At 41.7% G+C, this 71513-nt stretch overlaps 4 protein-coding genes across 8 annotated transcripts in view; 2 read left to right on the forward strand and 2 right to left on the reverse strand.

Moving 5' to 3' along the window:
• ttk (ttk protein kinase) overlaps positions 1-2314 on the reverse strand; it is a 9491-nt gene extending 7177 nt beyond the window's left edge. The window contains exons 1-8 of one of the 2 annotated variants that reach the window (XM_050047684.1): positions 2227-2314; positions 1483-1570; positions 1167-1389; positions 906-1012; positions 658-801; positions 405-519; positions 237-318; positions 1-114 (exon numbers count right to left, since the gene is read on the reverse strand). The exon at positions 1-114 is cut by the window's left edge and continues 5 nt beyond it. In XM_050047684.1, coding sequence (XP_049903641.1) covers positions 1-114; positions 237-318; positions 405-519; positions 658-801; positions 906-1012; positions 1167-1389; positions 1483-1570 — 873 coding nt within the window. In that variant the 5' untranslated portion in view covers positions 2227-2314. Of the gene's footprint in view, positions 115-236; positions 319-404; positions 520-657; positions 802-905; positions 1013-1166; positions 1390-1482; positions 1571-2208 lie in introns of both variants that reach the window. The other variant, XM_050047685.1, reaches the window with a different exon arrangement.
• A 2178-nt stretch (positions 2315-4492) lies between these two features.
• On the forward strand, positions 4493-14464 carry ebag9 (estrogen receptor binding site associated antigen 9). The gene is made up of 7 exons (XM_050047168.1): positions 4493-4813; positions 5332-5426; positions 5879-5960; positions 7020-7184; positions 9200-9310; positions 12281-12372; positions 12956-14464. The coding sequence occupies exons 2-7, from the start codon at positions 5344-5346 to the stop codon at positions 13071-13073; spliced, it is 651 nt and encodes a 216-aa protein (XP_049903125.1). The 5' UTR covers positions 4493-4813; positions 5332-5343; the 3' UTR covers positions 13074-14464.
• Positions 14465-16806: 2342 nt separating this feature from the next.
• On the reverse strand, positions 16807-30267 carry sybu (syntabulin (syntaxin-interacting)). Of its 4 annotated transcripts, none has more exons than XM_050047180.1 (8): positions 30144-30267; positions 24990-25036; positions 24532-24718; positions 23637-23783; positions 21407-21506; positions 21087-21239; positions 19507-19662; positions 16807-18656 (listed from the first exon to the last, which is right to left on the reverse strand). In XM_050047180.1, the coding sequence occupies exons 2-8, from the start codon at positions 25011-25013 to the stop codon at positions 17453-17455; spliced, it is 1971 nt and encodes a 656-aa protein (XP_049903137.1). In that variant the 5' UTR covers positions 25014-25036; positions 30144-30267; the 3' UTR covers positions 16807-17452. The 4 variants fall into 4 exon arrangements, with proteins under 4 accessions (XP_049903137.1, XP_049903134.1, XP_049903135.1 ...); XM_050047177.1 differs by having other exon boundaries at positions 23637-23837; positions 30144-30266; XM_050047178.1 differs by lacking the exon at positions 30144-30267 and having other exon boundaries at positions 23637-23837; positions 24990-25125.
• Positions 30268-32962: 2695 nt separating this feature from the next.
• On the forward strand, positions 32963-40244 carry gdf6a (growth differentiation factor 6a). Its single transcript, XM_050047637.1, has 2 exons — positions 32963-33483; positions 37869-40244. Exons 1-2 carry the CDS (start codon positions 33123-33125, stop codon positions 38840-38842), a joined length of 1335 nt encoding a protein of 444 aa, XP_049903594.1. The 5' UTR covers positions 32963-33122; the 3' UTR covers positions 38843-40244.
• Positions 40245-71513: the final 31269 nt, after the last annotated feature.

Here is a 71513-nt window from a genome sequence, read left to right on the forward strand (position 1 = left end):
CAAACTGGTGTGAATTGATGAATCATTTCTCTTTGAGGGCTTTCCATTACTGTGGTCATCATCATCATCATCCTTTTCTGGGATAGAGAAAGGTACAACGGGAACTCTCCCTGGCTGGAATCAGAAGGTCAGAACACAACTTCAAAACTTCAGACTATTCTGGTAATTAAATTCATGCAATGTTTGAAAACACAATCAAACAAACAAACAAATAAGGGATGAAACGAAACGCTCACCATGCCAACTGGTCTCTTACGATGAGATCCAGCTCTCCAGCCTGGTAACTGGTCATCGGATGATCCACTCAGTGGCTCTGTGCTGCAGGGCAGAGATCAACATAAGATGTCATATTCCCTAAATCAAACAGAGGCCTTATTAAATGTTGAAAGTTGTTATATTCTTACCCTGAAGGAAAAATGCTGGAGAGCTGCAAGTCGCCTGTCCCGTCTGATGTTCGGCATACTTTTTGGAATTCTGAGCCTTTCTTGACAGAACTTTGCATGTTACTGTTTGACAACACTGGCAAAGAGAAACACAGCAAAATGTGAAAATCAGACAATGATAAGTTGGCATTGTTACAGCTTTCCAAATTGCTGTATAGCAGACAAATAATCTAACCATAATAATAAATGGAATAATAAATGAATTAATACTCACGCGGTACATTTTCCTTATCCTGTGAACAGAAGAGTTGTGTTTTCCCTGTTTGCATCCTTTGCCAAGCAGCCTCCAGCTGTTCCTTTGGTTTGGCACCCAGTTCCATAGCATTCTGCAATATGTAAATGCCTCTCTTTGTGTTGCCTAGTAAGACGATACAGCAGACATTAAAATACTGCACATAACATGCAATAGTTAGTAACAATACAACAATTAGTTGTATTTACAAGAGCCACAGACAAACCTACCTTGAGAATGTTCAAACTGTGCATGTGCAATGTGAACGAATGCAAAGCTCTGGCTGTGAGATCTTGCCAAGTTGAAGTTGGCTTCTGCCTCATTGACATCTTGAATTCTAATGAAAGGAAAACAAGAAAAACACACTAAATTTTCCCGCCACTGTTTCTTTTCTTTTTTTGAAAAGCATTTCAGTAAGTGATGAACACAGAATTAAAACTAAAGAGAAGACAAAAGCCTTTGAGATACAAGTAATAACCTTGGTTACTCACGCTTTCAGCTCTGCAAATCTGACCAACATCCTGGCATAGCTCTCATTCTGACAGTGTTTTCCCAGTGGCATATTGGAGAATACTCTGGTGTAAAAGTCAACTAGTCTGGTGAGGTGGTTACGATCCAGGTGAGCATCCCCTTTCTTCTCCAGGTCCGTCAAATATGAGAGGCATGACTCCGGTGAGTTTGAGCCGATAACCTGGTTAATATTGTCCGTGTCATCTGTAACAAGAGCAAGGTGTCATGAAGACTTCATGAAGTATGGACATATGGATGCTGATGTATATGGATGTTACAATGAGAGGACTCCATTACCTTCATTGAGATACTCTTTAATTTTAGTGAGCTTTTTATAAAGCATAGCAAGCTGCTGCTTTCTGTCTGTGTGCTCCTCTTCCTCCATCTGAAATTGAAGAGTGGATACATAACATTATGCATGATCACTTTAACGTGGATATACAGCAAGAACACCAAACCCCCTTTAAAATAATGACAATTTTGTGATTCCTTACATGGTATTACAATGTGCATGAGTGATACGCATGACTGACTTCAGAGCTTTTAATAATCCTTACAAGACACTGCGTCAAATCGGCAATGTTATGAGTAACATTTAATATACCAGCAAGGATGTGGTGAACCGAGTAACGCCAAGAAAACTACAAAAAACTGTAACCTTACGTTAAGTTAGCACAATGACATACTGCTTTGTGGGTCGCGTATTCCCCTATTAACGTCTAACGTTACTAACTTTATTAAAATCCCTGGTAACGTTAAGTTAACGTTACGTATAATTGCTGCAAAGAAAGAGTCCAAACGTCAAATTCCAGACAGATTATTGGACACAGTTCTTCCATCACAAAAAGTCTTTCGTGTTTACAATCTGAATTAGCTCAGTTAGCTAGCTAGCTAACATGTTGTTAACGCAGTTGTTAACGCTAACTAGGTGGACGGCTCGGTTCCGATATGGGTCACGCAAACTCAGAGGAAGGTAAACGTGTATAATGGCATTTTCATTAACATAAAAAATATATATATTACATTTCAACAGGCTCTCACCGTGTCTACGATGTCTTTAATCCCGTTTCACTTATGGAGCACGAAAAAGGCTCGCCCTCAACTGCCAGTTTTCAAATATGCCACTTCCGTCCCAGGCGTGTGCTGATTGGATAGTTCTTCTTCTTCTTCATTTGGTTTAGGGCAGGTTGCAGCTGTTCATTATAAGGTCTCTACCGCCACCTACTGTACCGTATGTGGTATGTAGTCAGTAATTTTGTCCCTGCATTAGGCCTACCTAAAATCATAAGGTAAACAAAGTAATAATTACGTAATACAGAATTGATAATAATTGAAAGAAGCCCAACTCATTAAATTCTAAAATAAAGTGACTGGTCTTACGTTATGAAGTTGATTATTATTATTATTACTTCCTCCACCCACTGTAGGATTTGTGTTGTATAAACCGACTGCTAACATTCAGTCATAGTATTACATTCATATGCCTACAGTATCATTTACATCTTTGGACCAGGAACATTTGTGACACATAGCCTACTTCTTAAACAGTAGTGGAGTAGGGGTGGCTTCTGGGGCTCCTGCCCCAAATGTTTTATAAGCTCTGAATCTTTTAGTTTTTAAAAATACCCATATGTATGTGTATTTTCCCCTCAGTCTCTCTGACTGGATCGGCCACTGAGTGCATCAAATGTTCTTTTACTTCTTTTTTTTTTCTAGGGCACTTGAGGGTCACCATCAGTTTGCTTTCAGTGTAAATGATCCTGGAAGTGCTTGTTTATAAATTAATTACTTAGCCTACCTAAATCATACATTTTGGGCATCTCTGAGCTTATTGTTTTTTCAGTATTTGTAGGCAAAAATTGCACAAATTATTTTGTTCTTGTTAAGGGAGATTTTAGAAATTCTATATTTATTTAGTTATTTTGTTAAGTTAAATCACTTAATAAGGGGGGGAAGTGATTTTTGTTGGGATAGCATCACCATGTGGCCAGTTATATAACACTTTATATTTTGGATGTTAACTCCTGAAACAATGAATCAACCACAACTATTTTGGCCCAAATAGGTTTTCTGCCATTTGAAATGGTTTATATAATGGTTAATATTGTGTGGCATCTTTAAGTTTATACTGATGGCTTAAGTTTTTGGGAATGACTCTCTGATGAGTCCGTCTTTGTAAAGAGTTTGTAAGCATTAATCAATGGTTTAATTAATCATCATCGTCATCATCATCAGCTAACTCTTAGCTCTTTAATTCATCAGGAAAATAAATGTGTTACCACTTAGTATCTGGAAAAAGGCTTTGGGGCCTTATGAACAAAATCAATTTATAAAAAGCATAATAGTATTTATTCATCTATTAATATTTATTTATGATTTACTAACATTTTTTTAAAAGTGCAGTTGACTGATGAGCGTTTGCTGATGGCTAATTGGTAATTGCAAAACTCAAGACTTTTTTTTTTTTATCACACACTAACATTTCTAACTGTAGACTTATAAGACTTCTAAAAAAAAGTAAGAGACACGCAAGCATTTTTTAGCTAAATCAACTCAAGTCAGTTTAATTAAACCAAATCATAAAACTGATCTCTGAACACTTTTTAAATAGAGCAGGTCCAACTCTTTCATTGATAGAAAACCAACAACTTTCAACAATTCCCACCACAAGCAAGCACTCTGGCAACAGTGGCGAGGGAAAACAGCCTTTTAGGAGGCAGAGGCCTCGAGCAAGGCCAGGCTCTGTGGTGGGTGGCCGTCTGCCCCCCATATTTCAACTCGATCAATTCCATCTTGTCTTTTATACACTACATGTTCTACATTCCTCGCTCTCTCTCCAACCACCGCCATCTAAAAATAGTGATCTTCTTATAAGCCTATTGTTTTCTGACACTGCCCATACCCATGGGCATATTTACAAATGCATCATTTATATTAGCTGAAAATAAAGTGGGACTTACAGCACTCTTATTTTTCTACAGCATGTTTATTTGATGGATCTGACCCCATTTTAACCTGAATAGTTTTTCTTCCACTTACAAAACATAAAGTATTGATAGACAGAATAATGCTGGGAGAATATAAATCTTCCTAGGTGACAATAAAAATGAACTAAATATATTCCTCTGTTGTTTTGCTNCCCCCCCCCCACTGCCATGTGTTGTGATAGTTCGCATCACAAACTGTATTTCGCCACCTATAAATATCTTGGTTCAGGCATAAATTCAAAGGTTTACAATTTCTCTATGGGAAAGAAAAGTATCGCAGCGCCCTCATTTCCGACAGTCCCTGAATGCGGCAGGAACACGCTGCACTTCCCTGTTCCTGCTCCTCCCAGCTCAAAGATGGCAGCCATGGGACAGAGATGAGCGACGACACGAATTTAGGAGTTTTGTCATGAAACCGCAGAGGGTTGTACAGCTGTTACGTGCATGGTTTTAACATGACAGCGGTATAGTTTGTCACTGCAAATATGTCGTCTTACAAAGGCAATTAAAAGGTTCAGAAATATCATGTTTTCCTGTGGGCTAAGCTAGCAAGCAACGGTTAGCAAATAAATGAACCTGTGTCTTCTGCCACTCAAGAAGAAAGCAGCAGCTCTGCATACGGTGGATTGACATCTTGCAAGGTGAGTGTTGGGTTGGCAGCTAAAACGTGTAAAAGGCTAACGTGAAGACATACATTTGCTGCGTTAATTTATCGTAAATATCTGCAGGACTTGTGTCTAACGTCAACCTTAGCTCGATGTTTATGTTATATGGTGGAAATTACGGATTAAACTAAAGTCTTAACATGTCAGTACAATTCCATTTATTACTGTTTAAGTCAGTTTATTGCGACAAGAACTAAATTAGCATACAGTCTACTAGCTGAGTGTATCTAAGGGTAACGTTAGCATCTCAGAGGCTAGTGTCAAGGCTCTCCACATAACGAATAATAAGACTGGTTGTTGATACGTGGTGTTCATGAACGCCAACACATTTCTTTTTGAGGACTGTTTCCTGGCCAGCTATTCCCTATTTCATGCTGCCCTGCATATTTATTGGACACTTCCTCTACTACATATTATATTGTTATGGAGCTTAACAAGTCCTTATCACCATTGTAAATCCAAGTGTTAATATTTCCACGTTTCCTCCCCACCAGCTCAGTTTCATCATGGCCATCACTCAGTTCCGTCTCTTCAAGATCTGCACATGTCTAGCCAGCTTACTCTCTTTCTTCAAAAGGTTGATATGCAGGTGAGCACAGCTTGTACATATTATTCTCTTTTATGGTAATCTTGTCAATGCAACACTACCTAATGCCAAATAAATGTTGCATGCATCTGAGCCACAACTAAATAGCTGTTTATTCAAATTAATTGCACTTTGTTTCACTTTGTTCATCATGTTCTCTGCCACCCACCATGGTATAATTTGGTAAAAGACAAATCAGATCATTGCCTGGTGGGTCATATGCAGATCCATCACTGGGATGTACTGATTCAGGAAGGGTCTCAATTCATGCTCTAAAGGGAGTGCATCTGTAATGTCTGAAGAAGATTTACTTGGCAGATTTGAAATCCCTGTCAGTGAATCTTATCTCTCTGCACTAATGAGATCTGACTGTGACTGTTTGATAACAGTTTTCTACCAGTTGCTGCTATTTCCAACATTAAATTTGTTCCTTTCGACTTGTACTTACTCTGTAGGAGTGGAAGGGGCCGCAAGCTCAGTGGTGATCAAATAACTCTCCCGACAACAGTGGATTTTTCATCTTCGGTACCAAAGCAGGTCAGTATTGTCAGTCAACAGCACCCGCTCTGAAAAGCCCAGAGCCCAGAGAGTGTTCAGTATTTGGAAAGGCAGACCACAGATATAATCATTGGACAAAAATTCAAAACTTGCATGTATTTACTTCTGAACTACAAGGGCTGGGCGATATATCGATTTTGTACAATATGTCGATATATTTTCAAGTAAGATATAGATTTAGACAATACCGTTAGTATCGATATAGGGTCAAGTTGCGTCACATAATGCATACTAGTGTTCATCTCTCCACACAGCTCTGCCCCACACACTCACTCACAGTTTCTCCGTCAAACTCAGGGACACACAGAGCTGCTCCTCTGTTTAATCTGTCTGTTAATTAGTCTAGGCTACGGTGTGACATTAGTCTACATGTTGCACAAGCTACTTTTAATCAGTCTGTGAGATGAATGAAGCTACCGCAGTAGCTCAAGTACAATTCTGTGGGCCTTTTCCCTCTGTAACTTTTAGCCGCGTCCAGTCAAGAAGTTGTGTGAAGTTGCTGCTCAAAAACTCAACATTTCCTTATTTTGCTGCTTCACAATTAAAGTTTTCACGTAACAAAATAATGAGGGACTTTTATTTTAAGACTGTATAGGAATTAAAATATGTTTATTACCGAATTAGCGAAACTCTATCAGCGGCTTTTCTTGAATTAAGACAAGTCTAATAATATAGCAGGGAGGAAGAGTAAAATCAGAAACTGCCACAGTGAGATGTTGATGAAGAGCTGCAGACAACAGGCTCTTACTACACCTCTGCAAACAGCTCACCTCCAACAGGTAAACTTCTTTTACCTGCCCTGCTGTGGAAAAACACATGCAGCAAAAATAACAGGGAACTTCAGCCGTGGATCAGCTTGTAACTGAACATGTAGCCCACTTAGTAGATAATACCGGGATATATATCGTGTATCGTCATTCAGCCTGAAAATACAGGATATGAATTTTTGTCCATATCGCCTAGCCCTATGAACTACACAAACTCCTGCACTTAAATTCCACAAATACATTTGACTTAAAAGAGTATTTTATTGTCTAGTCTGCACCGCCAGAGATTGAAGAATGGAGTTCTTGGGACGAAGAGGCTCCTACAAGCATTAAGATTGAAGGTGGCAATGGAAACGTTTCCCCTCAACCCAATGAGATGGACGACGAGCCCGATTACTTCAAAGACATGGCTCCTACCATCAGGAAAACACAGAAGGTATGTCCACAGATGGTGCAGCTGATCCAGGATTACCCAGTGGATGCAAAATTTATGAAATACTGCATATCCTGAACACATTTTTTTAAAGCTGGTGACAATATTTACATGTCTCTCTGGCATTGTATTGCAGCTTAAAATAGATGAACTGTACTATTAAAGGAATAATCAGACATTTTCGGAGATGTGTTTATTAGCTGTCATTTTAGATAACATCACTTTCATCTTTGCACATTCAGTAAGGACACCACTCTGTTGTGTTTAGTCTAGCTAATCCCAAAGACTGGAAGAAGCAGTAGGCTTTTTTGCAACGCAGGGTTTCTTCCGGGAAATTCTTAAGTCGAGGTGGAAAGCCACCCGTAGCGTGACATGTCATCTTGTGATTAGTTTCGTTAGAAGGTGACAGCACAAGCAATAGACACACTCATTAAATTTGTGGTGAAGCTTAATGTTTTTATTTTTCATAAATGAGTACACATTTTAATATTTTTAGTGGGGTTGGTCTTGGTTTCAGGCCACCCCCATCAAACACTGCAGCCTTAATGTACACATTGTCTCTTGTTAGCTACCAAGCTCGTCAACAGTATATCAGTCAGACAGGTTTTCTGTGGAATCAAGAAAGTGTTCAAAGCCAGGAAGCTAACTACGAGGACAGAACCTCAGAGATACTGTGTGTAGCCACTGCTCTTGGCTGTTAGTTAAGAAAAGCTGCGATGCATTAGGTTACTGTTGCTAAACTGTTGAGTTGGCTATTTCTATATGTAACAGTAAATATTCACTGTAATAAGAGGGGTTTTTATCAGAGTTGTTGGAGGTGCCCTTGACAGACCTTGGCTAGCTGTGTCTTCCTGCTTTTAATATTTGTGCAAAACTATACAAAATATGCTTCTGATTTGTCTCTATAGTGGACTCACTCCCGTACCTCTTGATAAGACAGCAAATAACACATTTCCCAAAATATTTGTAATTAAAAAAATACAAATAAACAAGTTAATGGTGAAACAAAATGATCCTGCAATGATAGATTATATAATAATCATATAATAATATTGGTATGGGTGTGTGCACGTCACTTGCATTTTGTGTTTATCAAACCTTTTATTGAAATATCAGATTAGACCACTGAAATAGGTCAGTCAACAAATCTCCACTGCAATAGGAATAGCAGATAATAGATTGCAGTGCACCTTTCCTCCCCCTTTGTTTGTTTTTTCCTGGTTATAGTGTGCTGCAAGAATGAGTCCTATAACCCGGAAATTAGTTAGCAGTTTTGCGTCTCTGGTTCCTTGCCTAAAATATGTTCTGTGGTTAACACACGTATAAGAGATTTTTACATTTTGTTCCACAGTTTGAAATACATCAGTAAATACCTCACTTGTGAATTTTGAAGCTTCTCCTGTCTTAAAAACGGTGGTTGCTAACAAGCAGCTAAATGAGACTACAGATGTTGTCGTGGACATTAAAGGTCATCACGCTGAGCACCGCCTTTACAGTCATTGTGATGGTGGCGATGCAGTCATGTGACTGCGGTGTAGTTATTTTAGAGCCAACGTTAGCTTTTTACTTTTGATTTCATTTAAGCTTCAAAAATCATAAAAGTGGTTTTCACTTTTCATATGTGAAATTATTTTACTGAACAAAACATGTAAATCATAAACTTCTGTTAGCCACAGAGCTTATTTTCTGCAGTAATCCAAAGTCCAATTGTAAAGTCCCTTTAGCTTTTTGATAAGGCAACCAAATGCTAACTTACAGATTGGCCTACGAAAAAACGTCATATTGCACCAAACAGCAGTTTTCTTGAGATGTTTATAATGTATGTACATTATATAGACATCATGTGAATGAATGAAAGCATGCCATAGTGCACACAATAGTGCATCTGTATAGTTAAAACATATATAATTACATTGTAAGTAATATAAAAACTATTAACTCTGTAGTGGGATTGTAATGCGTCATCAAGTGCTTCAGTTAAAGCTTCAGCCCCTGTCTCTCTGGTTTCTGTGCTGCAGATAGTGCTGAAGAAAAGGGAGCCTTTGAACTACCTGGTGCCTGATGGCTCAGCAGGTTTCTCCAGCAGACTGGCAGCCTCTCAGGATATGATGACCTTCAGTCCACCCTCAGTAAGTTAACAGTTTAATACCATCTGAAGCATCAGGCAGGTTTTCCATTCCTCACACATCCACGATTTTCGTTGTTTGAAAAGTTTGGGACCAAGCAGAGTTTCTACTGTGGAGTGGTATAAAATAAAACGCAGTCCAAATAAATGGCCATACATTTCACACAGTAAATTTGTATGTGAAAAATCATCAAATCACAAAGCAAACCCAGAAAGAAAGGGCTGGAAAATGGGTAAAGATTAAAGACCCCAGCTATAGTCCTATTAATATAGACTATAAAGCTTATTTACCCAGTGTGTTAGTTTGCGAATACCGATTTATCAGGTGTTGAAGAAATGTCATGTGGTAATGTTGCTCAGATATATAAGGAAAGTAGAAGTTGTTGTGTAAGGGGCCGTACACACGTTGCATCTTTGACCGCCTGGAATACACAAGGTCAGGTGCTGGGTACTACTCTTGTGTCTTTTTTTATGCCCGCTTTCAACAGTGAAGCGGTAGATTGCATCTGAGGTTGCTAAGCAACCTTAACAGGCACAGTATTACAGCCTATTTATCTGAAATCCTGAGTGCAGAGCTGATCTACTTCCAGGTGCTGTTTATAAGTGTGTAAGCCTATCGTCAGTGGCTCTGACATCTGAGTGCACTTGCCGTGTGTCTACATTGAAAATGATTTTGATGGCGCAAAAAACATGGCATGTGTATGGCTCCTAACTTGTTAGCCTTGTGAATAACTTTGCTAAAGCTGCAGAAGGCAATACTGAAATGTCAGAACCCATAGTATAAAAAAAAATGATAGGGTGTAACGGTACACGTACTTATATTGAGCTGTTCGGTACAAGGCTTTCAGTTCGGTACACATTACAAACAAACGATACATTGAATTAATCCTGTTACATTTGGAAAATAAAATACACAGATTAAATAGTGTTTAATTTAGTGTTCTCAGTGCCACTGCGCTCAACAAGGCAGCCCACAGGATGTAACAGGCAACATGCTGTCTGCCTCTCCCACCCCCAAACCAAAACATTCTCCTCCAGTGAGACACACTGGGAGGCACACTACATGAAGCTAGCTCATTGCAATATGGAAAGTAACGCCATTACCAGACCAGAAATTGAAGATCCTCTGATAAACTACAGGCCTGGCGTTAGGCGCCACTTTGGTTTTGAATTATGAGGGCGATGATGAGGAAGTGGTGGACAAAAAAACAATGGTATATCACATCTGCTACACATCAGTAGGCTACATCAGTTAGAATATTTCTAACATGTCAACATATTTACGACGACTTCTCCACAGTGTGTCAATTGGTGGAACTAGATGAATACAAGGAGCAACACAACCTGCGAGCTAATGTTATCCACACAGCATTTAGGCAACTGTTTCCAACTGATTCAGACAGTGCAAAAGAAATCACCGTGGTGACTAATACATTTATAGCAGTGGATATGAGATTCTGCTCAGGCTTTATGAACGTGCTTAAAGGGATAGTGCGCCCAAAAATGAAAATTCAGCCATTATCTACTCACCCATATGCCGACGGAGGCCCTGGTGAAGTTTTAGAGTCCTCACATCCCTTGCGGAGATCGGCGGGTGGAGCGGCTAGCACACCTAATGGTAGACGGCGCCCCAGACTAACGTCCAAGAACACAAAATTGAATCCACAAAGTATCTCCATACTGCTCATCTGTAGTGATCCAAGTGTGCTGCAGCCGCGACATAAAAAGTTGTTTCAAAAAACGTCATATGAACTCTGTTTTTAGCCTCACTGTAGCCTGTAGCTCTGACTGCTTAAGTAAGCATGGAGCCCACACTGTAATTAACTGCCCTGAAGAAATATCACATTTTTGAAAAAAATGAAACAGTGATTCCAGAGAGAAGCACACTGAGGGGTCTACAATATGCACTTTAAGGATATATCCAGGATGTCAAACTGACTTGGTGGCAACAACAGGTTAAAAAGACGAAGATTTTTTTCATTTATTTATTTTTTTAAATTTTATATACTTTTATTAATTTGAATTTTTTTCACTCTTTTGTCATTAACACACAGGTCAAGATAGTTAGAAGCTAAAGCCAAACTATAGGCTACAGATCACAGTGTAATAGTGAACCACCACTGCTGATCGCCACAGAAGACAATGAATATAAAGGGAAACTTTGCTGATATTGAACCAGCTGTGTGTCATCGCAGTGTGTGCAGATGAACAGTGTTTGGCTTTGCCCCGGTGTCGCTGCCAGCACCCAGACCTCTGCTGCTGGACCCCCACCACAGGACGGGTGGGGAGCTCTGGGGAAAGTCAAATAACGTTCATCTGCGCACAGTGCAATGACACACAGCTGGTTCAATATCAGCAAAGTTTCCCTGCTTCCTTTCACTGGTTCCTGTACAGCAGGGTCGGTCTTTTTTTTTTCACTGTTACAAAGCAAAAGCAGTATTTGTATACATTCAGTAGGCTATATCTTCAGTAGCTAGCTAGCTAACCCTACACTTGCCAGGGTTTGATTTTGGTTTTGGAACAGGGAAGAAACGTATATCTATTTCCAACCTCTGCCCCTGGTCAAAATCCACAAAACCAGCCTGAAAATGAAGGAAATCTGAAACGACTGCATTAGAGTCAATGGAGCACAGCTGTGTTGTTGTCGGACCCTGGGCTGAGCCAGCCCGATGCTACGTCATGATTTGCCAGTCTGCATCCGCAGGCGGGACCTTGCTAAGGTTTAACTCAACAAGGACATTGAATCAGAAACATGTAAGGATGCAAGAACATGAAGTGAACAGTGTCCTTCATACAGTTAATCTCTGGTAAAGCTAGAGGAGACTTCCACAATGATTGTTTAGTTAGGAGGTAATACATTACATAAAGTATTTAGTTTTGGCCCTATTCAGAAACCATAACTCTTGAAATCTAAGTGCTGTAATTATTGTACAGTGACATCCTCTTGATATAATTGTAAACTCCTTATGTGCAGGCTGAACTGGGAGAAATGGATAACTGGCAGGAGGACGCAAATGCCTGGGAGGATGAGTCTGATGCAGCCTGGGAGGCAGAGGAGGTGCTCAGGTAATTTTTCAGGAATGCCTCTGTCCCTTTCCATAGACACTGTACGAGTACCAGTTTGTCAGGATTTTTCAGTTGACATAGTTCATTATTCTTCTTTAATATTGCATCAGCCAGTTATGCAGCAGTTACAGGAACAAGTGAATGAGTTGTGTGTTTTGTATGTAAGACGAAGGGGAAGATGAATCCCATTAGGCTTAAGGGTGACTTTACTTAATAGGATTCTCACATAGAACATCATGCAAACATATAGTAAAAGTATTTGTTTGATGTGACTTGAGTTGCTCTTCTGCTCATGGGATGGCAGATTTTGTTGAAAGGAAAATGCGAAGAACACTTAAAATAGTTTTGGCAGGCCATTTTACTATTGATGAAAATTATACCGTGAGCTCACTTTCATTTTTCCATTGGAGAGCTGTAGATTCACACACTGGCCACCAGGAGACAGTGCATACCATAATTATAACACAGAGGCGCAAGGAACAAGATCTTGTTTTCCCCACTCCCAGCTGACCTAGCTTCTGTTGATGTGCGCTGTAATGATATTGCTTGCAATCGTATGTTTGTCTTTCTCTTTATGTAACAGACAACAGAAGATGGCAGAGAGAGAAAAGCGGTCCATGGAGCAGCAGAGAAAGAAGATGGAGAAAGAGGCTCAGAGGATGATGAAGAAGGAGCAAAAGATTGCCGTCAAGCTCTCGTAACATTTTAGAACCGCTCAATTTTGAGCCAAAGGGATGGGAGGGGGCAAAGACACTGAATCAATCATCAATCTGTCTTTACAGTCATCATACCGACCAGGATTACCACCCCACACTACTTATCTGTTAGCAAACTATCCTCTTTCTCCACCCTGTTTCCACCAGCAGCCATTTTAGTCTGTTATCCAGCTGCAGCAGTGAAAGTGCATCATTCTTGAGGGCAGATAACTCACCTGGTGTACTCCCTGTTCATGTGGCAAGGTCATTTTGGTCTTCAAGGGAAAACTGTATTCATGCGATCCTCTTCATCTTAGGTTAAAGGTTAGAAGCAGCATTAGAGGGTACCACTTAGAGATTCTGATTAAATTTGTCACGTAGCGTAGAAAAATCTTTTGGTTTTTTTTCCCCAGGAACATTTGTAAATAATCAGGTACCTGTACTACTTTATGAGACTCAAATAGGGAGTACACTTCCCTTTCTTTGTCTTATTTACAACCTCAAAGGCGAAGGAGTGTAATTAATTTTAAGCATCACTGTATACCAGTGACATCCCTCAGTTTGCTTGATCTTTGTGTTTTTATATTTATGTCTTTCATCGTCTTTTTTTTTTTTCTCTAATGAATGTTGCTTGGTAGTTGACATTATCTCCCTGTGCTGTGCAGCCCTTAGTACACTGGATATCTGCATTAAAACAAAGGCTGAGGATTATCAGTATGACTAAGGATAAATGACCATAGACTAGAATCTAGCCCAACTATAAATGTTAGCTATGGGTTCCTATGGTAATCTCATGGCTACTGATCTGCCATTTATTCTTCTCTGTCAGTTTTTGATATTGAGGGAAATTGTCCAGTAATCACTGCTTTGATTTTTTTTTTTTTTTTTTTGTCCAAGGAATGGGAATGTTACTTTGCTCTTAAATAGCTGATCCGCTCACTGCACAGACGCTGATTTTCTAAAACATGGATCACCATCACAGTGTAATCTCAGACCGGATACCTTGGCTTGTTAGAAGATGGAAGAACTTTTTTTGCTTCTTTTCTCATCTGAAAATCCTGTTATGCATCATTATAATGAAATTACCAGGCAGTGTTGGCAGTATTGGTATCAGTGCCAGTAGGCAAGCTGTTGTCATGGGAACATTGGCAGGTGGAGAAAGGCCCATTATAAATAGAAACATGCAGACATGATAAAATATGTCTGGTCCGTGACGTCTGATAAAAGACTTGAGTGGAGCCGAGGAAGGTACATTTCCCACTGAATGTTACAGTTTGAAAAGCTTTGCAATGCTTCTAAAGAAATATTTGGTCAATGTCATCCAGCAATGATTTACTGACACTCAGAGGAGCTGTTTGTTTTAAAACTTACATGATTAAATGACTGGTTAATGCATGATCAGGTTTAAGAGTTTAATTGAAAGCAGGTGATTATTTTAAGGGAATTCCGCAAACTATCTGTAAGGATTTGTGTGTTTTCTTTGGAAATGCTCTTTTCCCAACTGTTTTTCATTGAGAAAAGCTGCATGTTGTTCCATTTTGTCATTTTGCACATTTTACTTTTCAAAAAAAAAAAAAAAGAAGAATCACAGAGAACCTCTTTGTTTCTCACCCACTTTTGTTTCTCAGTCATGTGTAAGACTTCCTGTTATAAGAATCGTCATGGTTGAGCACAAACGAGGACAACAAGCTCAATCAATGCAGAAGGTTTGGCAGATTGTATACCTGCTGTATCAGTCCTACACAGGTTTTTAATAAAATGATTTGATTCATACCTCTAGAGATGAATAACTCTGGATATGAGTCTGCTGCCTTGTGTGCAATTTGGGAAACACGATTTGAAGTATAGTGATCGGGGTACCATTAGAGATGGATGACATATGACATGATTATTGAGCTTTGTTATGGGTAAAACATGATATGGGTTGGCAGTTTTTGTTAGCCATGCTAGCAGCGTGGATTCAGCGTTTGTCGGTCACTCCGCCACTTTGATCCAGGCCAGGGCTCAGCAATCTGTACCATCAAAATCAAAAACCTATCTAAGCTTTATAATGGAGGTTACTCAACATTTTACGTCTAAATGATCCTGTCAACATTATTAAGAGGTTTCAGTGAGCTTTCAGGTATATGCTTTCCCACAAAGAAGCTCCTCCGCAGTAGGCTATTTATGATTTTTTTCGTACTACAACTTTGTAGTGTTGCTGGTGAAAGCAAACAACTCTATCCAGCCACTATTGAATTCTCTATTTTCCCCAAGACTTTCTTTTTTGGATTTGAAATCTATAACTAGCTTAGCTAGGGAGACTGAAGACCAGTGACGGACTCAGGATGTTTGAAGGGCAGGGGCGAAAAGGAAAAAAGGGCACCTACTGCATGACATGGGGCCCCATTGGTGCGTAAGAAGCTAGTGTGTCATGTATATGGCGAAATAGTCTATAAAATCCGCTCGTTTTCATCCAATAGGGCACATCGTCTTGTTTTGATCACTCAAGAGGGCAGCCAAAAGGGCACATACGCTCGTTTTTGTTAAACAAGAGGTGTTTGCTTTAGGTCTATACAATAACTGAAAATTCCTTCCCTGTTTTTGTCAGAGCTACAAGAAGCTGCTAAAGAGGGGCTAAAGAGCTGCATGCACTCTGGCACTGCAGGTGGCCACTGATCCAGACATGCCATGAAATTGTTACAGCTTGAAACAGCTTGTTAGCATGCTGATGTTAGCATTTAGCTCGAAGCATAGCTGTACCTAAATACAGCTCCACTGAGCTTCAAGCATTGACTCTAGTCTTTTTAATTTCACAATAATATCATTGTAAAGTGGCCTTTAACCTGGATTGTCAGTCCGTTTTCATCACTCATCTGACCCCTATCGTAATGATGTCACTCCCATCTGTCAGGGGACACTGCCTGCCTGCCAAAACCTCTCAGAGACTGACCCACTTTCAAAAAGAGAAAATGCACGTCATCTGTCTTCAGAAAGGGAACAGGCTAAATGGGTGAGTAATTGTCTTGAAAGGTGTCAGAATCATATTCTGATTATACAAGACTGCTGTGTTCTCAGCTGGTTAGATTTACAACCATTGCTTCCCACTCATTTTAATCCAGTGTCCACAGACTAGAGTGGAGATTACAGCATGATGACTCACTAGTCTGATGCCTTATGAACCGAGAGGTCATGCTTATGCAATTTAAGATACACCACCATATGGCAGAGCAGAAAATGGAAATGCAGTAATCATGGCTGAGATGGCAAGTGTTAGTTTATTTAAATCAGCTTGTTCTTTTATTTTCATTTAATATGGGTAGCTGTTATGTAATGACTGTAAGAAAGCATTGGTGGTTTGTGCAGGCAACATTTGCTCCGGCACTGACCCACTTTCCACTGGTGTAAGGGCGCAGATGACTTTTTACAGCTTCTGAGAGATCCCAGTAAAGTGGATCTAATGCACTTTACATTGTCAGCTCCACAACCCAAGGGACGTCTGAAAATACAGGCAGAGAGAGCTTTTACGTAAGACGAGCTGTCATGAGAACACTGCTTGGTTGCACTTGGCTTCAGACTCGATATTTTCCCTTTTATTAATTTATGTAAACATCTTGTGCAAATGGGCGCTCCCAGTCTTCGCTAGCATTGAACAGAAGTCTTACATAAGACAAACTTTAACAACTGTCCCTGTTTAGTCTTTTTTCTCCCCCATTACAAACATGTCACACCAAAAAAAAAAAAGTCACGAGTCGCAACACGGAATTTATCATGCTTTAATAATAAAGATACAAGGACATTGGATGTAAACCACCAGTATTGCACATAGCTCAGGCACATAACAAGTGTCAGTTGCTTTGAAGCATCAACTTATTCTATGAACAATACACAGGCTGTACAGAATAAAGCTCTACTCCCAGGGAGGAAAAAAATATATACTTCTTCACAAAACAAAACAGTGAACTCACATTAAAGCTTTGGCTGAAGGTTTAAGGTTTCTTTTTGAACAATAACTCCGTTTCCGAACCCATCAAACAAACACTAACATTCAATCTTTCAACTCCTACAAATCTCATCGTAACATAAAGAAGTTTTTTAAACAAGAGGGCAACCAGGGACACCACAGGACGATGATAACACATAACCATCTACCCAGATGATCAGCTTATACATGTTAATGATAAATAAATACATAAATAACCCCCTTCATAAATAATCCCTTTCATGTCACCATTTTGCTTCAATCATGGTAACTGTACAGTGCAAAGTAACAGTGTTGGAACCAAAATAACTGCATTGATATCATCGTGTTCAACAAAAATGCAACACATCTCACGAATACTCTTGAAAAGATGCTTAAGTGCTTTTAGTTCAAGGTTAGGCGTGTGCATGCGAGGTGGAAGCCTTTACGCATCCGGCCTGTCAGCAACATGACGAAGAGAGTGCAATCCCATGATGCAACAGCCCCTGATAAGAGCAGCGATGTTGTACACCGGAGCGCTTCCGTCCACACCGTGCCGCGAGTACAGCCATGCCACCGTGGGTAGCACCGGGGCTGCCACTGCGACCAGATCCACCAGGAAGCTGTTGCTCCAGTAACGCTTGCCGACCACATCCAGTCCCGGTGACAGACAAGGCTCCTCTTCGCCGACGCTAAAATCCAGCTCCTCCATGAACCGTCGGCTCTCGGCAGGTTCATAGCAGCACATGCCGGAATCTGTGGAGGTGTCGGGGCTTTCTGGGGGAGCAGGACTGGGCATGGTGGATGGGGGAGGTGTTGAGTTGGGGAGATTGGCAGCAGTGGTGGAAGTGGAGGTGGGTGGGTTAGGGAAACCTAGAAGACTGCTGGAGGCTGACAGAGCTGTGTCCCCCACTGTGGCCCCATGGAACTTGAGCAGCTGGAGGAGCAGAGCCTGCAGGTCTGGAGACATGGGCATTATGTCGGTCTGGATTTCTTTATCTTCTGTGTTTTGCTGTGAAAGTGTGCTCGAGGAGATGGTGAGGGTGGTGGAAACTGTGTCTGGTGGAGCTGGTGGGGGTGCAGTAGATTCATCAATTGACTGTCCCTCTTCTGAAAGTGCAGACACCCCAGGCCCATTCTCTGTCCCTGCGCACAGCTTGCCGCCAGAGTCCTGACTAAAATCTACCGCAGTGGACATAAAGACCTGCTCCAAAATGTCTGCTCTGTTGGCCATCTCGTCATTTACCAGCAGCCCGCTGTCCGCCATCGCCTCCGCCCCTTGAATTCCCAGCTCCATCCCACCCTCCTCCTCCCCCACCATCTTCTTCCCACCACTATCAGGGCTGTCACAGATGAAGTCCAAGGTGTTTTCATCTTGGAGGTTGGTGCCACTCTGGGCAAGCTCCATGCTTTGTAGCAGGGACTCCAACTTCCTGTTCTGGATGTTGATGTCAATGAAATACTTCTGTATTCCCTTATCCTTCTCCATCAGGCTGCTCTTCATTGTTTCCACCACCTGACGCAGCTGCTTGATCTCTTTGCGAGCCTCTTTGAGGGACAGCTGAGCCTCCACCCGGTGACACTCCTCTTCAATCCAGTCTTCCCTCATTCTGCCGAGCTGGGCCTTCAGCTCCTCCACCTCTGTCTCTCTAATAAAGAGGGAAGATAATGTCAAGAGTTAGGCTACTTAAGGAATAGTTTGACATTTTGGTAAATATGTGTATTAACTTTCTTGCCTAGAGTTAGATTGGAAGATCAATACCACTCTCAGATCTATATGCTAAATCTGAAGCTGTGGCCAGCTGCCCATTAGCTTAGCATAATGCGTGGCTGCAGTTAGCTCAAGGAGACTGAGAGGTCATGACAAGAAAGTGTTTGATATGAAGCTGTTTAATTCACAACTTGTGGAATGTTGTTTTTAGCCATTCTTTCACTTGCAGGGTATACTTACAACCATTCCCACACAACATCCAATCTAACGGATCCTCCAACGTTCTTATTTTTTGTTAAATCTGTGCAAAAACTGAAGTGAAAAGATAAAAGTGCCAGTAGCCAGATTGTGTTTCATTTTTACAGAGCCAGGCTAGCAATTTCCCTCTGTTTCCAGTTTTATTCTAAGCTAAGCTAAGTGGCTGTAGCTACTTTTCTAACAGATAAACTAGTGGTACGAATCTTCTCATCTGACTCTCCAAAAAACAAGTAACTGCCATAATCATACTTTATAAATAAGTAGCCTTGTTTATCTTATGCACAGGGTATATTTCTTGCAAGATATAACTTGCTTAGCATCATGCTGTTTATTTAGCCTATATAATAGTAATTTCCCACTGGGTTCACACTTGCCAGGGTTTTATCTGTTGAGCAGAGCGGCAGTGTGGCATTACGTCACAACCACGGTTTCACTTTCCCCCCAGTGTGTCCACTATCATCTTTCCTTAAAGCCATAAAAAGCTACAGATACAACCGCAGGGGCTTCTGTGCTGCTAAATCTGAACTAACCTGTCACGGACTCTGTTCTCAGACTCCATCAGTTTGGTCTTCAGGTGTCTGATGGCCACTTCCTTCTGCTGCAGAGGGGTGAGATACTGCTCCGGGTTCGGGGGTCTGATTCCATGGTTGTCCCCACAGGAGTGGTAGCGTCCCAGATTCGCTCTTCTGTCGGTTAGAGAGATAATTACGTTGGTTAAAGGCCATGCGTACCCCTTCTAGCCAACATTGTCCATCAGTTCCCAATTAGACATTTTGAAGCAACAGCAGAAAACAAACCCATTTGACGCGTACACGTAAAATCATTTCCCTGCAGACGCTAATTTGTCTGGCTGAGAGAGTGCTGTCAGGGCAGATGCTCTCTGAAGCCTGGAATTACTGTCTGACACAGGATTACTGGCATGTAGACTAGAGGCAAAAAACCCCGAATGCTGGTTTATCTAAATACAAGCACAGTCGGCAAGGAAAGAAATCACCTTACTGGGGGGAAAAAACTTAATCTAGAAGCTAATTGCATTAGCATTCAAATGCCCTTTGCATGTCCTGTGATCAGTGTTTTATCGTCCTCAAAGAGAACTGATAAAAGGATTCGTGTTGTTTCGGTGGAGGATGAGTGGGTGGATTTGGACAATATGCAAAGCAGTATGTAAGCCCCTCTTTTCCACTAACACAATATCCTAGCAACCTGCGATACTTGAGGCTTTCATGTGAACGCTCTGCATCCCTGCCAGAAATAGAAACAGCCCAGGAGAAGGTAGCATGCCAGAGGAAAGGATGTCACATGACTCTTCGGAAAGCTGACAGCAAGGTGTCCTCAAGTGACAAGAGTGGAGGGTTATAATGCATTTATGGAAGCTGTAAATATGAGATAAAAGAGGGCAGATTCTGCGACTGCATAAAAATTCAAAAGGCTGTGGGTTGAATGTTTTTTTTTCCCATTTATACTGCTGAAAGAGGATTTTTAGGTTAAACCGTATGCAGGGCTGAGCTGCCAACAAGCACAGAGCCCCATTACCTTCCAAGTAACACACAGCCTGGAGCACCATGTCAGAAATTCATGGTGGTACCAAACACTTGTGAGCTTCAGGCTATTCAATTCACACATCAATTCTGCCGTTTTCAAATATTTATGACCTCGTCCTTCAAACCAAGGTGAGTTCACTCTAATCCTGTTATGAATCGGATGCAGTGAGTAGGGTCACGGTCTGGGCACCATATTCAGACATTTGCTATATTAAATCCTCATTAATCCCAACCACAGCCAAATCATGACCGATATAATCCCAGACGGCTGCAAGAGAGGAAATGATAAAACAGTCTGAGCTTAATCCAGCCACCGCCCACTCGCTCATCGGTCATTCTGCACGGGAGCCTGAGCCACAGTCCAAATCTCTCAAGTCTACAAAAGCTACTTGTTTCTCCCTTAAGCAGGAAAGATTTGCATTTGTAATGAATGTGGAGAAATGTGGAAAGGTTAGACATGACCAGAGGGTCACATGACTGATCAACCACTCTTTCTCCCTCAGCGTTCCAACCAGAATCTTTGCTCTGTGATTATTAATAATGCACAATATGAGAGCCATGTTTTGTACCTGGAGGTGGGGCTGGAGTTACAGCTGCTGCTGTTGGTTGAGGAGGCAGCTCTGGGGGGAGTCCTGTAGGGAGCGTAGAGCTCTGCATCGCGGTTGGCTGTAGGGCTCCCGGCTGGTTTGAACACTGGGAGCGGTCTGATGTGAGTGCCGCGACTTAATAAAAGAAAGCATTAGGAAAGCAATGCATTTGTTAATTCCGAAAAGGTAGGAGAAATGAAATGGTTAATGCATGAATGACGCCTCCATTTTAGCTACAACTGTCTTGTAGTCTGGGGCTGTGACCCCAGCAGATCATACAGATGATTATATGAACCTCATACCTGCGTGAAGAAACTCTCTTTCCAGCTGAAACGGAGCAGAGGCTCTCCCTGGCCTTTAGGCTGCCTGTGCTGCTGGAGGAGCTAAAATCTGCCTCACTACCTGCAGGGAGAAGCATCACCGCATTAGCATGCAAGCAGACCAGAAGCAAGACTGTATAATTTTGAAAGGTGAAATGACACCATCTTCTTTCTCAGATGAAAGTTGAATACATAAGAAATAAAACACACCACACAGGGTGTTTGATGCTGCAGCCTCACCTGATCCGGTATGATCAAGTGGTGGCTAATGAGCAAACATTACTGCTGGCAGACTTGATTATGTTGTGTATTCAGTCAGTTTGCTGACTTTAGAATATCTCTATAACATACACTATATTTAAAGGGAATACATCACCCTCCATGACCATTTGTTAAGTTTGTTTTTCTTGCATACCTCTGATGAATAAGAAATTCAAAAGCAGAGAAAATTCTTGATGAATCAAAGTCATCGAGGATTGTGTTTAACAGCAAAACTATCAAAACATTGATTTACAAAGTCTGACACAACCCGTGCAGTACAATCCAAATTTCATTTATCCAGCTGTATGCTCAGTACTGCCGAGGGGTATGACTAAAACCTTAACATTTAGAACTGAAGGGAAAGTGAAACTTATCTATGGTCTGTTCAACACCAGACTCCATTGACAAAAACAGTAATTTTGCCTCGCTGACCACGCTGGGCTACTGCTGCCTCAATCAGTTAGTTGTGCGTGTTATTGTGTGACTTTGGGGATTTAAAGAGTGAGTTGAGATTCACCAAAGTCGCACAATAACATGCCAAATGGTTAAGGCACTAGTCGACCAGCAGCTCCAGTACTCATGAAGGTAAAATTACTGTTTTTGTCAGTGGAGTTCAGCTTTAAACAGAATATTGATTTTCTGTGTTTGGATTCTTAGTACACTGGAGGCATGCACAAAAAAAAGTTTTCTTTTTTCGGGAATTCATTTAGGGGGTGAAGTATTCCTTTAGCATTTCACAGTTAAAATGCAGTTGTACACACATTGTGCCTCACTAATGAGGCACAATGTGTTGTTGTTTCCTGCTTGTGGTCTCATACCACTCACTCTCAGGCGTTGCTGTTCAGTCTCCTTGAAGCCTCAACGTTCAGCCTAACATGAACAGATATACACTCTATCTCTGTGTTATCATGGAAACACACTGGGTCCAGTCTTACTGTTACTAGCCTCTCCTTTAGTAAGCACCATCTAAAATATAGGCCCGTTAAGATTCACTGTAGAATAAAGCATCATGTTACAGTCTCTGTAAGCAGGACTTACCATCAAGTCTCCCTGATGGAGGGATGAACTACATATAGGCTGATATATTCTCATATAACAGCTTTCGGATGGGCTACTCCCGACAGTCCATACCCTTTGTTGGACTAATGTGAGTTTAAAGAGCAGGGCACACAGACCATCTCAAACTCAACTGTTAAAGCAGAAAAAATGGCCACTAAATATTGTGTTGGAAGTTTTAAAGATGAAGTTCAAAGCCATACCTGAGTAGCATCTTTTGCCGTCAAACAAAACCATATTACTGTGTCCAGTGATGACTGTGACAAATAAAATTGTTCAAAACTAAGTGATCCTCCACCGCTCTGTGAATCGACTAAGGGTCTGTGCACATTCAGTCTAGTAACCTCCTACTAATCAGCCTAATTGGCTAAGCTCCCAAACCCTTTCCTCATCCAATCAGCTTTCTTCCTCATTTTGACTCATGATCAAGCAGTTTTTTTCCTTCCCCAGATGAGAAGTGTGGAGATTTCATGATGAAGACTGGAGTGCCCTGTTTCTAAAATATGGTATATGTAAAGAGAGCACAGATGCACAGATGACAGTTCCCTCCAGTTATTATTCTCCTCTCGCGCAAGCAGCTGCTTCCCAGCCAGTGTTTGTTGAAGTCAACATAGGAGGGAATCTGCTGGCTGCTGACATGTGACAAATAGTGTTATTGTACTTTGGTCTTTGGGGAACCACTGGCATGCAGATGTATACGTGCATGCAGTGTGCTGTGAATAAGCTGATGTAGAATTAACACACAAATCAGATTATTTCACACTGAATAGGATCAGTTGATAATACTGCAAGACTGTGGTGAAGATTTCAAATGTTGATCCTCATTCTGCTTTTTCTGAAAGAAAAATCGACAACATTTTCATGTTTGTATATTTATTAGTGTGTTCTTCTTCACCTCTGGTTTTCATGGCCGACCTCAGCTCTCTCTTGTGCCTCTGGGTGCTCCGTGGTTCGCCGCTCCACTCGGCCATCACCCTCACCCTCTTCACTTTGGTCTTGCGCTCTGGGAGTATCGGCGATCCGTGGGCACTCTGCTCTGAGCCTGACGGGGTTTTGGAGGGGGACACAGACTGACTAGTGGGGCAGCCGGTGTCATCTATTGTAGACAGGCACACAGACAGTAATAGCCAAGAACAGGCAGCGCGGGGCAGGCAGCGAACACAGGCAGTCAATCAGAGCTCAAGGTTCAGCCTGAGTGTTATCTGACAGATAGCGCCACAGCTTTCACAACAGCTACTCGCACTCAGAAAGTAGATGTCAAGTGCTTGCGTGGTTGTTTACACAGTGCACATGCACACGGTGTACGTATACACAGGTACACTCTGGAGTGTGTCATTAGCTCTGTTTGTTAGGGGGGGCAATTTAGAAGAACATGAAATAAACATAACTGAATTTTCTGTTTGAGGTTGCATTATCCAGTAAGTTAAAATCAACTCCACTCTATTAAATACTCTAGAAATTACCATTCTGCATAATGAGTACTTGAACTTTTGATACTTTAATTACATTTTGCTGATCATACTCCCTTACTTCTACTTAAGCAGGATTTTTAATGCATGACTTTTACTTGTAGTGGAGTATTTTCACACTGTGGTATCATACTTTTACTTCAGGATCTGAACCACTCTGCCACCACTGCTTGATCCCTCATATATTAAGGATTTAGTGTTTACCCAAGCAATCGAGAGCACTGCATTACAGTCTTGCACCTGACAACCTGGCGTTCAAAGTATCTAACACTTTCGTGAACATGAACTCAGCTGTCCTCAGACCGGAGCCGAACTTCTTACCTGAGCAAAAGCTGTTGGTGCTGATGGTCCTTTTGGAGTGGTCGGAGCTGACATCACACTCCTTCCCCTCCTCCTCTGAAAAAGGTGAATCGGACAGAGGTGAACCTTTGTCCTTTGCTCGGAAGGGATGGAGGACCAAACGGGGGATGCGGCTGCGGGGGCTTCCTTTCTCTGGTGACTTCTTTTCCTGTTTGAAGAAACATCTGTCAGAGCTGCAGGCAGGGATGTAGCCCCCCACATGAACTCAGTGTATCATCTTTTTCATGATGACAGTATTTTCAAATTCATAAAAGATTCAACTTTGTTCATATTTTTGGCCTTTTCCCATATGATTATAATTGTGCATCACATTTTTATCATCTTCTTTTTACTGCATTGCTTAAAGCCACTTCTCTTTGGAAAAGACTCATTCAACATGCAGAAACCTATCAGCAGTGACCAGAAGCAATAAGACTCACCTCATATTCTTGGAACGGTCCCATTGTGCTTCACGTAGCGTTTTCCCCTGTTAAATGAAAAAGCGGAGAGAAATTAGGTAAGGCATTTTTTTCTGTGGTCTGTGTATGTGGCAGGGTTTTGACGTGGCACTCGCACCAGACAAGGGCCCTCTGTCTGAACTCTGTTAGGTCACTAAATCCCTCCCACCACCGCACACACACACACACACACACACACACACACACACACACATCCTGCCTGGTACAGATGGCACAAGCACCCCAGAGCCAGCTGTGACCAACACACACTGAATTTATGACCTCATAAAACAAATTCTGCACGTCTGCACAGCCAAGTGCATTTTTAAATCAGAATTTGTAAAGCTCTTTAAAAATCAAATGAAGGCAAATGAATATAACATCAAAAACAAGTAAAAAGGTACAAAATGTGAGAACTAGAGAGCATCATGTGACAGCATCACACCAGCCGTGAGGTCGATTCGCAGCTTAAAATGGCCCCTTCCCTGACTTCTAGCATCTCGCTCAGACCACACCCATCTTCAAACTCAGCTCAATTTTGGGACTACTATCGCATTGATATAATCTGTCTACATACAGTTAGACATATAAACACCTGGAAACGAGCTAAAAACAGCTTCTGTGGTAGTTCCTACCACAAAAAGTGTCTCCAGGGCCACATGTCGCCATGATGACACACACACAGACTCACAAGGTAAAAACAATACCAGCCTCGCTGTTGTGGCTGGTAACAAGACTAAGTGTCCATAGAAATACAGTGGGTTAAACACAGCGGTGCTTTGAATTGAATGCTGATTTCTGCATACTTATGTGCTCGCAGTGATAATGGTAGCATGTTGACATTTAAAAGGAATATGTTTAACGTCTTAGCCTAGTGTGTTAGCATGATAATATTTGCGAATCTGCAAGTACAACTGAGGCTGATGGGAATTTCATTAGCTTTGCATATATGAATACCTTTGTTGTCATTGTAAATGTACAACAAGATTCAGTGGAGGAGCACTAAGCAGGTGTGTCTAAATGGGCCACCATCTTGTATCGTGATCATCATATTTGGTCATGAATCAAAGCATTGGATGAACAGAAATTTTGGCCTGAAAATGTCCCTATCGATCTAATAGTTGCTGAGATATTTCAATAAAAACAAAAAATGTAAACCCATGGTGGCAGTAGAGGAGAAGTCGGGGGTTCTTCCAAGTCATGAGGATATATTGTCTGGGAGCCATGAATGTTTACACATAATTTAATGGTAATCCATCAAGTATGCTAAGATAAATCACTGAACAGGTATAAACTTTGACCTGCTGGTGGCGCTAGATGAAAAGTCAGAGGTCAAGTCATTCAAATTTATTATGGGACCATGTACATTATCGGCAATCTATCCGGTAGTTGTCGAGATATTTCACTCTGAATGACAAATGTCAACCTCATGGTGGCGGTAGAGGGCGATCACCAAAGTTTTTAGGATCCATCCTCAGGGGACCATGACTGTCTGTGCAACATTTCATGCTAATACATCTCACAGCTGTCAATTGTTTCCAGTCTGGACCAAAGTCATGGGCCGACCAATAGACAGACGCTGCCATAAAACAGCATTAAAGATAAGACAAGTGTAAATTCATGAAATGGATAGATTTAAAATAACTCTTAACTCTTCTGTGTGTGGGTTCAAAGAGTAAAGAGTTCAGAGTCTACACAGATACAGCTATGAGGAAGAAAGATTGGCATTACTCTTTTCATATTCTGTCTCAACATCAGTCATTTCGGATTAAGATGATCAGATGAGAAGACAGTAAAAGATGAAAGGTGTCCAACTTCAGTATATCACTCTGCTAAGCCAAACTCCACTGACTCTCCTTATCAGGCTTCTGTGCCAAAACTGTGGGGCTGCCTGCCAAAAGCTACAAAGTGCTTCTAGCATTGAGATATAATAGATGATGGAGGAATAATTATATCGTCTTTTAAAATATGGTCTCGAGAAGAGACGAACTCTTGTCAAAAGTTTTCATTCTGTACATGAACATTTAAACAAGGACGATATTTTATTGATGCTTTAAAGCTAAATAATGCAGAGTTTCTCTCATGCCTGAATAAACTTTACACAATCACTTCACTTCCTCTCGCCTGTTGATTTGCCTAAGGGGGTCAGTTGCATAAGTGCATGCGTGTTTTCTTTTTTTGCGTTGGGAATGATGTAATTGACCCCAAGGCCTGTTTGCTGATGTCGCATCAGTGAACCTGTCTTCCCTTGCTCCATTCAGATGTTGCCCTTTTTCTTTAAATTTTGCCTCCATCATCAGGCTTCTCCAAACAATCCCCAACCAATAACAGAAAGATATCACCACTTGATAATCTAATATAAGCCACGTTCCCTGTATGAGCAGCCCAGACTCGCTCAAAATCCTCTTTCTTCAAACCACAGAGGCCCAAAGAGGATTGCAAAAATAGAGCAAAGCCTCGTGGGGATCAAACTCAAACCTCCTTTTATCGGACTCAAAAATAGATTTGAGTTCTGGGTGGCCTGCACCACCTTGCCTGCAGTTTTACTTTCATTTTCAGGCATCCACATCATCATACTGTAGCACTGCACAGCTGCCTGGCATGCTGGCACAGCAGACTCAGATTATAGGCACCAGGCAGGGCAGAGCAACCAGAGCCGTGCCCTAGCAACAGTCTTAGCAACCGAGGGAAAACGCTGCACGAAGGACTCCAGCTAGAATCGACCAATTATGTGTAAATCTGCACAGAGTGTAGGCTTCTGCTGCTCATCCTGAGACGCCGTCCTTCACTGAGGAAAAATATCTAGAGTGTGTCGAGGTGGTGTGGGGGTGTTTGCCATTCAGCTGTACAGTGTTTTTCTCAGACTGAATGAACACTGTGTCCTTGAGCCAGCGTGTGTGAGCTCAGGGAGCTTTTGTGTATACTTATCCAAGTACCACTGACTTACATTTCAGCTGTTAGTAGCAAATGATTATTGGAATTTATCTACAATATTTTAACAGATCTTCTTACAAGGAGTGCAGTAAATCAGTTTTAAAAAACAAGGTTATAAAGCCATGGTGATGGGTGTTAGAAGACATTGTTCAATAAGCCTGGAATGATTATGTACACTAGCAAAGTGCTGGAAAAGAAATCAGACCTGAGGCGAAGGCACAGGGTAGAAATAATTCAATAAACAGGGTGTGGTAGAGAGGAGAGAGTAGGGTGAAGATTTTTATCTCAGGAAGTGACTTTTATTAATTCATACAACTATGAGCAGCCTGGTGAAGGAAAAGCAGGAGGGCGGTGACATCAGAACATGGAAAATAAAGAGACAGAGATCAGATAGGCTGCAGCGTCCTGGAGCCAAATCGAAAGGGAATCGTGTTTTGTTATATGTTCTGGTGCTGGGATATATAATTTGATGATACTCAGTCAATAATGTCAGTATGTAACCTGAAACCTTGTGAGATGCTTGGACGTAGACGCCTGTCCATACATGCTACCTGAAAGTAGTTAGATTTCATCCTAACTGTGGTGATATTTTGCCAGTTTCCAATGCATTTGCGCCTGTGAAGTAGGATTAAGCATTTGGTCCTGCACCAAAGTCCGCTGCTTGACTCCAGACAACATTGATTGGCTACCCACTGAGCGACAGGCTAAGCATTATCTAAGTTGCAAACACAGGATTTTCAGCTCTCTTAAGCATGACGAGCTCCCAAATTACCTGCACGAGCCATCACTCCAACAAACATAAAAGTGCCCTGAAAGCAGATGCACTGGTAAAGGAGGACTGACAGTGGGATGCTGAGATAAATGTGTACATGACTGATAAACAAGCCTTTAAGCCTCCACTGGAGCTATTTCCCACATCCAGATGGTCTACTTTAAAAAACAGCAAGGAGTGGGCGTGAATAATAAATTCCGTTAATCCATCCCAGTCTATGCGCTGTCTACTGTCCATCATGCACATCTCACTAATATGAAGCTGTTTATTCCTTTCTGATATTAAGCCCATGATACACTTACTCTATTTAGTCCATTGACTTGATTGCTAGGAGGCTTTAAGTTGAGTAATCTCAGTGATGACGACATTTGATGCTCACTGATGAACTCCTAAAGTGTCAGACTGTTGTTAGCAGCTTTGAGAGGCGTGAGCTTCACTGAGCATCTATCTTCAAATACTCCATTTTTTATCATTATGCCGTGCAGGACGTGCTCTGGAAATGTTAAGATTTCATGGTTTTTGAGCAGCACGTCATTTGCAACACTTTTTCTGAGCTCATCAACCCTTAAAACAGACTGCATCATCACTGCATGGTGTCATGAGTGATCACCCTGACTTACAGGAATCAGTCCTGGGAGCATGAAGCAAACTGAAACCAAAACCAACACTGATAAAATGGTTTCCTGATAGTTTCCAGAAGGCTTGTGCCAAACATAAAAACACAGCTGACTGCTATAAACCCCACAAAATAAGTCTCATATTGTGGCATCATATGATTCCACATAGAAGTGTATTGTGCTAAAAGTCTTTAAAAACACATCAAATTCTCATTATAAACTAAATGTTATTTTTTCTTAAAGAATATCAGCCATTAAACAGAGCCAATGCTGTAACCAAGGAAAACAGACCCTCCCATGTGTTCACATGTTTACATGCCTCCCTTTGTTTTCAGCATCTCACTTCAGAGCTATTTTCACTGTTAATAAAAGCTGGTGATATTTTCGTGTCTTCATATCCCCTGGCAGTGAAAGCATCCCGCCTTCAGAAGGCTTGTTTTATATTTTATCATGTTGTTTTCAGCGATGGGGATTTTGTTTTGTTTCATCTGGCGCCCCCACAGTTGCTGGGAATGTTTTTCTCCCCGGGAGATGCCTCTAGAATAAAGGATCTATAGGATGTAACCAGTGGTGATGTAAACATCAGGCTGCACACCTCATGTGTCCACATTTCACCCAGAACCACCCCAAACATGTATGATGTGTGCGTGCGTTTGGATGAATCGACAAAAAGACTGGCTCCTTAACTTGTAAACAGCTCCTCCTCAGCCCACCTGCTCCCACCCTGCCAACACTTTCACTTCGTTTTTTAACTAATACTCATCATATATTGGTTTGAAATGATTTAGAAAGGACAATGGATGCAACGCTTGCCTGAATGTGTGATGGTGGCTCCTCTCAGAAGGATGCGCGTCAGGCGGTGAAGCACAAAGGGTCGTTCCGCTGCTGGTGCTCCGGCGGTGCCAGCCTCCGCTCTGCTGTGAGGATGTCGGGTGGAGGAGAGCTGTGTGCAGACTGAGGACACCCACGATTGGACAAGGAAGCGAGACCACTGACGGTGCACGCACAATATGACTCCCATCCCAAGTGTGTTACATAACGCGCGGGGCATTACTTAACCACGCACATATAGAGCCATAAGCTGCGGACAGGCCTACATATAGACTACATGCACTGACATGTTCACATGGGAATCTGGCATGAGATCAGCATTAAAACAACATGCTTGCAATGTATGATGTGAATCTATGTTTCATCCTACAGTGCCATTTTACCACATAACATATGCCCCACAAATTCACATTATAATAAATGTGCTCATCACCAAAATATATATCTTATATTTTACAATTTCTATCCAAACATTTCTTGCATGGATTTATGGAATAAATGTCATCAAAGCCATGCTGCTGACTGACGCACATCTTAAGGATGCCAGCTAAAGTGCCCAGCATGACATATAGGCCTGGCATATGTTCACACACACGCAGAGGGTTCATGTGTACAGTGATGTGAGTGTGTGTTGACTTCCTCTCAGTGTCAGAGCGAGTTTGCTCTCCATGGTGCTGAAACCAAGGAGGTGGGTGCTGCTCCTGTCCCGATTAATAACTATTCACTGTATGTTCCAGTTTAGTGCCTGCGCTTTGAATGCCATTTTTATCACAGTGGCGGCATCACTTACAGATTCTGTATTATAGAAACATCAGATGTGCATGAGCAACTGCGCCATTGAATGAAGTAGGGAAATTGAAGCCCATAGCAGGAGTCAAATGGCGTATCATGCATGTCTATGAAATAACCTGAAGGCCATACAGTTAATGATGTCATCGCTTGCATCATCATGTACATCAAACAGGGTTCTGAAAGGCCCTGGACACTGGGTGGTACTGACTGAAATGTCAGCATGTGACTTATGAGAAACAGTTTGTTTTTATATCACTGAGGCCCTCTGCTGGAACAGCATGATGCATACAGCAGGCTGCAGGTTAACTATAGTAAATGGACTGACATAAATATCCCTGTCACGACTAGATCCTATCCACAGTGCATCACATCCGCATTTATGTGACATCTGTGTTGCCAAGGTGTTTTTTTCTTCATTACTGCCCTTGTATACTAAATATAACTTATATAATATTTCTATTGTGGTTACATTCTTGTAAACTCTGTCTCATCTGGACATTATTTTATCTTGCCTCTATGTGGGATACAGATTTCTACCTTTGCAATGTACACATTATCTGCTTAGTGGAATATTTAACACCTAACACACTATGACACCGTTTGAAAATTAGATGAGGTCACATCACATGTTAAATAAATTACAAATCCGTCTGTTGATTGCACATCTATCCTTCTGGTTCTCCAGACACAGTCCTGGTGATGCATTCAGGTAACAGGGAGGTAACCTATATTCTGCAGTGAACCCTAGTGTCTCTGACCTCCTGAATAGTGCCTTCTGGCCATGAGGAAATGCCTATACACAAGTGTTGGGAATCATATTAAAAAAAATACTTATTTTCACAATTTGATATGTCAACCTCATAACTTAATTGTCGCTAACATGTTTGCTTTGCTTTAAATGAAAATCAGACGTTTAAGTCCGTGCTTGAAAACAGATCAGCACTAACAGACGTGGTTAAATCATTTAAACAAGGGAGCACTGACCTATACTGTACAGTTGAATCTGTTTTAACATTAGTCACACAATCAGATCTTCCCACAGAACATGAACGCCGCATTTGTCCTCGTTTCTCTAAAAGGGAGACACCGGGTTGTAATAAACACCAATGTCCACTAGAGGTCACTGGTGTCATTTAAAACATGTTTGATGCATTTGGACGTCTCCACACATCAATGCTGGATGTTTTGGATTTACTGTGATCACATCTCTAGGTTACATTTAAATGCACCAGACCTCTTCCCTCAGTTTATCGCAACATGTGTCTGTTTCCGAGGAGCTGATTCTCTCCTCCTCACATCATGCCATCCGCTCAACATTAAAACACACACTGACATTCCATCTGCCTTGTTATATTATTCATGCCATAGGATTTAGAAATGCTTCCTCTGATTAATGTGTCACACTCAGTTGCAAAATTCATGATGTTTCTTTAAAGATTTGCTGCTTAATGATCACCCCGTGCACGCATTGTTGTCAGTCTATCTGTGCGTAAAATCTAATCTAATCTGATCTGACATGTCCTTGGAAGCTCCCAGACTTTGTGATAAGGAGCACTATAACTCTGTTTAAGTGTATGTGAAAATTCTGTGGACCTATATCTGCTTTGGTCATCTTTATAAACTTGGCAGTAACAGAGGTAGCTCCATGCTATTTGGGCTTTTAGTTTTATCTGTCTACAATATTTTTTTAAGGACGGAGCAAAGTTGATAACCGTTAAGGCTAATTTCATTGTAGTTTGAGTCAATTATTGATATCACAATTCAAGTTAATGTCACCCTAAATATAGTAAATCATAAATCTCTGGTGTAGATAAGTTCAGCAGTTGGCGGCTAAAGCATCACCAACAAAAACTTTCCCACATGGACTCTCGTGCCTGTATCTTGTGGCGGTCCGTTGGCGACTGTTAGGAGGTCTGTGACATGAAATTGTTTGGGAAGCCCTGCACTGAGCGACCATGTGGGCGTGTTTCTTTCGGCCCAACAGTCTCCGCTCTTGTGTGGAGTCCAGAGCGCAAAACGCATTTCTTCTGGTGCGACCGGAGGGCGCAAAAGTAGCAGTTCTCCGACCCTGACGCGCACACCATCTCCGACTCCGGCGGCCCCCCGAATCCAACTTCACTGAGCGGGAAATAAAGAGTTTCTAAAGATCTCCCGGTGACTCTTCCAACCATGGACGCATCTCGACTCGTAACGCTATATCTGGGCCTGCTCCTTGTTTTCCTTGGGAATATACCGTGTTTCCAGTCTGCTGCTATCATCTCTCCCTCTGCGCCGAGGAGAAACAAGGGAGCCCGGATCTCTCATCGGGACGGACAAAGGTCATCCAAAATCCTAAAAGACATCTTCGCGTCTTCGCATCCTATCGTGGGCCATCACAAAGAAGACCCAAAGGACGCTATTGTGCCGCATGAATACATGCTCTCTATATACAGGACATACTCGGCTGCAGAGAAGCTCGGACTAAACGCAAGCTTTTTCCGCTCCTCTAAATCTGCCAACACCATAACAAGTTTTGTGGACAGAGGAACAGGTTGGTTTCAGTCCGGTGCCAGCTCCATCAGCTCATTCTTGCATAATTCTGTGGCACAGTTTTTCATCAACTGACTGGTGTAACATTCTTGTTTAGATCTTTATAAAATGTGGCTAAAAACTGCAGTCAGGCATAAAAAGTACAGAACAACTTTTACGCACGTTTTAGATCAGGCAAAAATAGCGTGCAAATGAACTTTTACGCGCACAAACTATCAATATATCACACAAATGAGTGCTAAACTAAAGAAATGTTTTGAAAACGGCATGATTATATGTTGTTTATGGGCAGTTTTGTGATTGTATTTGGATCTGTTTGGCGCACAGCCGCCGAAACATGTAACATTTTCTGAGTATTAACTTATATTACATTTAAATTAACCTCTGGGCAACACGACAGTAAAACACTAATTAAGGCGCTCTCTAAATGAAGGCTGTAAATCACTGTCGGTGCAGGCTGCAGCAAAAACTATTCTGTTCCCAACCTCCACGTGAATACACAGGAAACTTTTCCAGTTATATGAGAGCACTCGGTGGTTGTTTCATTTTCGATTTTTTTTTAAATTAATCTCCAAACGCAAATACTGCAAATGTAACCCCTAAACATTTAAAATACACACGGAGTTTAAAACCCCCATATAAGGCACATATTAAAAAGTCCAATCAGGTGCCATTATGGTGCCCTGTTTGGCCAACTTGTGCTGACAAAGGGAGCTTGGGGGCCATGTCAGAGCAGATCGGTGTGAGAAGCAGGTGTTTGGGTCAGTTAACATGTGTAACCAAGTGATCTGACTGGCCTGCGAGGACAAACACAAACTGATAAACACAAACACATCCAACACACACAAGGGGACATAAACCGAGTTAATCTTTGTAGGAGAAATAAAAGCTATCTTTGTTTGCGTTCCCTGAAACACCCCGAGACTATGCGCTGCAAAAAATATCCATCATGAGGACTTGGTTAGTCCAGAGTCGGCTGCTTGAATCATAGTATCATCTGCCTACTTGGAGAGGTGCAACTGCAGTTATGTCAAGTGCAAATTAACTTATTTATCAAGATTTATGTTCAGTGAAATGCAATTTGTAAAAACTTATCAGACGGTTTGATACTTTTTGCTTTTAAATCCTAAATGCATTGGACATAAGTGGTGTTCTCTCACACAGCTGTTCGTTTTCAGAGAGAAAAAGGAACATTTTTAGGATGAATATGACACTAAAAGACTCGTCCGTGTGGCCATTTCTTGCAGTGTGAACTGATTTGATAGGAAAAACGCCTCACTTTCTCCTGTGATTCTGATGTGATGTGTCACTGGCTCTGACCCCGAGCTGGACCCTCTGAGAGCTGCTTGGCATCGAACGGCTGATTAAAGTATTTGAACTCGGTGATCTAATTGAGTGTTCATGTCATAACATATCAAACACTGTCTATTCTCCCATAATGACCCAGCTCGGCCGCGATGGGCACATCACCAAAAAAACGACGAGGAGGGAGAGAAAAAAAAAAATGAAAGAGCACTTCCTCCGCTGTGAAGTGGTTCGTATTTTTACTGCGGAACCTCCCTTTGCGACCGCCACTTTAATTACGGAAAATTATTTTTCTTCCCGTTCTTTCAGCTCAAGCGCCTTTGGTTTCTTTTGGGAGTCCTCCCAGCATCCCCTAAGTGTTGCATTGCATTAACCTGCAGAATGAACCTCAGCTGGGAGTTTTCGTTATTTAAATCGCCTCCATCAAGAAAGAAATACACATGGGGGCAGCCTTTTCTGACGCGTAAAGTAACATGTTTTACGTCTTTTTACGCATTATTCATCCACGCAGAGACAGGTTTTACTGAGGGCACCTATGATCTACGGCTTCTCTGGCTTTCACACTTTTGTAGGTAAATGAAATTTGCTTATAAAACGAGGCAGGGTGTTTCCTGCAGGTCAGAAAAGCCAAGATCAGAAAAGAATAACCCGAATCTGAAAATTACTTTTGGCACTTGGGGTAACTCATTAAAGCGCAGATGGTGCAGCCCGGCCTCTCTCTCTCTCTCTCTCTCTCTCTCTCTCTCTCTGTCTCTCTCTCTCCCTCCCTCTCTCTCTAAACAGAGGCATAGATGACAAAAACATGTTTTGCATTTGTTCAAATACAAGCAACAAGGTCAAACAAAAGTACACAGGATGCCGTTTTAACCAAGCAATAAACTCCACCGCACTCTCCCCCCAATTATCCACCGTCAAGCATCTTACGCGTAATGGAAAGAATTGGCTTTTTACATAATAATGACATTAAGAAAACTCTCTAAATTTTTTAAACTGTCAACACGAATATCTCTCAATAATTCCAGCAGTGTGTTCAGTCAGTCAGTCACTCTCAGTCCGTGCAGGCGCGTTTTAAAGGGGAATGTTGTCGTTGGCAGGATGAGATGAAATATAAGAGGGGAAGTGCTTTAATGAGGAAGTTGGGAATTCAGAACTGTTAATTATTTGGTGAACTTGTATTCGATTTGTTTGAGGTCTTATAAAAAAAAAAGAAAGAAACCTAATGCAGACCATACGCGCAAAGTCACTGAAACGAGCACAAGGTTTCAATCTGCTTTTTACTGTGTGACTCGGCAGGGTTCACGGAGGGAAACTGACAACTAGATTCAAATATCTCTTCAGAACAAGTTTTACAAATTATATCACGGAGGTGTTTGGACGTAGACATGTCACTTTTATTTTATTTTTTATTTTTTAAACGTTCAGAAATGGAGACATGTTTTTATTTTATGAGGAAAAAAAGGACCACAGATCGTTCATCTCTCAGCAAGTAATTAAATCCCGCTTTTAGGATTAAAACCTCATGTTTTTATTAAGTGCGAAAAATGTGACATTTAAATGAAATGATCTCACGTATCCCGACGGCATTAACGTATTTTGAGAAAAATCACTATTTTAATGATAAATTTTGTCACGTTTTACTCAATAAAAATATTGAAAAATGGAAACGCAGGAAATAAAACAATTATTTCACTCCTTTTTGACGATTTATTTCCAGTTTCCATAAGAAAAAAAGATATAAAGGTAAAATGCACCAAAATAATTTATTATAAGTGGATGTTTTGGAGCAAAACCAAGAAAATGTTCACTGTGGCTGCACTTTAATAAGCTCTAAGCTGCAGCTTGACATGCACGATAACATATGCGAAACGTGAATCTTTTTGATCCAAAGTGTATCCCATTAAAACACAGATAGCATCAGGATTTCCTTGTCAGTTAAACGCAGATATTTGATGTGTTTTGTAAACGCCTTTTCATGCATTGTCCCACAGTGTTATATTCCAATCTCATTGGTCCGCCTTGGTGGAATATTTGCAGGCCTCCTGGGTCTCCAGCAGGGAATAATGCATTAATTGTGTATTGTTCAGTTGAGTGTACAGTATGTCGCCTTTGGTCCGTTGTGTCTGGCAGCACCCAGGGGCCTTCACATCACTAGGCCCCTTGTTTTTTTCTTTTCCCCCCCTTTGCCTTACAACTCTGCAAGAGTTCTCAAAAAAAAAAGAAAGAAAAGAAAACTAACCACATTTGTGATGTTCAGACTCCTGCTTACATTTAAGAGCTTTAGAGACTGTAAAGACGGGAAAGTTTGCTTCCACTCTGTCAAAGAGCTGGAAATTAATAATCAATCTGTCATCAAGTGAAATGAAAGCGGAACTATTTTCATTAAATCAAGCTGGCTTTGATTAAAAGTAGCGTGGCATATGAGATTCGCCAGATTTTACTGGATTATTGTCAATGTTATATCAAAAACGAAAATTGGCACTATAATGGCATTAGTGGATAAATATTGTTTGGAACAAGTGAGATCAGATCCTTCATGTATATGGCATAAACAGCGTGTGCTTTGCTTCACAATATCATTTCAAGTTGTTCATGCGCAACAAATCTGCATGAAATGAAATCAAGAAACTTTGGGAACTACAGTTTTACGCAGGAAGCCTCAGAGCAGACTCTGCAAACTCAAACCTCATCCAGCCTTCAGCATGATCAGAGATTTTATTATCAGGATGATTCTGTTCTAATGTAATCAAATCAAAGTAAATTAGCGGGAAATAATGTTCAGAGTGGGTTGAGAAGTATAATGCAGTCATGGATTGAGGCTGCGCAATCAGCAGACGTTTTCACCAATAATAAACGTGGTGTTAGCTGTGAGGTTTTTTTTCATTCTCATCCAAACTGAGGACTTGTCAGCTGTAGTTTGTTCCAGGCAGGTTCAGGGTGGACATTTGAAAAACAAGAGAGAGAGAGAGAGAGAAGGCCTCTGTGGGAGAATGTGAGTCCCCCTCCCTCCCTCCTCCATCCCTCTGAACACTGTACACCCTAAGTGAATCTGACTGCAATTATTTTCTTCTTTTATCCTTGCAGACGATCTTTTGCACTCTCCTCTGCGAAGACAAAAGTATCTGTTTGATGTCTCAACCCTTTCAGACAAAGAGGAGCTGGTCGGGGCGGAATTAAGGATATTTAGGAGAGCGCCCGGGGATTTGCAGACTTCCCTGCAGACGACGGGCCTCTACGACATCCAGCTCTACCCCTGCCGCTCGGACAGACTGCTGGACTCTCGGTCCCTGGACCCGCTGGACTCCACCAAGCCGGGCTGGGAGGTTCTGGACGCGTGGGAAATGTTTAAAGCACACCAGCATCATTATCACCACCCCCATCACCATCATCACTATCAGCAGGGGAACCAGCTCTGCTTCCAGCTCCGCGTCACTCTCCGCAAATCAAACACCGAGGTGGACCTGAGGCAGCTGGGGCTGGACAGGAGCGGCCGGTCCCAGCAGGAGAAGGCCATTCTGGTGGCCTACACGCGCTCCAAGAAGAGGGAGAACCTGTTCAACGAGATGAAGGAGAAGATCAAGTCGCGGAGGTCGGTGGGTGAGAAGGAGGAGGCGGTGATGGTGGTGAAGGCGGCGGAGGAGGGGGGGGTGTCGCTGAGGGGGGTGAAAGGAGAGGGGCCCCGGCGGCGGCGGAGGACGGCGCTGAGCAACCGGCACGGGAAGAGGCACGGGAAGAAATCCAAATCCAGGTGCAGCAAAAAGGCGCTGCACGTGAACTTCAAAGAGCTGGGCTGGGACGATTGGATCATCGCGCCTCTGGATTACGAGGCGTACCACTGCGAGGGGGTGTGTGACTTCCCCCTGAGGTCGCACCTCGAGCCGACCAACCACGCCATCATACAGACGCTCATGAACTCCATGGACCCCAACAGCACCCCGCCCAGCTGCTGCGTCCCCACCAAACTCAGCCCCATCAGCATCCTGTACATAGACTCAGGCAATAACGTGGTGTACAAACAGTACGAGGACATGGTGGTGGAGCAGTGTGGGTGCAGGTAGCGGTCCTTATTCAAAGAGAAAAACTTTAAAAGACAGAAAAATCAAAGATAAGTCTTGATGGGTCCCATGCAGGTTGAAGAGTCCTCACAGGTCTGAAATGCTTTGACGCATGACGCGCTTTGTCTTTATTCAAAAGGGATGCACACTAAAGGCGATATCTGCTATTTATTCAGACTCAGTACAGTCACAGTAATTCACACTCTCTGCCTTAACGTGTTACGCCTTCATTCCCATCCACGCAACAAGTGATCACTCATCAAACAGGCTTTTGTTTCCCAGAGAGTGAGACGTGTCCATATGGCACAAGGGATGGGTACAAGGCGAGATGGGGAGCCTATTGAGACCGACTGTGCACCTGTTCGTGCCGAGGCCAGAGGACAGTGGGCTTTGCCTGTCAGCGCTTTGTTGTCAGCTCTGCCGTGTGATCCTGCCAGCCAGGCCGGACTCTTTTGGGTATGTGCATCCAGGCCGTAATTGCCACTGTCCAGCTGGAGTCATTACAGGCCCGAGCAAGTGCCTGTTTTCCAAATAAAAGGGGGTGAATGTCTAATCTACCAAACACACACACACAGACTGGTCTGAGGAGAGGAGATAAGATGGTTGGTGGTAATGCCTTCAAGAGATTTTTGCCTTACTGGAGACCAGTTGAAGAGGCGCTGGGAGAAGCGTCGTGCGCCTTTGCGGACAGAAAGGACACAAAACCAGACTTGTGCCTGACTGGGGCCCTGTTGTAAAAAAAAGCACACATTACTGAGGCGAACTTTTTGCTCAAAAGTCTGCATCTTTACGAAATGCACTTCCACAACTGACTGCGCCAAGGACACGCGGTCAGCGAGAGAGTTTGTCTTCTCTGATGATGACGAAAATATAAGAAAGAAAAAAGACTCGCAAACGAGACGATATTTAAATGCACATTAGCTTTGAATGCACTGCTGTTCATTATTTTTTTTTTTGAGTTGTAAATATTTGTACAGTCGAAAACTTTACAAAGTGCAACGAATGAAGAAATGAGAAAACGGCATTTCTTTGTAAATATACAAAATGCACTCAAATCGGTATAATTTCTATTCTATAATTATTTTATTATTTGTGATGTACAGAGTTTCATGATAATCATATATTTCTTACATTGATAAGAGTAATTTAAGGTGTATTCGATATTTGTCTTTTTGCAGAGGGTGGAAAATACCATTATTAATGTCTACCTCATAATTGCATATAGGATTTGAGTTTTGAGGTGCATTCAGTTAGAGTGTAAAGAGCTTTTACAATGATATATAAGATCATTTATATACATATATTACTGGATAATATTCCACACCATTACTGTACAAATAAAATTCAAAACAAAGTCGACCAGTCTGGTACTTCTGATGATTAATGTCACCCTTCCTGCATTCATGTCATTCATTTTAAGTGTATTTAAGAGAGTTTGACTTCCCTTTAAAAAAAAAAAAAGGGGGGGGGGGGGGGGGGGGCGGGCAATAAGAACAATTTGAAGCATTTCTTCATGAGGACCAAGAGGCCAGGAAATTGTCTTTTTTATCAGTGGATTAATTAAATGATTTTTTAAAATGATGTTGGCCCAAATAACTTTCTATATCCGACTCTCAAACCTTAAACCATGCCATATTGAGAAGACGACAACAACAAGAACAACAAAACATATATTTGTCTGACTATGATTGCATATGTGCTGAAACATCTTGAAACACACATGCAGCACACTAAATGACCTTTTAAGAAACACTACTAAATTGTAGCAATTTTAAACTATTCCATGCATAGGTGTAGATTTCAGGGGGGATGCAGGGGACACATGCCCCTCAGTATTTAGAACATGTGTATTTGTCCCCTCCAATAAAAAGATGAATGTAGCGGAGGATTTTAAAAGACATTTACACCATACATCAATGCAGAAAAGTCTCAAGTTGGTACATAAACATAACCAGAATGCAGGATATTAAGTGTTTGACTTTTAGAATCTTCTGGCAGAGACCCCAAAGCCCCTCCTTTTTATATGTATCCCCTCTGAAACTGAAACAGAAGCCATGCCCTTGATTCCATGTTGTCACAGAGACTTTTTAAGCTGTAGATTTTATCACAGTCACCAGAATCCTACATTAAGAAGTGCACAGTGCATATGGAGCACATATACCTTTGCCTTCAGGTATGCAAGCTAATTTATTCTTCCCCTCTGTAAACAGTCTCTCATCATAGACAACAAATGTCATCATTCAGTGACTGGCTGGTTCAGGACTGTGCCTTATAAACATATGGTGACCATCCAAGTAGAAGGAAATCCACTGACTGACTGTCATTGATATGGCACCGAATGTACGAACCCCAGCTATTTCCCAATGAATTAGCCCGCCTGGGTCAAGTTTACTTAACACTTTAATGTTTCCCCAATCTGTGGATGACAAAAAAAAAAGTTTGAAAGAAGGGATTGCTTCCATATAGGCTATCGACCTTGGCCTGGAAACAATTAGGAAATTGCTTTGAAATGTTATATGTTGTCCAGACTCTTGTACAGTATCATGTCACTCCCCACATGTTTGCTAGGGGGAAACAGAGGATGCTAAGTGCACTCTTTAGCGGTCGCCGCAAATGACTGACACAACAACCATTCCCCTGAGTATAACCAAATGGCCCTCCAGGCTATGTGTCTGGAACACCATCGCCGGGGTGCTACTATGCTATCCCTGCTGCTCACTATGGGAGATATTGTTCACCAGCATGAGTCTTTGCAGCTGAATCTGGATTAGAAATACTGCAATGTTGCACAATCATGTGTAAAAGTCCTGAGCAACTTCATGTAACTTGTGGGATAAACCTTTCCTTTCTGATTTATATTTATTTGACAAGTTCCCCGGTCTGGTGGGCACTGGCCTGGAGGTGAGACTGAATGTTAAGGGAACAGTTAAATGGTGATGAAAGGGAAAGGAATGCTTTGTTTACCCGCTTCAATCCCTCACTCTCAAGTTAAATGTTCCTATAAAGTTCTTCATCACAACCGCCTTATTGTCCCTCCGCTCCACGCCGAGGCACAGAGAGAGCAAAAACAGAGAGTTGTGTTTATTTGAAACTCGGTCCTAATATATTAGTCTAAGCAAACCAAAGTTGGCGAAGAGACGGGTCCTTTTCATCAGAAACACAAATAGTCTTGACACCCCACATCTGTGGCTCCTCTTTAGAGATCTGCAAGGCTGCATAACTGAAGATCTACTAGGTGTTGCTCCCGGGAGCCTCTCCAAGATTTAAAAGAACGTCTTGGCTCATATGGAGACATAAATGTTCCTCATACTTAACCTCGCCGTTATCAGTGATGTCCTCATCAGCGACAGGAAGGGCATAAATCATGCTGATCTTTCAGACGACGAGGACCTCTGAGCAAGCAGAAATTTGTTTAACTGGCATTAAGGAGCATTAGAAAATTTATCGCGAGGACTTAGATCTTGTGCTTTGATTTGTTGAATGGATACAGTTTAAATGTAGAAGAGAATAGAAGAGCTCGGACCCTGCCAAGGCCTGACTTTTAAACTGCTACTGATAAAATCCAGCAAGAACGTATTTATTTTTTTTATCCTCACAGATTTATTTTTTGCCTCTAGAGGGGTCCCTCCTTCTCTGGTTTCTTCTAGTTCCCACCATTATGCTTTGCAGATACTGTAGTTCCCTCTATAATAAAGCTTGACACCTTTCTCCGGCCAAGAACGCAGGCCAATGCAAGGTGCTGCCTCTCTGTGCTAAACAGATGCGGAATAAAAAACAGCCTGACAGACGTACATGTCTACAGTGTATGCGCATTCACACGCAACATTAAGGAGTGTATCTTTCTGTATGTATTTGTCTGTCTGTGAGTGTGTGTGAGTGGACAGAAGGGCAGCAGCGTACACAGATGGACGGATGAGTGGTGCAGGAGAGCGGCAGATGCCTGAAGTGACCCCTACTGCCGCCTTTCATTGAACCACTGGCTCCAACACAAAGGCAGGGGTGGCCCCAAACATTAAATACACTTGCTTGTGCCTTAATGCCAGAGGTCACTGTTTTTTTCATTCATATTTTTTCACACTTAGTTTGGAAATGAAAAACAAAGATATGTTTTGTAGAATTTTTCTTTGAATCACTTGAAACGAAAACCAAAACTGTGAAAGTGATTGGTTGCACTTGGCAGCTGCTGTTTAAGCAGAGACAGATAATAAACCCCAAACACAGCAGCCATAGTGTAACAAAAGATCAGGGTGTTTCCTCTAACGGGGCATCTGCCTGTCTCTTCCTCTGTGGTCCTGCAGAAAGCCATCCCTCCCTCCTGTCAGACCATACGGTAACAGGAAGAGAGCAGACACCTCCAATTCACCACAGATAACCTGCTAATTGCATTAAACTCACTCCCAACTGGGCGTTTGAAATGTGAGGATGAAGCCATTAGTAAAGTTGTTTATTTCAGCCACAACAGACACTTTGTTTCACTGTGTATTTTGTATCTGGAAAAACAACCTTTTTATAAAATGCATTCATAAACTGAGAAAACAGCAAAGTCAACATGATAGATCTGCTTGGAATACCTGTCCAGAGAAGCCCGTTTTTGTTCTGTTTATTTTCTAAAGGAATGTCTGAGGGTGCCCTTTCACCCCTCCTCATCCATTTACTGCCCCTGGTCTATGTTACAGATGGTGACCCGGGTCCTCGCCATCCCTGATTAACAAGTACACCTTCTGATTCTCCGGCAAATCTCTGCAGAAAGGAAGCTTGTCTTTCTGTGTGCTCGCAGTTCATCTGTTGAGTGTCTCTGTGTGTTTGTGTGAGGCTCTGAATGAGCTCGAGTCAAAAGTAAATTTACTCAGTTAACTCTGACAATGCTTATGTTTGGGAGCAAGGCGAGGACATGACCTCGCTGCCAATTCACATCCGTGGACGCTTGTGGAGAGGAGAGGGAGGGTCGTTGACCAACAGGGGCCAGACAATGGCATTCACTGGTCTGAGCACTCGGCCAACGGGAGGACAAATTAGGCCTAAAATGCATGCTTTGACTTGCAATGTCAAAGGAAGAGACAGGAATTAAACAGCAAAGCAGCTCCAGCTTTGAGTAGCCTTTATGGCTTAAAAGTGATGAAAAACCCAGAATCTCAGAGGTAAAGACACTCTTGTCCCCGTCCTGATCCATGCTTGATCAATACCCATTAACCTTTTCTCTCCAATACACAAAACATGCCCAAATCCAAAGAGTTACCTGGGTGGTAAAAAAAAAAGGTCTTGGTTCTGCATTGTAAAACGAGACATGTAGGCAAACAAACATGGGTCAGGCGCAATGAGGCAGCAAGACAAGGATCTGACTTTTGAAGGGGGGATGATGGTGGGGCGGAGGGTGGCGGGGTGCAGGAGGACTTGATGGACAACTCCACAACTCGGCAGAGGCAGAGCTTTCACTTAAAAATGGTGCCTGGCCTATCTCAAAAGGTCAGAGCCCAGAACACTAACACACTACATTAATCATGAGAGGCTGCGGCTTACCTGTCTAGCATTTCAGCCGTGCTGTACAGTTAACCTCAATTATGCTTGATTACGAGGTGTGGAAGACGCAGGGCCCGGGCTTGGGCGGTGCAAAAGATCAGGCATCAATAATGCAATTTCAGATTAGATGTGCCTGTCTGTCACTGTGCAGAATGGACAAAGTGGTTTCTTGGGGGAACAAGGTCAATGAACAGGTAAAAGTGGTGTGTTTTTCCAATATGATTTCCTCTATGCCTCTTGTAATATCTTCACATTGTGGTCCTAAGCTAGAATGAAGCTCCAACACATGCATATGCACAGACATATGCATATAAGACACAAACGCATACACCAAAGCATTGTGTGGTGTACCAAAGAGAGCTAAAGGCTTCATGCTGTCCCAGCCCCCTTCTTGGTAATTGCCCCATTATGTGTTGGTGGTGGATGGAGCCATTACAGATGTTTTATGACGGGGCCATTTTCATTTTGTCTTCCCAATGAGGGACAGATTTATGGTGCAAGGCAGTCTTCCATTCAGGGGTAAAAGCCCTTCACCACCGCATTCCCTAATACACAAACACACTTGCACGCTTGCTTGTGTGTCCACACACCGAAACAGAAATACATATAAATTCACTGCATTATCTTTTATATGGCTGTCATAACTGTGAGCCCGACCTGCCCTCCCTTCTGCAGTGCCCACGGCTGTAAGTGAGGCTGTTGGCAGCAGCTTATGAGATGAATAAATGTTTGATGGCCCTGTGGAAGAAGGCACACTTCCAGGCCGGTCGTCAGTCTGTTACCCAAAGGGGGGGTGGGAGGGAAGTTGCTGGGGGAAGATCTCCTCGAAGAGTCCCTGGTCTGTGGGGAAGCAGCAGACCTCAAATAAAACCGAGTCTGACACTTTCTCACCAAATGTTATCCTACTAAAAGGAACCATCATAAAGGGCAAAGCAAACACCAGTTAGCTTTTCAGAATTAATCTCTTTTAGCTGGCAGTAAAGTGTTTGAAGTGCTGAAGACTCTTTGGCTGCGCGGTTTCTTTCCAGAGGCTGTTTTGGTGTGGTTCCCCAGAGTTCCCGTTTGGAAATCAAATCTTTAGCTCAGTAGCTTTTATGCCAAGAAAAATATCGGCCATAAATTGGTGCCTGAATAGGCAGTCTAATTACAGGGCTGCGGACTGAAAATTTACCCTCAACTCATGGCTACAATTATTAAGGTTAACAATAGGGACACTGGGGTAAAGATCGCAAATCTTCAAAGAGCTCCGCTTATTCTATGACTCGGGAAACTTGCACAGGGAGTTGTTCTGAAATAGGAGTAGGTCCCCGTCTGTGTCAGAAATAGTTTTCCTTTCGTGCACAAACTGTGGAAAGTTGTCAGGTACAAGTCTTTTAACAAACAAGGTCAGCAGAGGAACACTCATTATTAATGATTTACCAGAGCAGCACAAAGAGAGCTGGTGAGACTAGATAGCCCAGAGGACCCAGGGGTTTGTGACTGAAACACTGCCTCATCGTGTTACACACACCGGCCACTGTGATATTTTTGACACCTTGCTCCTATCAGCCCTACCTGCCCAGTGATGATTGATTTTCTCATTGTGATGGTCACCTCAGACAAGACGCCCTTGTCTTATCGTTTGAGTTTACAGAAAAAAAATCACTGTTGTGGCCCCGAACAGCAAATTTCTACTGCAGCTGTTTGAGCTACATCAGGAAATCCGACCTGGGTGGAAATCTCGGCGCATGGATGTGGAGTTGAATGAATGATGTATGGCTGACCATGTCCGAGGTTAGCTTCTGTCAATTCTCTCAAATACCGCTCTTTATTCACTCCAACATAAATTCTCCCACTCTGGCATGAGGAATGGAGTGAGGTTTGTTTGACCAGATGTAACTTTATCAGGGACTCTCTCTCCCCTGCTACTCTTGTGTGTCTCACATCTCTTAGCTCAGGCACAAAAAAGTGAGCTCTCACACAATATTTCTGTTTGCCTTAGTCTGACCCCTTTGTGAACTGTGCTAAAGTGAAAGGCACTTTCAGCCGAGGGGAATCGGATGGCAGTAACCATATGCCTTTCAACTGATACAAAGGTGGGAAAGGGGGAGGCCAGGGGTGTGTGTGTGTGTGTGTGTGTGTGTGTGTGTGTGTGTTGGGTAGGGTGGGGTTGGGGGGAGCTGCATGCTAGGGTGAAAAGGAAAGTGCCGTGCTGCATCTTTTTGTGTTGGTAAAGTGGTGGCAGTTTAGTGTTGGGGGGAAGAGACGGGGGGGCATTGGCTGGATGTGGTGCTGAACTCAAGACAACGTCCGGCTGACTGACTGTTGAGATGGAGCCCTCTTATGGATGAGTGCAATAAGTAAACAGCATTCCTTTCTCTCTGTCTGACCCTCTCTGCCTCCTATTTTTGTCTCTCTTTCTTATAGTCTGTCTATGTTAGCAAAAGCACTTCACCTCCCAGGGTGTATCTGCTGCCTGGTTTCCACTCTTCATCTGACTTTTGACTGACTATCAGCCTCTTTATTAAAAAATATGTGTTGTTATTGAAATAAAATGAAATACAGTTTACATAAATGGATATCTGCATACGAATGCAGAATCTGTAGGCAATGGGACAAGGTTTTGGTATTGGAGGCATTCTGGGTCCGTGTACTTCGCGGCCATTCGTTTTTCGTTTCGAAATAACAAATTGAAACACGGAAAACCAACCATTATCCGTTTTTTGTTTTGAAATGACCAAACGAAAAAGGAAAAGAACGATCCATCTCCCGTTTTTTATTTGATAATAAAGAAAAGGAAAACGGAAAACGAATCATTATCCATTATCCGTTATCCGATTTAATTTGGGAATTTAAAAAAAAACCCTGTGGGAAACTCCTTTCTCTATTTTTCACCACAAGCGAGCCACCACTTTTTTTCAGAGGACGAGAGGGCGTGTCATCAGAGGGCGTCAAGCTGCCGTGTGTTCGTGGAAGATCGGTGCATGGACCTGGTCATGAAATGTACATACAGAGCATGTACATTTCCTATAACTACTAGAATATTGCTTTATCTGACAGGTTATGCTAATAAAAAACTTTTCTAACTAATCTAGGTCACTCTACATGGACAGCAACTAACGGCATACCACATTACACATTACATGTCCGCAAAAAATGATATGCAATACGTGAATTAATAAAAAGTTTTATTACCATGGACCAAATGTTCCTTTTCGTCCGCCAGTTTTCTGTGAAAGTGACGTCAATTTCAGTCAAATCAGCAACTCCTGTTCCAAAATGATCTCCGAGTTGTTTTTCCGACATGAGCGGGCATTCATGTGTATTTTCCCAGTCAGAAAGTAATTTTTCCGATTATTCCGACACCACATGAATGCAACTTACTGGTCACAGAGAGGAAACGAACAAAAAATAGAGAAAGGAGTTTCCCACAGGTTTTTTTAAATTCCCAAATTAAATCGGATAACAGATAATGGATAACATTTTCGTTTGGTCATTTCAAAACAAAAAACGGATAATGGTTGGTTTTTCCTTGTTTCAATTTGTTATTTCGAAACGAAAAACGAATAGCCGCGAAGTACACGTACATGGACCATTCTGGTTTCCATTTGTAGTCTAATAGTATTGACCAATCATGTTTAGGTGGGCTTTGGTTGCATGCAGATAGATAGAGTGGAAAGCAAAAGAGGCGGAAGGCATTGGCCAAAATGCAATTTCAGAACCCATCTGCTGTTGTCTGACATAAAGTTAGCTTTTTATTAGCCTTTAAACCCAAACCCCCCCAAAAAACCCATACATAACACCGTCTGCATTCATATGCAAATGCAATCTCTTTACGCCAATAGGCCAAAATGTCGTCTAGACCTAAAAGACTCAAGTTGCTCTTCGAACTGTAAACAATGACTGGTACACAAAAGAGGGAGGCTCTGCCTGGATAGCCGTTATCTGAATATCCTCTGGCTACACCAGAACTCAGGGATCCGGGCCCAGATCCAGGTACATCTGACCTCAAAGTCCAGTTCGTTCGATAAGTGTGAGTACAGTTTACTGTTCCCAGGTACGTTACACAAATCTGTGTCCAAATCCACTTGATAACGCGGCCTTGAGTATGGTTTATGTGTACTCTGATATGGTGTCAGGTGCGAACACTAACTGTACCAAAACATGGAGGTGGACTGTAATTTCATGTGACTACAAGGAGTTTTAACTGGTTAAGAAACAGTCTCAATTTAATACTGATGCCTCTAAATCAGACGGCAGCACACCTGCAGCGGACAGACCCAGATCCAGCTTCACTGCCACCTTCAACCTGCAGTTGGAGCTCCAGTTGGAGGCGTAGAGCTCTGCGTCTGACAGCAGCAGCTCCCCCTCTGGCCAGGAAGAGAGCTTCACCTCGTGCTCCGAGGTCTTAACTGATATTGCTCCCCAGAGAAGCAGTGTCTATCTGCGGTGCCTTTTTCTACACTTTAACACAAAATATCACATAGATGATGACGCAAGTGTACTGGGGTATGGAACAGCATTACTGAAGTAAAAGCTAAGTGGTGGGGGAAGGGAAGGGTGCACAATTGTACCCAGACATGGTAGTCAGTCATCTAAAATGAAAACGTGATAAATTAATGTCAGACAGATAGCTGATGGGTTCTGAGATTGCATTCTTGATAGCATGTTATATACACTGCTGTTCAATATAAACCTGTTTGTCTCTCAGTCATGTGTTATGACTGTGGTCATTTACTTGATTGTTTATGTTGTCTGTACTTACAGCTCTCTCTCTCCTCCCCTATTCTGCAGTAGCAATCAGCCTGTCTGTGTGTGTGCGATGAGCTGCAGGAGGTGTGATTCCCCAATCAACCACGTGATCGGGTTGCTGCCGCTGATTGGCTGACTGCTCAGTTTTAAACTCTACCTGACGCTGGCCTTCGGCCTCTCACTCTCCCCATTCCCAACATGACAGCAGCCGGTATTCTGTGTATGATCTTGTGTGTGCTGCAGTAGCATTTTTGATTTAGAGCATCTGCCTGCAGAAGCTGTTACCTTGAACTTTAGTTTGTGTGTTAAAGCTACCTGTGACTGTGATTAGAACAGCTTATTGTAAGCATTGTAATATTGTAAATAATCTTGTTCAATTCAGTAGCAACCTTAAAGTAGGAGGGAGAAGCCATTTTTGTTGATCCCTTTTTCTCCTGTTTATTTCAGTTGGGAGGTAGGTTAGTTTGATTGTCTTTTGTTTCCACATTTATTTTCTGACAGGTAAGGTAGGGATCTGGACTTAGTTGTTTTGTTTGTTATTTTTGGCATTGCTCCTCTCTGAAGTTATAAAAATAAAACTGCTACTTTGAACTTTTTACATGGAAGTTGGCTGACCTTCTTGGGAGTGGGAAGAGCGGGGGCACTTTATCATGTGTGGCCCAGGTGCCCCTAGGCCTGGGTCATAACATGATTTGGGGGCTCGTCCGTTCTTTCTTGTGTTCGTCGTCGTTTCGGGTAAGTTTGGTGAGTATTTGTCTTTTTGTCTCTGCTTGTCTGGCTGGCAGCCTTTTCTTTTGTGGGGGTGGCAATATGGAGTTTAAATTGGAGGATTTCACCATTGATCCGACTGTGGCAAAATTGGAAAGGTGTAGGAAAGCTGATCTGGTTCTGATTGCAAATTTTTTTGATGTGCATGTGCCTTTGAATGTTAAAAAGCAGGAGCTAAAGAAGCTAGTCTTTAAGGGGCTCAGTGAAAGGGGTTTGTTTGGTGAGCCAGCTCCTTAAGTTGGAGCTGAGGGTGAAGCTGGTGTTCCGACCCCACTCCACGACTTCCCTATGCAAAACATGAATGCAGAGGAGCTCAAATTAACTCTGCGTATCAGGGAGGTGGAGGTGAGAAACCGTGAGTTGGAGGTGGAAGCCATGCACTTAAGGTTAAGGGCTCTGGAGCTAGAGATGGGAGCACCTGTAGCTACCAGGCCCGCCGCAGCTTAAGTAAGTTAAGCTGAATTCTGTTGCGCTGTCCAAACGGTGACATAATAGCCAAAACTCTGACATAATATTTTAATGTTGGCAGGTAAGGTGCTCGATACCTCATCGGGCTTTGTTTATTGTAGTGGGTGAAGGGAATCTGATCAAGATAGATCCAAAAGGGCCCAGAGTGTCATCACAATCCACACTTGCTGATGCAATAGGCCGTCACACAACCCCTACCACCTATCCCCTACCCCTAACCTCTACTCCTAACATATCATACACATATCCAAGCCCAAAAACTTTGGTTGCCACTTGAGACTTGTCCATGTGAATGTCTGATGTTGTCTCCACTCAGAGGAAGTGACACACTAAAAGTTAGCAAAATAATATTGAGCCACTGTTGTATTCTTTGATCTATCTATATATCCCATGATATATCTCATCAAATTTGTGTTGAATTATCATATCTAGATATCAAAGACCAGTCAGTTCCCTCTTGCTTGACAACAATTTTACCAACAGAGTTACCTTGAGCGGCCTCAAACTGCGGTAAAGAGTAATCAACAAGATGTAGTCCATGATGGCATTTGAACTACATCATCAACGCAAAGCCTCATTTCTCTCCAGCCTGTCTCCCCTTTGTCTTTCTAAAGTCCACATTAGCCGTATTTACATTCAATTTTCAAGTAAATTTCGAGTGAACTTTTGAAATATCACAATAAAGAAATGTAATTTAGTTGAAATGTAATTTAGTTGCATTGCCATCAGCTGGTTGCCATCAGTCGAACCAGAAACAAAACAACTCATGTCATCCCATCCCATCTAACCCATATATGAGAGAAAAACAGAAAGAGGTCTTCAGGAATTTATTTTAATTTGTCAAGTTTTACTTGGTCTTTTGTGTCAGCTTATATTGACCATGTTTCATGCTGTCCAGAGACAACAAATTATGTTGTTATGGGAATATCCAGGAAGATGCCTAAGTGGAAACAGCTGATTAGTCATGTGAGTTAAATGTTTGCTACATCAGAACATAGTGAAGAACCCATTTAGGGCATCAACTCTTTTTCAGTTAAGGCAAAAACTACCTCAAGTTAGGGTGAAACCTTTTTTGAGCAATTTAAGGAATCTTATCAAATTTTTCAATTTCCATGCATTTAGTCTTAATGTGATACTTCAAAATGCAGATAAAAATTTGCTAATGGAAACATGGCCATTGTAGATTGGATGTGAGGAAAATCTTGTCACAGCATTTCAATGGTCTCTCCAGCCAATCTCCAGTTGGGCTGTTTTCATGTACTATTCATATGTATACCTACGAAAAGTAATGCCCCACAATTCACATAAAATCTACATGTAGAACCCATATAGTTGGGAAAGCTGTGATCATGTGACCAACACTCTGACAGCAGTAAAGAAGGAAGTAGTATTAAGTCCTAAGGTCAATGTAAGGAGGCAGGTTGAGGTGGTGGATTGGTCAACAAACACAGGACTTTCCCCCAGGAGACCGGTGCTTGGAAACGTGTGAAACCAAGTGAACTTTGAATTATTTTAAGGTAGTTCACAACTATGTTTTGTTTTCCTAAACATTACCACAGTAAATTTATACTTCTGTGTCGAATCAATGCCGTACCTACGGCGTAGGCTCTTTGCGTCACAGAGCCTACGCCATAGCCTGATGTGCTGATGTGTATCTACATATTCCATGGATGCAGACCCTTGTAACTTTGTATGCTGACTTTTATTTCACAGATAAGAAATAATGAATTGCAAAGACAATAAAGCCCCCACAAAATAACATTTTATGTCTTGTGTGTGATTTATCCTGGCTTCATATGGGTACAGGAAATCTCCGCTAGTCGCTAGGTTAATTTATACGATGTAAAATGCCATAGGCTTATGCTTATAACAATAGCAGTTATATTTGTATGGAAAATGTGTTCAGTATAAGACAGTTGTTTTGTCAGTGAACCTTGTGAGTTGTAATAGAGGCGAATTGTGTAATGTTACCTTTGTTAAATGTTGCTGTTGTATCTGATTTCATATGAGGAGAGGAAAAGTCTGCTAGCCGCTAAGCTAATTTATATAGTGTAAACGGCTCATGCTAATAATATTAGCATGTTGTATTTGTGGGGAAATGTGTACAGCAAAAGACAAGTGCTTTCTCTGTGAATGTACTATGTTACATCATTCATCCATTCATCCATTCATCCATCCATCCATCCATCCATCCTTGTAACCGCTTATCCTCTTGAAGGTCGCTGGAGCCGATCCCAGCTGACACTGGGCGAGAGGCAGGGTACACCCTGGACAGGTCGCCAGACTATCACAGGAGTGACACACAGAGACAGACAACCATTCACACCTATGGACAATTTAGAGTCACCAATTAACCTATCCCCGACCTGCATGTCTTTGGACTGTGGGAGGATGCCTGGAGTACCTGGAGAAAACTCATGCTGACATGGGGAGAGCAAACTCCGCACAGAAGGGCTCCCTCCTGGGATCGAACCAGGAACCCTCTCGTGAGGCGACAGTGCTAACCACCACACCACCGTGCGGCCCCTACGTCGTTCATGGTGTGCTAATTCCTTAGGTGTCATACAAACTGTTGTGTATGCATTTTCGTAAGATCATATGTACCGTTGTATCAGGATACATTGCTCTAGTACACTGACATGAGGGGACTGAATTGAAGATCATTGATTAGAGGAACGTTTGTGTGGCCAGCACTTTGTGTGATCAAAGAGGTACATCGATGCATTCACGTACAACTCTGTACAACTCCCATTGACCTGTACTGATGCAGAACATATAGTATACTACGCAAAATGCCTCCCCTTATGACATACAAGTGTACGGTATGTGCTCACATGCCTTTCCTATTGAGTTGGCATAACTCAAAGACATATATAGATTACTTTAAATCTAGATTACATAATGGGATACAGAAGCAAACATTTTGTGATATGAGAATTAAGAACAAATGCCTTATCAGTTTAAAAATCATGGCCAGTACAATGTTGATACACACACACATCTTTAAATCATTTGCTGCCTTATTACTATACAGTCAGTAATCTCTGTGTATGGTTACAGTAGATATAGGGAGCCGGCGTGTTTAGTAGGAAAGGACAGACAGGAAGGAGGTTTGTTACAGAAGCGACATTAATCTATTCCTCTCTGCGCTCTTTGAAGAGCAGCAGCAGCTATGACAGGCTAAATGTTTCCAGAGATGTCACATTTCCACAAAATCTAAAAAGGCTCTTGCGAGCACTCATCCTTTCATGTTTGATTGTGTGTTGGAGATCCTATGATAAACAGACGAGGGTGGTGGTTGGAGGGGAAAGGGGGGGTTGGGTGGAGGGGGGTTTTGAGAGAGGGGATGCGGATGGGAACGTATTCCACTGCTCGGGCCTGCTCTGCCACCGGATCCAGATGCTTTTGCAAATTACCTCTTTGTCTACTTCAGAGGGGTTCGAAATGCAAGTCTGAATTAAGATTCGGGGTTTCTCTTCAGACTTCTAGGATTGCAGGGTTATTGCGCTGAATCTGATTAATCTGGGGCAAACTATTCCATCCACTCCTGTCACTTGTGCACGTATTGGCCCTAAAAATGCATATCCACCCTCAGACAGACATTGAACAGATGCTGCAGGGCTGCTGTGAACCATTTAGTGTGTGAGATGCTGCTCATCAACGTCAAATCGCAGCACAACTGGGCAGAGCAGGTACATTTAACACCATATGTCCTCTAGAAGCCAAATACACACTTCCTGTGAGATCTGGAAATGACTTTAAATTACAAGTAGAAATGCTTGGTCATCATGCTGAAATATGTTGGCCTCACACACTTACACACACATACACACACACACACACACACACTCTCTTCCCGTCTGTCTCCATCTCTCTTCTCCTCATGTCTCCAAGGCTTTGTGTCCCTGTTTGTCAGTCCCGTCCCATCGTCTTTTCCAGCGCTGCTTAAGTGTTTTGTGTCTCAACACTCTGTTAGAGAGTCATAAAATTCTTGTGGAGAAAACAGAGCACTTCCAGCTGAACTCCGGAGAAGAGGCAGTAAAGAGAATGTAAACTGAAGCAAAGAAACTAAACGGAAAGGGAGGGAAAAAAATGTTCTCATAAAAATAAAATAATAAAAATACCAGAACAGTAGTGAAACATCTTTTCAGCATTTTTTAATAAAACCTCTTAACAAGCGTGTGCATTGATGGATACAGTTTCATGACAGAGTGCCATTCACTTGTCTATGACTGCATTTAAATTGCACCAGTGCCTCCCCATAGGCTATAGTCTAATAGTTTATGAATGGAAACTCCAGAAGTGATATGAAATATGAATAACATTTACGAGTATCTTGTCTTTTTCTCTTTGCAAAATGAAAACATCGGTGCTCTCTGCATGAAACTTTAACCTCTGGGGACATGCCTTCGCCTCCCATTACATTTAGCTTATGTAGAAATAGCACTCTGGCATGCACAAATAGAAAGCACACAGATGCAAAGCATTTGCGCTCATAATCCTCCACCTCTGGGGAAGTTGGTGGCAGTCTTCTCATGGTCTGAGGATGGTGCGGTCACAGATGTCCTGGTGAGTTTGGTATGAGCCATTAGGAAGGGAAGGAGGAGGAGGAGGAGGGCATTCCTGATTTCCAGCCAGGCTGATCGGCGAAAGCCTGCTCCTCACCTGTCCCACAGAGGCAATGCTCTCTGCTGCCAGCAGGGTGTCCTGTGACTGGCACATCTCGTTAGCACGGGGAGGAGGGGACGAGCAGGGGTGAAATTGAGAAAATGAGATTGGGAAAGCGGAGTTAGTTTGTTCTCAAGCCTGCAGCCTGTTTGCTTTGGTTTAAATCAGTGGGGCGAGTTGCATAAATGCATCATTTAATTACATCTAACACAGCAAAATGACTAAAGAACCATAACTCATCAACAAAGGCCATGTGAGAGCCATTCCTTCCTTCACTGCCCAGGAGTTGGGGACATGAAAGGACTGTCTTCCGGGGTAAAACCTTAACCCATAATTCATGGCACGTTAAACCCATAACATACAGCACTTCCTGTGGCTGGGTGGGATCACCAGTGGATCGGAAACCAGATTCTGAACAAGGTCTCAGTCCAGTTGTTTGTGTTCTTATACAGCTGAATCAACCAAACAGACAGGCAGCAATCCTGTGTTTTGTTGACATTAGTGTTTCTTTCTCATTGTAATAATAACTGCCGATGTTTTTGTCAGATATATGTCTTTTTTCTTTTCCTTTGACCTTAAAATCAAATATGTAATGAAATATTGGAGTGGTCAAATTTTCACAGATTAAATGAAAGTGACAAAAAACAGATATTGTGCTTTAGAAGTCATATGGGCTGTGTATGAACATATATATTTTCCCCCATTGATTAAAAATAGATTGAAAGACAAAGAAATGCACAGTTTGTTATCCTACACTGTAACACAGTTGTCTTATAAACAAACTGTTATAAAAGTCCAATAACATAAATCTTAATATAAGCTTAAGTAGTGCTGCATATTGTGAAAAGCAATCACACATATATATGGTAGGATATGATCTATTGTGTGCTTCCATGTTTTACAGTTGAGGTGTCTGAGACCCACAGTTATGTAATGCATCATTTCGTGTAGTGGACTTCTGATTCATGTCATCAGATCAAAATCATGTTTATTAGCAGCTGTTATACAATTAGATAAAGTTATGAAATATCAAAGTGATAAAACAATGTTAAAGGAATACTTCACCCACAAAATAATCATTCGTATATCAATTACTCACCCCATCTTATGTTGCTTTTGTGAAGAAAAAATGGTGGACAAAGTATCCAAAAACTGAGAAAATTCTTGGTAAATTGCAGTAAACAGGGGCCACATTTAACAACAGCATAACTATATCAAATCATCCTTTTACAACATCTAAAGCTTGGTTTACAGTGTGCTGTGTTTTGGGCTGTCACAGACAAAAGATGACCATCATGAAAGAAACGTGGCGATATTTTCAGTCTTGGCTCCAAAACGGCTGTTCACACTGCACAGTGAGAGAGGTTCAAGGATGGCCATTGTCACCGTCTTGTGATCAAAGACAGCCTGGGATAAAAGTCTGACAGTGTCAGAGATTTGGGATGACCATCTCACAGTGTGACTGCTCTTACGACCCACATCTACTAACCAACCAATAGAACCAATAAAAATGCAGCGTGTAATGACGCACTGGCGCTAAGCAACAGATGGGAAGCAGCTTGCAATGGAGGTACAACGCACTAAAAGAAATGTGTATGATACCAGCAAAGAGGAAAACCTCATGGAGTTGTGGCACCAGAAGCCTTGCCTGTATGATGTGTCCTCCAGCTCTTACCATGGTCACGTAAAGAAGGACGAAGCATGGAAGGAAATAGCGGAGTGGAGTTGCAGCTGCTGGGTGAGCAACCCAGCAACTGGCAAACACACACACACAGACATACTTCAGTATATAGTGCCCACAAAACTCTAGGTTATTTAAAAATGTGACCTTCTATGTTGTGCTACACAGTTGGAGAGGTAATAACCCATTCAGCATCCCTGGGCACTCAGTATGGGAAGCTGTTGCATTGTACACCGTAGCCTCGGATTCAGTAGGCGCTGTTATAATAGAGTCTGCATGCATCAAACTTGTATTAATTATATAGATCATAAACAGATTTCATAAATACAAAATGCATTATCAATCTATTTCAACGCCAGCTTTTTTTAATTTAAGGTCACCAAAATTCACCTGCATGTGGTCTGGACTGTGGGAACAAGCTGGATCACCTGCAGGAAACCCACACAGACAACACATGTAGACTCCACACAGAAAGCACCAGCACTGAGTTTTAAACTGTCCCCTCAAAAATTTTCTCTCCACTGCATAATGTAATGGTTTGTCCTTGTCTGAAGAAGAGAGCCCCCTGATAGCCATAATATACAGTCAGCCATGACTCTTTGGCTCCAGTTCCTGGACTCGAACTGAACTTGAGTGCATCTGTGCACAGTAAACTTTTCTGTTTTCTGTTTAGTCTGGCCGCAACATTCAACTAAAACATTTTCAAACTTGCCGTTATAGAAAAAAAAGAGAAAAGAAAAAAGCACTTCCTTTAGACTGGGAACCTCATCCAAAAACTGTCCAACTGGTTGAGAATGTAGAGAAAAGAGCAGAATGAAATAGCGGAGAAAGGCATTGCATCTATTAATTTGTGTCAATAAATGCATGAATTTACAGACATGTCAATTTTATGAGCCTTTGGCCGGAGTGCCAACACTTTCCACTAACAGCGAGTTGGCCAAATAAAATGGCTCAACTGTTTATGATTGACTGCTCACAGGAACAACAGTTAAAGTTTGGCATACTGCGTCTGCCTACCTAAAGCAATTTTTATAGTGCACGCATATGTGTGTGTGTGTGTGTGTGTGTGTGTGTGCTTGTTCCAATTTCATACTAGTTTGAACATCTGCTCAGAATGAGGGCAACACAGATTTCGTTTTTTTATACACATGCATTACAGTGGCATAAGTTTCCACGCATAATTCAGATTTCACTTCTCTTCTCAAAATGAAACAACTTATCATTAAACCTTGGGATCCTGTGCTTGTAAAGAAAATTACATGAGCTATTTGAAATCGATAACAGAGCCCCCCCCTCTGCCCCTCCACAGAAATGAGCGGGACTGTTGTGGTCGGCTGTTTGCTGATTTATTGCCCTTATATACTACTGTGTGTACTTAACTTGCCTTGGAAAACACGTGGATAGAAGTTACAGCTCCTTTCTTTTTTTTCTCTCACACAGACCACATTGTGCTCTTCGCCAATCATATCGCAGGCTTTGCGATGTCATTTGAGGTGGGAACCCATGTAGGAGGGCCCAAAGTGAGGGTGGGTGGGAGTTAGTTCTTAGCCAGACACTAGGCTGAATAAATAAACCCGGAAACATTAAAAGGCCTTTTCCCCTTCACCTTTGAACTTGTGCATTAGATTGTGTAAACATACATCGAGACGTTTAGACACAGCTTGTCTTGACACTGTGCTACACACTCTGCTGGTTCTTCCTCCACTGCAACTGCAGATCTAGCTTCTGGTTTGTCTGTGTAAGATCAGGAATAAAGGCAATAGCGAGTATTTATGGGAGCAAAAGATATATTTTCTCTTTTTTTGTCAAATAAGAACCTATCACACCATTAATGAATCAAACACAGCAGTGATCTCCAACCCTTTTGGCTTGTGACCCTGTCAAATGAATTAATATCCATTTGCAGCCACTTGTCTCTGATTGCATGTGTCCACTGGCTTGACCATTTCAAGCAAAAAGTGATTTTCCCTCTTGTCTTTCAACTGTTTTAAAAGCATTGAAAAAATGAAATGATCCAGTAATTCACAAGAGAAAAGGCAAAGATTAATAGAATGTCTGAATAAGCATAACATTGTGCAGCAGAAATGTATTTCTCTTGTGTGACCACAAAGAATTCTTGATAAACAGAATCATCAGGTTAGGAAGCACTGCTACTCTATTTATTTCTACACTGCAATGTTTGAATTTCTGCATATATGCCGCAAAAATCTACATCTTCTTTAAAAAATTCAGTCTAAATTGAGTCCTAAAATCCTTATGTTCCATTTTAAAAATATGACAATATAGAAATAATATTTCAAGCTGTGTCAACTAGAATTCAGCCTTGTATGAAAAATGTCCAGATATCAGGTTTATTTCTTGAAGCATAGAAAAACAATGCGGGTTACCACACTAAAATCAACTAAAATGAAACTTTGTTTTAGAAAATACAGGCAACAATCACTTTTTATTGATTTTTATTGGAAACAAATTGAAATAATTTTACTGCACTGGCAGATTTTCTTTTTTCACTTGTTAAAAAAATGATATGATATATATATATATATATATATAGTCATTAAGATCCTTAAGATTATAGGTTGATTTGGTGACAGCTGTGGTTACGGGTGGTAACAGTAAATACAGTAAATACGACAGAAAACACTAAATGAGCAGCTACATAAAACAGAGTTATTGGTGTATCTGTTTATGGTGCAGTCCAACACACTTAGGTTGTTTTAATAGAGATATTGGTCAATAGTAATTGTAATGGCGATTTGATTTTATGCTTTATTTGAGTTGCTTTGTCCCACACAACAAGGCACAGTAAAGTTGATGACCTTGCTGAGGAGTTGGACGTGACCTAAAATGACCACTGTCTCGGTTTTAAGACATATTATGTTAAAAATTTGCCGTCAGCTCTAAATTCAGGCAAAATTAGCATTGTTTCAGCTAAATCCCTTGTGTTTAGGTAGGAAAATTCCCGCCACTATCAATGAAAACTACCTAATACAGCAAAATTTAGAATTATATTGCAGATTAAAATACAGATTCAATCAAATTTCAGAGAAAAATTCCTGGATTCAAAGACTGTTTTTCAGGGCACATACAGAAATGCACACGCACATCCCAGAATGAGAGGTTAAATACAATTTGATGACATGTTTTTGAGTTCCCTTGGGTCTCCATTTAGGGTGGCGAACAAACGCAGGCATTTCAGCAGTGCCATATTTAAGTGGACAGAGGATGAAGTTACCACTGTGTACTTTTAAAAACTACCTGGGTGGGCAGAGGAGAGGAGTCTGCAAATGGGCAGTCAACACTCAAACACTTACACACATGCTGGGTTAAAAGAGTAGAAGGGGAAAAGAAGGGGACAGCAGATCCGAGTTAAGAATGTAAGTGTTTTAACTTAAGAGCTTGTGGGAATCATGTTTTTGTCCCCAAATATGAGACGAGTCCTCATAACGTCACTAATTAACCATGGTCCCCACAATGTAAGCTATGTAAAATAAAAAAATACACACTGGGTAAACCCAAATTAAAGTATTGGGGTAGCGGAGATTGGCATTAGCAAAGTCAAAAACAAAACAAAGTCGTGCAATGACTAAAAACATTAATTAACTTGAAATTCCATATTTAAAATGTACCTGCACTCAAAACTCAAAAGCTCATTTTCTCATTCATTTGTCCCCAACAAATAATGTTTCCCTCATGTGTGTATACAGTATGTTTCTGTGCATGTGTGTGTTCATGCCTGTTGGTGTGTGTCATCGTGTTTGTGTGCATATGACCTGCATTATCCTGCTTTACTTTGGTTACAGAGTCCTCTAGGTTTTTTGACTCAGGAGCCCCGAGGCAGACAGCAGGGGTTCCATACTTAGTTTCCTGTAAAAAATACCTCAGCACTCCACATCCTAATTAATGTGAAGGGCATGCCCAAGATCCCTATAAAATCATACAAGACTATACCAATTTCCTGGTAGCTTGCTCGCTACATGTGCTTCTTGTTCCTCAGCATAAGAGTTTCCTTCCCTGCAAACCCCATGAAGATTTATACACCACTATCACCACCAGCCCTGCTGCCCCCCACCTTTCACTCTTCTCTTTTTTAGCATTCTCCTTCAATGTGATTTGTACTTTATAACATGATACACTGAGATTAGACTTTCTGTCGCTTTTACTCTGAAATAAAACATGAAGATCTCATGAAAAGGGACCGTCAGGGCAACATGAGAAACACATGGCATCTGCTGGTTGAATGAGGAGCTGGCTTAAATCATTTGGCTTGGAAAGGAGTACAAAAGTTTTGTTGTGTGTGTTTTTGCGGTATATATGCGTGTGTGTGTGTGTGTTTGGGAGTGTGTTATTGTGTTGGTGAGTTGGCGCTGAGGTAAAAGGGGCCAAAAAATGATTGAAAAAATTATAAAGAAACACAGACTGATTGCATGCACGGCTGCACCCCAACACTCAGAAGCAGTAACAAAGCCCTCTGTCTGAAATGTAACAGATCCCCCTAAATACACACACACACCTACACACAAACACAGACGTGACCACTTACACAAAGCATGCATACTAACCTCTATACCACTGTGTTCTATATGTATCTGTTGTATGACTTTCAGTGAATAATTTTTCATCCCTTTGAATAATCTTTCATTCATTTGGTTTATCATGGGCATGTTTATCAAAGATGCTTGTGATCCGATACGATAAATTGATTCATATTGCATCAACAATCAGCTGAATTTTAATTATCTTGTAAAATAATTAATAATATTGGCCTTGGATACATTGCAAGGAAATAATGCTTTTGGCCACCTTCAATGAGCCAAAACACATTATTGTGAAGTCTGGATTTTTAATAAACTGAAAAGCTACATGAGATCATTACATAAATAAGTGGCCATGATGCCACCTCATCACATATGAACTTAAACTCTGGAGATGCATCAGGGTGAAAAACATGCTGCTGTCATCCATCACAATGAAAAGACTCAAAAGTGCAAGAGTGTGGTCCAGTATCCTGAGGAATTAGGTCCATATTGGACAATTACACACTTCCCTTTTTACGTCCAATGGCAACATTCAGTAGTAGTGTACTTGGTACTAGCAAGAGTTTGGGGAAGCAGCCTGGTCTCACTCTCAAGGCTTTTAAATATGCCACTTGGGCAGTGTCCCCAGCATCTGTATAATGATTTCGGTATATTGATTGATTGAGATGCACCAGGCTTTCAACAAACCCCAATGTAAGCCCATTTGCATCATTATTAGAAATTTATAGTAACAGATGTAATGTAAAGACTGAGAAAATCTGCTAAGGGCGGGCAGGAGAGGAGGTGGATGGGGTCCAACAAGCACAGGACTTTGACCCAGGAGATGCCAAGTTACTTTGTCACAAGTCATTAGTTACGTGAGTGAACTTGCGTGGCTAAGGTCAATCTAATCTTAACCAAGCAGTTTTGTTGCCAAAACCTGACCACTGACCCCTGCTTAGTCATGAGTCACCTGATGTGACTTACTGCCAAATCTTTCTGCGTCAAGATCCGCTAGCCCCTTCTGCATCAAGATACAACACAAAAGGCTGCTGCCCAAGTGTTAAAATATGAAAAGTAGGGTTGAGATCACATTGGGGCAAAGCATGGCCATGTACCACCTCTAACTTTCAGGCAGTGGTTTAGAGTTCATGTGCTGGTAGCAACAGACATAGTGTAGAAACAGACATAGTATAAAGAGTGTGAAAGTCTGCTTAGGGCAGGCAGGAGACAGGGTGGATGAGTCCAACCAGCATAGGACTTTGACCCAGGAGAAGCTGAGTGATGTGGTCACAAGAGTCGTTAGTTATGTGAGTCAACTCACATGACTAATGTCAACCACAATCTTTCTTAACCTTAACCAAGGTAGTATTGTTGCCTAAACTTAACCGCCGAACCCTGCTTGGCCATATGAGTCAACTCATGTGACTTACTGCCAAACCTTTCCGCCTCAGGATCCGCCAGCCCCGTCTGCCTCAAGATACAACGCATAAGGCTGCTCCCCAAGAGAGTTCATGTGATGTTAGAGACCTGCAATCAACCTTTTCATTCATCATAACCACCATCTTTCCTTAATTTTAACTGGAGTTTTAGTTGCCTAATCCTAACTGTACCCTAACTGTGATCCTAACTTAGAAAATAACGATCTAATTCAGAGCAGCGTATATCAATTATGTGCTGAACACAAACATGCCCGAAAACTTCAGGCTGTAAGAGACCACCTGCCACTTTGAATCTGTTTAAGTTAAAGAGACATAAAAGGCAGTAAGAGCAAACTGCATGTTGAGAATTTCAAACCCCTGACAGCATGTATTACATCTGTAAAGTGTAATGTTATTGGACCTCAGTTTCCTCTTGATTGGAGTGGTGTTGACGAAGCAGGTACAGTCATACTTACAGACAAGTGTAGGATATTGCTCTTGTAACTCCCATAAAAATCTTACTGTTGCAGCTTTAAATATAAAACAACATGACTTAAAAGGGATTGCTTGGATGAGTCCAGGTTCCTCATTAAGGGTCGGTATGGTAGTGACCAACATTCGCTCATGGTTTTTGCTTTTATGGCGGCCCGGGATGAATCATCCCCGCTCACTGAAGTCCTTTACACAGACCAGGTCCCACTTCAAGGAATGCGTGTGAGTCACTGCCGCTCATCGGACGACTGTCTACGGCTTGCCTGCAGCTTCTCTCCCTGATCACTCCCCGGAGACCCATTCAATCAAACCCCCATATATTTTGTAATTAACTTTAACTGATGACTTTATGCAATAGTTGTGTTTTACTGTCTCCTTTAAATGCCATTTATCATCCTCCGGGTTTGGAGGTCCGAAAAGCAAGACCCTCCCCTCGGCTGAGCCAGTAAGGTCCGACTAAGCCTGTTCTAAGCAGTGACCCTGCTACCCACCCCCCCACCAACCCCAAGCCCCACCCTTTCTCTCTCTCTCTGAGGGTGTCTTATGACTGACCACGACAGTTTTATTAGCCTCCAACAAACCCGGCAGGAAAGGGGGAGCTTTTGTAGGGTCTTAGCAAACACGCTGCCAGTCGAGGAAACAACTGGCAGAAACAAGGAGATTTTCACTGAGAGATTGATGACGAAGCTGACGGAGGATTGATAAGCAAACTGTTAGGTGGGGGTAAAGGAGTTGTAGGTCAGGGGACATGAGGAAACAGTGGCTTGAGTGAATGAGAGGAAAAGGTGGAGATGCACCCCATAAAGTTGTTTTCGGCATGAAAATAGTTTGTTTTTAACATTTCGTCAGCTACAAACAAGGTTAAAATGTGGACTTACGAAGTGTTTTACCTTTTCTATATACTTTTAATGTAAGTGAAATAATCATGAATATTTATACATTTGAAAAACATTTACCCACATAAATAATAAAACCAAATTCTGAAGACACCAACAAAGTATAAGAATAGATATGAAGGAGAAAAGGCAACGTACAGTGAGCGCCTGTTATATCCATACAAAAACAGAGCAGTCTTTACATGCCGATGTCATTCTACACAGTTACATGAGCCAAACAATAACCGCTGCTGCCAAGCTGGCTGCTGATTTTACCAGTTTGTCCCCAGATGTCTGGGCAAGTGATGTGAGTCCCTGAATATCTTCCTTTATCCTCATTTCTTTCCAGGTGCTATTGGAGGTCCCCAACACAGAAATGACCCAGGCCAGGCAGCATATGCCGTCAGAGCACTACAGAGTCTGTGTGCAGTCAAAGGTTAGATGTTCCAGAGGCCTTTAATCAAGAAATGTTCTCAATTTCCTCCCTCAGTGTTCCTCTGCTTGACCTCTGGTCCTCACGGTAAAGCTAGACGTGTACTGTAACACCCAAGACAATGCAACTCTTTAATCTTCTGCTCCTCATTAGAATTACTAATATGTCTGCAGCTGACGAGAGGTGTGTGACCGCCTGCATGTGTGTGTGAGTGTGTGCATACACTTGCATGCATGCATGTGTGTGTGTCTCCATTTGGCCGGGAAGGGAGGGAATACTTGAATAACAGCCTAATAAATATCAGGGGTAGGTTTATTGGTTTTGAAGCATATTTGCCGTTTGTTGGGAAACACTAAACCGAGGAAGGTTCCTGGCAAAGTGGCAGGGTGGTGCTCTTTTCTGGGTTACGGAGAACACAGAGGAAATCTGCTCTGACATTAACAGGCTGCTATAGGAAGTGTTTTTGGATTAAATTAGCATGGCATGAGAGGTTGGCTGGTCTGAGCCAGGGGTGAGGGCACAAGTGTGAAGGTTGGCATTAAGGGGTCCAGAGGGGCGCTTTCGATGGGTAAAGATGATACCAGAGCAGGGGATCAGATGATGGAGGTGTCGGTGCAGCTGCAATCTCTGTAAGAGGTTTCATTATGCCCCGGGCAGCAGGGTGCGTCACCAGTCACAGATGACAGAGCTGGAGGATGAATCATGGGATGGATGGACGCCGAGACTTGCCGGTTTTGAGATGCGGGGGAAACGCAGAGAGGGTTGGGGTATGGGTGCGGTAGTGCTTGTTGTTCCTTTAAAGCCTCTTTAAAACTCTTAGGTTCTGGCATCACATAGGTGTTTGCCCAAGGGAGGATGTGTGATGGGTGAGGGCACAGATTATTCTGCCAACAGAAAACCCTGCAGGAGACGTTCTCAAATGCAGTTTTAGGGCTGTGTAGAAAACTCCAAACTTATTTGCTGTTTATATTTTATATATGCTTTTTCTGTATCTTCATTTATTGAACATTAAAATATTCTAGCAAAAAAAAAGGATAAAATTATTATTGGGCTTTTCATAATTATATAATATACCAAAAATTGGTTTGCTATCCTAAATCATTTTTAGTTTCCTTTATCGAACTGATACTCTATATGATATAATGATATAATTTGCATCTGTACAAAGAGCACTGTGCTTTATGATCTTGTCTTTGACTAATGTTCAATTTTAGCATCCTTTAAGGAGAATATATAAACCAAAAACCAAAGATGGCAGTACTTTTGTCAAGCTCTGAGTACAGTCTCAGGTCTGGTATTCCTTTCAGGCTGCATACAGCCCCAACAGCCTTCACCAGCCTGTGTGTTGCCAGAGAAACAAAACCCAGGAAAGAAGTCTGTGAAACAACCACTGCTGCTTGTTAAACACTTTGCTTTAAGTGCACAATAATAACTGAAGGAGACTCAGATGTGTGTATGATCTTTTTTTTAATCTCTCATCTGAAACATTGTGGCTGGACAGTAAGAGGACAATGTTTGGAGTAATTTTAGAAAGAAAGTGAAAAAGTGATGCAGACATGTCACCCCCATCACATGTGGAAATTGCGACATTGCACGTCACACATAATAGTTTATTTTTTCTGACATTTATTTAAACGTTGCACATTTCTTGTAAAAACTGGATACTTTTACCGCTTCAGGCCTCTAAAAGTTATTCAAATGTAAAAATCTGGGCAGAAAAACATCACTTTTCTCTGGAACTGCTACAACTCACTGACATAATGCAACATGTGACAGGGTCGCAAGTAGACAATGCTTCATTTTAAGGGGTTAATAAGGTAAAGAAGTTGAAAAGCACTGTTGTAAAACATCTTGCAGAGCTGAATTGTTTTTTCTTCAGATGCTCTGTTGTAATTCTACACTAATTTTGTATGTTTTAGGCCCCCAGCTACAAATCCCATACTTACCCTACACTAAATCTTTTACATTATTGCTGACCCTTTATAGGTTTTAAGTTAGATTCCCTACCTTCAAGACAACCTCTTGATTCTATTCATTCCAATTTGGTATTAATGTCAAATATAAAAATTCATTTTGACTTGATAGATAGCCCGTCATGATGACTGTTACTTTGCATGTTTCATCTCTCTCCCATTATTTTAAACTTCACTGACAGTTCACCTTAACTTTCTCTGCTTCAGCTGAATTTGTGTTCTTTTCATATTTTAAAGTTAAACTGACAATTCAACCTTCATCTCCTGCTCTTCAAATTACACTTCAAGTGACGCTTCAGTTGCTTTCATGCCGTAGATGTAGACTTATGTTTCAGCATCTTTCATCTCCATTTCAGATTACAATTTAAATGCTTTTAGGTCTTACTATTCAATGTTTAATTCAACTACTTTTAGTGCTTCAAACTGACAACTCAAATTCCTTCAAGACAAGACATTTCACATGCTTTCAGCAATTGCAATATCTATTTTTAGCTGTCACACTTCAACAAACACTGTAACTGTTTTTAGTGCTTCAACTTGAACTGCAAATCCCATGTAACACGTTAATTACGAAGAGTTAACTTCGAAGGACATTTTCACCTTTTCAATCTTTGCAAGTAAAATTGTCATACCTCTACAGGTAGGTTAATGTAACTGCAACCAGTCACACAAAATTAAGTACCTCCTGCCAGCCATGTTATTTATGTGTATTCAAGATGTAATTTAGCTCATATCTTGCTCTGTGCCCGTCCAGTAGCCTACATTTTTATGGCCATTTATGATGAATTAATTGCCAGCTAGCTAACTTTAATAGCTTTAATATCAAAAGGCCATGATCTTAATTCAAGTTATATCAAAGAACTTCTAATAAAGTAATCAGTCTTAAGTAGCCTGCTCTTATGAGGTTTACACTGCCTGCTTTAAATGTATATTCTTAAGACACTTCCAGCTTCATTGCCCGATGTAAAACATTTGTAAGAAAAGCGATCAAAAAGTAATCAAATGTAATAATTTAAATTAGTTAAATGATAAAATTAAAATAGTCACATTACTTATTACATTTTTTAACACTGACGACTATAAAACTAAACTATGTAAAAAATGTTATTTCTAAAAACCTGAAGTAGAACATTTTTCTCCCACTGTTACCAACATTTCGTAGACATTCCATACCCAGATGTTTGTACCTGCAAAGTGCTGAGTCGCTCCTGTGACCAGGTGACTTCCTGACCTCCATAATTTATCGTTCTCCACTTCCTGCAACTTAGAAAGAAACTTTCATTTTTTTCCCTGAATTTCGAGAAGAAGGAGGGAAGTGAGTTTCAGCTCTTTGTCCTTGAAAGAGGGTCACAAAACCTGGAATGCACAGGAAGGAAGTCACAGAAGCAAGGCTATCTGTACTCACCCCCTTCCTTTACTTTCCTCCTCCTTTGTTTCCCGCTCCTTCTCCTCCTGATAAAGGGGGAGAAGGGATGATGGAGCAATGAATAAGTTGAGCCCTGGGGTCGGGGTCTGCGCATATAAGTGCACATGTGTGTGTGCATGTATGTTGTGGGAGGGTTAAGCGTTTCAGAGGCGGCGGTCTCCCCTCCCGGGCTGTCTCTCATCACACCGTTGACCCCCCAGGAAGCTTTAGATGTCCGTCTGGCTTCATAATTCTCTTATCGAGCTAATCTGGGAGATAAGGAAGGGGGAGTTGAAAGTGTAAACCCAGCACCGCGGCCCTGGAATCCAGTTGCAGCGGGTTCATTCTTTACCTGCCTGCCTGGGAGACTTGTTAACTTTGTGTGTGCTGTGCCCATGTGTGCAATGCACTGCACAGAGACGACCAGAACCTTTGTTTGTATGTGTGTGTGTATGTGTGTGTCTGTGTGTGTGTGTGCGTGTGTGTGTGTGTCTGTGTGTGTGTGTGTGTGTACACATCCCAACCCCCCTGCACTGATATGGTTGCCCCCCACATGCAGGTCTGCTGGAGTATGATTGATCTGGGCAGAGGTAGTGGTCACATCCTGAACTGGAGTTGATTTCCTCTCCTCCCCAAATACAGACCTGGTGTTTATCATAGGCTCAGTGTCATGTTTGTATGTTTTCATAGATCAGCGCTGTTATGGGCAGCAGTAGGAGGGGAGAGGAGGTGGGATTGGGTCTGAGAGGAGGAAGAGGAAAGGAAGAAAGAAAAAAAGAGAGTCTGAAATCAGAGAGTGCTTTCCCTTGCTGTCTTTCCCTCTTTCAGGAATAAATCTCCAGGCAGACGGAACGGATGCAGCTACTCTGGGAAAGTGCTAATTATTCGACTGAGGTCGAAAAGTTTTGGATCAAACCAGCAGATTTATATAAGAGGCTGTCGCTGGGGAACTAGCGTGAAACAACTGTTTCATGTAAATTGTTTTCTCTATTTGTTCTCTCTGTTACATATGAAAAAGACACCAGATCTCAAGTCTAGATCTCATTTAAAAATCAGTTTGCTGGCATTTCTTTTACGAAAAATACAACATATTGTCAGATTTTTAAGAAATGGAATAACAAACCCTGAAATATTCTGTTTAGTCTCAGTGTCTTCAACCTTACTGTGTATAAGAAGCTTGAGAAAGAAGACAAGATGAACACTCAACAAGAATTTACTTCTTGTAGTATAATTTTGAAATGTACAATACACTATTGGTCTTGTTAATCAAAGGATAATTGAATTTTATGAGAATCTGGCTTTTATTTCTATAGTTTCAGATATTATATCTATTATTACACACTAAAACATCATAATAACATTGGACTCACTTTAACATGGTAAGCCTCAGATTTTGCCTCACACAGTTTATCTGTGCATGCTGGATATATAACTAGCATTTCTTTCTTTTTTTTGTCACATACATACAAAAATACAATGTGACTACTCTTAAAACTAATGGGAACATTTTCATTAGAGAAATGTAATATCATTGGACGAAAAAAGTTTTAAAGATATTAAAAAGAAAAGAAAAGAAAATGTAATGATGTCACAACTGAATGCAAACAATGTAAGGCTGTTCTAATGCACTGTGTACCCACAAAAATGAATGCACCGCAATTTGTGTATAACCAACGTAGGCTGTGATCACATGACCAATGCGCTGATGGGAATAAAGAAAGAGTTAGTATGAAGACTGAAAGTCTGTTGAATTAGGCAGGTTGGGGTGGTGGATGTGTCAAACAACACAGGACTTTCCCCCAGGAGACCAGTGCTCTGAAATGTGTGAAACCAAGTGAACCTAAAGTTATTTTTAAATGTACGTCATCATTTCTTTTCCTGCATCTAACCTATGTTACATTACTTGCCTAAACCTAATCTCTGCAACTATACGTTAAGCATGTAAATTTATGTTAGGTACATAATATCATTCCTGGAGCACTAATTGATTTGATATCATACAAAGCGTTGTATGAGGATACGTTGAGGGTAATGCAAAAGGACAATGTGCTAGACATCGTGTCCTTACTTCGTGTTTCCTCACAAATTATAATGGTTTAGATCAGTGGTTCCCAACCAGTCCAGCCACGGGGTCCTGATTTCTCCTTAGTCATTTGTTCAAGGTTCACACAGTTTAATATATTCACCATCATACTTGGGTTTGGCCATGTTGTCGAGCTAGTTTGCTGTCTGTCAAGTAGCTGTCCATTAATCTCTCACTCTACACCACAAAACAGCACTTCAAAATCAAAGTTCTTTGCTGGAAATTCACTGTAGTTAAAAAAAAAGTGTGTTTTTTACAAACTTGACACATCTCTTGCAGTCCATTCAGAATGGACTTGTGACCCACTTTTGGACTGCGACCCACCAGTTTGGAACCACTAGTCTAGATCATCTGACGGCTGTTCATTTTTGGCGTTTTGTACTCGGATGCTGTGTTCCAAGATCTCAGGAATACTTTAATAAGAACAGTGTTATCAAAACTGATTGAAATCCTATTTAAATCTATAAAAATCACACCTGGACTGACATAAACTGGAAATATCATCTAATTTGTGATGTCTTGTAAGTACATTTGGGCTTATTTAACACACTTGTATGCATCGTCATACAGTATCAGTCAGTCATTGGCTACCACCTTAAATATGACTGGTTCTGTACCAGGGTGAAGTGAAGTAACAGTACAATAATAATAGTAGTATTTGTGATACAGGTGTGGCTGTAACAGATGAATAATATTGTGGAATAAACACTGTTTTTGACATGTTCTTTTGCTATGAATAATATCCTATGCCCCCACTTCACCCCTCTGTATGACTGCAGGCTGTTCAGTGTTTTCCTCTATACATGCTTCACACTCTTCCTGCCCTCTGTGTAATTTGCCAGAGTAGTTTCCTGTGCTTCACCATTCTGAATCACTGGCTGGCTGCTCCGCCAACAGCACTATGACGTGGTTTCAGTAATAGATGGCTTCTTTTTGGGTAATTAATAATCAAAGGTGTAATTTAGATGCCCCGGGTTTACAGGGCTCTTAATAAAGTTTCATACTCCCATAACTCCCTTGGGCAATATGACTCACGCACTGAACGCGGTTTTGGTTTTTATCATTCTGTTATATGTTGGCTGCATTTAGCTCTGGGATTTTCTTTTGAAGATGGTGGTGATAAGTATTTTATTCCTACACAATGAACACCCTATTTTCTGTGGTGATAAAGGTGTAAATATGAACTCACAGGATGCAGTGTGTGTGTACACCAAAATCCCCTTACGGACATGATTTATTGATGACACTGTGAACTCTCTCCCTGCATCTGTCAGTCTTCTTCTTCCTCCGCAGCGTCCTCTGGCCAAGCTTTAGATTATAGAGCAGGCTGGCTGGAGCTTCTCAGGGATATCACAGGAATTGAGTAAGCACATGGCATGACAAGATCCTGCCCTCTAATTATCCTCCGCCAATGTTTGCTGCGGTAGTTTTTTTTTTTCCGTCTGTGTTTTCTTTCTATACATTTTTTCCTCTCTTCCTCTGCTGTGTTGTCACTGTCTCGTCCCTTTCATCTGGGCTCTCAGCTGATTGTGGGCTGGTGTGAATTGGAGGGTAGAGTCTGTTCAATGACCAAATGACGTGCCATCACTTACACACCACTCTCTTCTTCATGCAATGACTCTTCAAGTCTTCAGCCAAGTCC

Source organism: Epinephelus moara, chromosome 6, assembly GCF_006386435.1.
Source record: "Epinephelus moara isolate mb chromosome 6, YSFRI_EMoa_1.0, whole genome shotgun sequence".
NCBI classification, from domain to species: Eukaryota; Metazoa; Chordata; class Actinopteri; order Perciformes; family Serranidae; genus Epinephelus; species Epinephelus moara.

Bases quoted from the DNA above. Each gene is read 5' to 3' on its own strand.
- ebag9 (XM_050047168.1), top strand. From the start codon at position 5,344: ATGGCCATCACTCAGTTCCGTCTCTTCAAGATCTGCACATGTCTAGCC. The intron at 7,185-9,199 runs GTATGTCCACAG...TCTGTGCTGCAG, and splicing joins CCATCAGGAAAACACAGAAG to ATAGTGCTGAAGAAAAGGGA. The intron at 9,311-12,280 runs GTAAGTTAACAG...CCTTATGTGCAG, and splicing joins TGACCTTCAGTCCACCCTCA to GCTGAACTGGGAGAAATGGA.
- sybu (XM_050047177.1), bottom strand. From the start codon at position 25,013: ATGGGACCGTTCCAAGAATATGAG. The intron at 21,507-23,636 runs GTGAAGAAGAAC...TTCTCCCTGCAG, and splicing joins GTCGGCCATGAAAACCAGAG to GTAGTGAGGCAGATTTTAGC. The intron at 19,663-21,086 runs GTACAAAACATG...TCTAACCGACAG, and splicing joins AACTCCAGCCCCACCTCCAG to AAGAGCGAATCTGGGACGCT.
- gdf6a (XM_050047637.1), top strand. From the start codon at position 33,123: ATGGACGCATCTCGACTCGTAACGCTATATCTGGGCCTGCTCCTTGTT. The intron at 33,484-37,868 runs GTTGGTTTCAGT...TTATCCTTGCAG, and splicing joins TTTTGTGGACAGAGGAACAG to ACGATCTTTTGCACTCTCCT.